Here is a 71,048-nt window from a genome sequence, read left to right on the forward strand (position 1 = left end):
GCCCCCCGCCTGTAACTGCAGGTGCCGTGGGTTGGGGTGCAGTGAGAGGGGCAGCGCTTGAAGACAGCACCTGTCTGTACCGGTGGACCTGAGGGTGCGTGGGGCGCGCAGAGAAGAGCACTCACCGCAGACACACCTCGCCTCAGCAGTAAATGTCACTGGGGCACCTGTATCCCTCTCCGCCCACTCTTTTTTTTTTATTTCATAATGATCCATATCATACCACGGTTTTATGACTCTTTTCTTTGCACACCTGCTCCTTTTACCCCTCCCCCCACCCCACTTACCAGCTGCAGGTTTGAAGCTTTTCACCTTACCTGTTGCAGGAATAGTTGAGTTAAAGGGCTAGCAGTGTCATGTTTCAGAACCACTCTCCACCCGATACTCCTCATGCCCGACACTCCACCCACCAACAATTATCTAGTCCCTTCATGTCAGGTTCTCTTTCCAGGCTCTAGAAAACTGGAAAGAACCGGTTTGAATAGTAGAAAGTAGAGAGCTTGTGGAATGTGCATGGTCGCCCTTTTGGAGACCTGTCTTCGGCTTCATGTATACCCACCCGTGCCTTTGATCAATCAATCAATCAATTAAACAGCATTCGTAAAGCGCCAGACTGTCACCCCTATAGGTATTTTGGCGTTGTATCTCCGTCGAACTGCCAGGTCTTGATGGAACCCTGCTGGCACAGCTGCACATTTAAAGAGGCCTACGCTGGCACTTTTTAGTGGGCGTGGCATCATTTTAATGGGTACCACTGGTGCTACTCATCAAGTCAGCTCAACTTTTCACGAGACTTTACAGGCATTTTCTTAGCCACACTTCAATGTATTTTAGGAAACAGTACAGGTACATCCGTGTTTTTAACAGGACTGTTTGGCTTCAGTGAAAGATTGCTTGAGACTCTACAGCAGCACTGGAAGCTCTTGGAAGCCTCTGAAACCATCGAGCTGCAGATTCAGAGTGGAGCTGCAGAGTGCAGATTCAGAGTGCAGAGTGGAGCTTCAGAGTGCAGATTCAGAGTGCAGAGTGGAGCATCAGAGTGCAGATTCAGAGTGGAGCATCAGAGTGCAGATTCAGAGTGGAGCTTCAGAGTGCAGATTCAGAGTGGAGCTTCAGAGTGCAGATTCAGAGTGGAGCTTCAGAGTGCAGATTCAGAGTGGAGCTTCAGAGTGCAGAGTGGAGCTTCAGAGTGGAGCTTCAGAGTGGAGCTTCAGAGTGGAGCTTCAGAGTGCAGAGTGGAGCTTCAGAGTGTCAAGAGCAATGCCAATAGCTCTAACTTTAACAAAGGCAAAACCATTGCATTGTAAATGCTTGTTATTATGGCGGCTTGTCTGGCTTGGTGCGGATTTAGTAACCCGAATTCGAGGCGTACCTGCGCCTGTGATGCAAACTGCGGGATTTGGTAAAGGTGTTTAAACAACACTGACTGTTGGAGGTTCAGGAAATTTGCGTCTCTGCCTCTATATAGGTCGGAGCCGTACGTAAGGGAAGGTAAAAATTTGGCAGCAATCACTTTCAGCAGGTATTCATTAGATGGACATTTTATTTTTGTTTTTAGTATGTTTAAGGCGAACCGCAATTTATTTGCCTGGGCTTTTCTGTACAGGGTGTGCTCTCTTAATGACCATCTTGAATCAGCCAGTACTCCCAGATACTTACAGGTGGCACTTTGCTCTATGTTGTTTCCAGCGATGTGCCATCTGAATGTTTGCTGCCCTGGCTGAGACTCAAAGCAGACCACTTTAGTTTTTTTGTAGTTGAAATGCAGCCCATGCGTACAGGTGTATTTATGCAGCCTTGTTATAGCGCGTTGGAGACCCAGCGGGGTTTGGCTGCAAAGGACTATATCGTCAGCATACTGCATGCTCCTTATTTTGTATTGGGCTAAATTTGGCGGGTCACTTTGGATCTCTGAGATGCTCTTGTCGAGGTCCGCAGTGAAGATGTTGAAAAGGGTGGGGGCCAATACACATCCCTGCTTGAGGCCGATGTGGGTGGTGATTTTTGATGTTGTTCTTTCCCCATTGCCAAGTTTTATCTTAACCCAGGTGGATGAGTACAGATTTATAATGGCCCGTAGCAACTTCGGAGGTATGCCCCGGCTGGCCATTTTTTCCCATAGGATTTCCCTTGGTACTGTGTCGAACACCACTTTTAGATCGACAAAACAGGTGTACCGTTTTGTAGATTTGGCCATTACTTTGTCGACAAGAAGATTCAGCGCTGTCAAGTTACATGACGTGTTGGTTCCAGGCCTAAACCCTGTCTGGGTGATTGGGAGAATGTTGTTGCGGCTAACCCAATCTTCCAATGCTTTCAGGAGATTTGATGCATATGCCTTGGCCTCTACGTCAATAAGCGCAATCAGTCTGTAATTCGCTGGATCTGTGCGAACGCCTGCTTTGAAGATTGGGTGCAGAATGCTCCCTCTCCATGAAGAGGGAATACTTCCTGATTGAAATGCGTGATTGTACAGTGGGGTGAGGTGTTCTGCCCAAAACGATTGATCATGTTTGAAAATTCCATTAGGCGAGCCGTTCGGACCTGGCGCACCTTTTGACCTCAATTTTTTCAAGACCATTTGGACTTGGCATTGCGTAACCCAGTTTGCACCAAAGATTTGATCTTCTTCATGCTTTTCATATTCGGAAGGCAGTTCATCATCTTCCAGGAGGAGAATGGATCTGTATGCTGTTTTGAGTTGAATAGGTGTGTAAATCATATAAGAGAAGGCCACTTGGCAATCACTGCCTCACTTACAAACACAAACCCTGAAAAATATAGTGTTTGCCATTCAATGGCATTTCCCACCTGTAGGCAGAGGAATTTCAGATTTGCATATGTTTTTTATTTAATTAAATTGGACAAGCAAAGGTCTATATTGGATTTATTTTGGCACCCACGAACTGCAGCACTGTTGTCAGCATATGTTAAGCCGCCCCATCCACCTGGTCCCAGTACTCTTACCAGCAGCTGCAACGTAATTCTGATACTCTCAGGCCTTGTCGGGGTAGAGTGTCTCGTCAGGTGATATCAGTTTGCTATGTGTCAGCAGCGCTCTTACAGCTCGTTTAATGTACAGAGTTGGGTTCCACTAGGTATCTTTATCTAATAGTTGATTAAAAAGAGTAAAGCCATTCACAACAAGGTAGGGAAAAAGGAGATACCCACATAGCTTTCTCTTCATCTTGTTTCGACAAGTAAGTAATCATGTGCTATGAACTTAAACTGCGTTACTGTAACGTGAGATGCGTGGCACTTGGCAGGCCTCTTTTCTGAAAAGGTTGTTTTTTTTGTTTTTTTTTTATAAACCTTTATTAGTTGCGTTCAACACAAGAGACATGACAGTGACAGCATCTGCAATTCAGCACAGCAAAATCCGTAGAGAGGTAGCAGCCTCACTCGGTCCAACATAACACAGGCACAGTTTCATAATGACATCAAAGTGTTACCTGTACACCAGGATTCTCCCCCCCATCACAGTCAAGGATGCAAGGAGGATGATCCTCACCATCCCCCCGCATTCAGACATGAGAACAAAGATGAAAAAGGTTGTTGGTATCTCCTGCATAATAGCAGGAGGGAAAGATGGATTGAAACTCTCAAACGTTTTTTTTCTTTCCTGATGCTTTATATAGCGCAAGCTTGACCTGAAGGTATTGGACCGCTTTACATGCGCAGCAGTTACGTCACTCAGGGACACATTCATTTGTTTGGGGGGAGTCGGCCCGGCGATATGAAGTGATTTGACCAGGATCACCGGATGTGGAGTCGACGTTGAGGCTCGAACCCTGGTTTCCCAGCTCCAAAGTCGGCAGCTCTGGCCGTCAGGCCACATCCTCTCCCCGTCATGTCCTGATCATGCTTGTAGTTTTATCAAATGAACCGGTCATTGGAGGATTAAACCACAGCAAAGAAGAAAGACATGATTGAGACACGAGCAGGATTTTGATACTGGAGCGGAGCACGCCCTTGATCTCCAGCAGTCCCCGCCGTCAGAGGGGCCCCGGGGCCCTCGAGGGCTCTTGACCAGTCCCCCCTGTCAGAGGGGCCCCGGGGCCCTTGACCAGCCCCCCCCTGTCAGAGGGGCCCCGGGGCCCTTGACCAGTCCCCCCCCCCCGTCAGAGGGGCCCTGTGGCCCTCGAGGGCCCTTGACCAGTTTCCCCCCCCCCCCGTCAGAGGGGCCCCGGGGCCCTCGACCAGTGCCCCCCATCAGAGGGGCCCCGGGGCCCTCGAGGGCTCTTGACCAGTCCCCCCTGTCAGAGGGGCCCCGGGGCCCTTGACCAGCCCCCCCCTGTCCGAGGGGCCCCGGGGCCCTCGACCAGTCCCCCCCCCCGTCAGAGGGGCCCTGTGGCCCTCGAGGGCCCTTGACCAGTCCCCCCCCCCCGTCAGAGGGGCCCCGGGGCCCTCGACCAGTGCCCCCCATCAGAGGGGCCCCAGGGCCCTCGAGGGCCCTTGACCAGTCCCCCCCCCCCGTCAGAGGGGCCCCGGGGCCCTCGACCAGTGCCCCCCATCAGAGGGGCCCCGGGGCCCTCGAGGGCTCTTGACCAGTCCCCCCTGTCAGAGGGGCCCCGGGGCCCTTGACCAGACCCCCCCCCCCCCCCCCCGCCCCCGTCAGAGGGGCCCCGGGGCCCTCGACCAGTGCCCCCCATCAGAGGGGCCCCAGGGCCATCGAGGGCCCTCGACCAGTCCCCCCTCCGTCAGAAGGGCCCCGGAGCCCTCGAGGGGTCCCGGGTCACAGGGACAGACGGAGGCGGCGCCGGCAGCGGCCCGAGGCCTCTGGTGCTGGCTCCGGGGGCGGGGCTCCGTCTACGCACAGCAACTGTCAATCATCCTCACACTTCCGGAGCACGCGCCGCGTCGCCGCAGCAGACGCGGCTTCCACTTCCGGGTCAGCGGGGGCAGCGGCAGCACCGGCGGACCGCGGAGAGGCCTCGTGCGGGGACCCGATGGGCTGCAGCCCGGCTCCGAGCAGGTACGACCCCCGGGGGGGTGGGCAGTCGGATGGGTCGCCCTCAGGTCCCGCTTCGCAACAGCGCCCTCCATGAGTGCAACTAAACCCCCCTCCCCTCGAGACTACATCTCATGGCCCATTGCACCCACCACCTCATAATGACTTCCTTTCTCCCCCTCAAACACCCCCCCCCCAAGATCGGTTCACCTGCAAGGCTGCCCATTGCACCCTCCACCAACCCCCCCATGATGACATCCCATTCAGCTCCCACCTTTACCAGATACACCCCCCAGAGCTTGAATTGAACCCCACCCTTAGCACGCGCCACTGTACTCCACCCTCAATACAACTCACTGTACCCCTCCCCCCAAGAGAGCCCATTGCACCCCCACTTTTAGGAAGTCTCGTCGCTCCTCCACACCACCCACCCAAAGGCAGGCCTCACGAACACCGTAACCCACACATGACCCCGTGGGTCCATGCCCTGGCATGTACTTCTGAGGATAAATCCATGCTTAGAAACCACAGCATTCAAACGAAAGTTGGCTGCAGGATAGCTGCACGGGGTTCTTTATGCAAGCATGCTATATTTCTGTCTCAGGGTGACATTTGCAATGCTTATTTGTGCGATTGTGAGTGACAGCGCAGACAGTGTGCAATGCAACACTTTCCATTCCTGTGTTTTATTGGCATTCATAAATGCACAATTGTATTAAAAATGAGAAATATCAGAGCCACAACCATCAGAATGGAATAGATAAAGATAGGTCAGATTCGATATGTGTCTTTAATATACATCCAGTGAGATCATTACTGGCTTCTAACCTACTTCCTCCTACACTAAAAAAAAAACTCACGTGCCATGCACCTGAGAGTACGGGGGAACCACACATTTCAAAAGTGTTTGGGATAGATATATGTGTAATCAAATCAAATATACCTTTATTCGATTTTTGTGATGAAAAACCATAAAACCACAATAAAAAACTTAGTTATACATTTCTATAGCAAACACAGCTACATCTATTTCATCCTTATCCACATAGTGACATTAAAATCAAACAATAATATTAATAAATATTCATAAAAAACATCATAGGTCTCAACATTAGATTGTCACTTAATCAGAGCCTATGAAATATATCCCATTTGATTTATATAATCTCAGTAATTTTATCAGTGTCCACAGTTTTTATTTCACCTTAATTGATTCAAGTAACAATTTCCCTACATTGTATTTCTATGAAGTATTACGTTTTTAGGTCTCACCTATCCCATTTCAGAAGGAATGGATAGGGGAGAATTTTAGTAGGCAAAAAAGTTCCCAAACCATCGGGCGGATTTCAAACAGTTCACGTGAAAACAAGCACGCGCATTTCCCCACATCAAAGCCATCAGCCTCCCTCCCACAGGCTTCCCCAGCGTGCGCAGTGCGCGCTGGCCTCAAATCCCCTCCCCCCTAATTGCTTTGACTTTCACGGCCACTTCAAAGAGATCCTTTCCCGGCCGTTTTTTTTTTTTTAATCCGCGCTTCGCTGCTCCCCGCCCCCCGCCACGCAATACCGAGAGCTTGTCCTTCTAAGTTTCTTGTTAATTAGCGTGACTGCACTTTTCTCCCAGGCAGCGCTGCGCTTGTTAATTACTGCCGAAGTTCTCATCCTAATCCGCGCTTCGCCGCTCCCCTGCACTCCACCCCCAGCCACAATCTTGTCCTTCTAAGTTTCTTGTTAATTAGCGTGGCTGCACTTTTCTCCCAGGCAGCGCCGCGCTTGTTAATTACTGCCGAAGTTCTCATCCTGTTAGTGTACCTGACTCATTACAACATTGCTTCTCGACACATCGTATAAACAGAACAAGTGTTTCGCAGAGGGAAAATGATTTATTTATTCTTCTTTTGTATGGATGACCATTACACTACAGTAGTAAACAATCACGTTGGCCAGAAGAATATTATTCATACTGTGAGTGCTTCTGGCAGAGAGACTGCCGGTACTCGACTACAAGCATCCATGCAGGCAGGAGTGCCCACTGCCCTGGAGCGGAACTCCACCTCGGTGGCCCCGTGGACTCTCACAACCCGGCGACTCGAAAGCAAGAAGCGACTCCGCTCTCTTTCTCTATCCTGACTGTGCCTCATTAAACTGAACCACCATTTGGTTGTTTGGGCACGGGGAAATGGGCACTGTCCTCATTTCCAGAGTTGTAGCTTGTGATATTTTTTCCCAGTCCCTCCCGCACAGTGTGACCCTGGGGCAGCCATACTCTGAGTTAGGCACTGCCGCTTGTGCGCGTATTTGTAGGCACCGTTTCACAATTACTGAAAATCTGTGAGGCCGTGGTTAGACAAACAGTCCAGTTCGTTAGAACTGAGAGAGAGTTGCGTTTATCTGTTTGTCATTCCCATCCTCCACCGAGCGCCAGGACTGGCTGAGCCTATCAGTTGGCTCAGAGTGTCGTGAGCCCTTGTTTACTATAAAGTTTCTGCAGCTCCCCACCTTTCATCTGTCTAACTGCTGTTACATTTTAAAGGCTTTTCTTAAATTTAGCGTTTTGAATTTTCTCTGTTGGCTTTAGTGACAGAACTGCTTCTCTCCGGGATGCATTGAAACAGCGCATATTTCACTCGAAGGGACTGCTTGCACTGGGGTCCCGGTGACTGGGGGTAAATTGATGCTCATTTATGACTTCAGTTGCCCTGTTAACTTCACGAATTCCCACAGCATGCACACCCAGAGCACCCCGCAGCCCTACCCAACCCACATCAAAATATTTATTGATTATGCAATTCCGACACCACTTTAAGCCGATACCACGGACGGAACAACAAGGGGCTACCAGATTATAAATAAAGGCTCAAACATGCCCTGTTCCAAGGGAATAAGGAACTCTACAACGGAAAAAAATTGATTTTGCTCGGTACTTTGAAAAACCATGTATGGGACCTGCGTGGGCGCGCAGGGGTATTTATAATGCAGGAAAAGCAAGGTTGTTACTGGCTGGTCCCACCCCATATTTCTCCTTCTAAGCAAACGTGGAGAACTGAACTCTTTTAGACTGCGATGTTCTACTAGATAGAGTGTGAACCAATGCAAACGAAGCTTTTCAAAGTCCAAGGGAAAATAGTGTTGTCTCATGGAACTCTGCACACCTGCTACATATTGCATTAATTGAATGTAATGCTTCACTGTAAGAAGCATTTCTCGTCGCAACAATAACACCCCAAAAGGCAGTTGTCAAACCGTTTGTCGTAATTTTACACCAGTTGAGGCCTTAAGGCTACTGCTTCACCTTGATTTAGGCTTCCCCAGCGTGCGCAGTGCGCGCTGGCCTCAATTCTTCTCCCCCTAATTGCTTTGACTTTCATGGCCACTTCAAAGGGATCCTTTCCCGGCCGCTCTTTGGGTCTCGCCTATCCCATTCCGCAAGGAATGGATAGGGGAGAATTTTAGTGTGCAAAATAAGTCCTCAAACCATCGGGCGGATTTTAAACAGTTCACGTGAACACAAGCACGCGCTTTTCCCTCGCTCCCAAGCCGCCTGCATCCAAGAGCTTCACTTCAAAGGGCTCCGCTCCCCCGCCCACTGCTTCACACTTCAAGGCCGCCAGGCCGTGTCTCGCATTTCTCCCCCCCCCCTACCCACAACAGTGCCAAGAGCTTGTTAACTATCGCTGTACGTGGTGCTGCTGTGCACTTTGTCCCGTGCAGTAATTTCTGTCACTTGCTTCTCATGGCTCTGGCAGTAACCTTCAACTATCATTGTGCCTTTCTTTTTTGCACCAAAATCGCCCCTAGTTGTGATGACCTTGCCTCACTGTGCCAAAATAGCCTTCCTTTTAGGGAGCCTTAATTTGCTTGTCTTTAGCAAAGTGAGCACGGCACAGAATATGTGGCTTTACAGCCGAGAACGAGCGGTGTCGCGGGCCCATTCAACCCTGAATATCGCAGGCTTTTACAATTCAAACAGTAACTAGGGACGCTCAGCTCCTTCCTCGTACTAGGGCCTATGATACATTGCTAAACTTTAAACATGCTCAAATAATCCTTAAAGCCGCTGCAGCTACTATCAGGCCATACATGGCGGTGCACATGGTCACAATCGGGAGTATAGAACTGTGCACCCCTCTCCCACACCCCCCATTTCATGCCTCTATTACATTCTAAATTAGATAGGGACTGAATTAGAATCATTCCCCATCTCAACCAACCCCCAACTTCTCCTGTTCTTACTTGGACCATTCAATCCCCCCACCCCCTCCATCTCAACTCATTGCACCGGACTTCTCTCTGCTGGCAACATAGTGGGTGCAGTGCTCCCTAAGAAGAACCTTAAGACCTCTAGGTTTCCTTGAAGAGCAGCTTCGGTGTCGTATATCCTGAAGGGCTCGTGTTCCACTGACAGTAGCTCTACTTCAAGAGCACCGTCAAAACCACATCGCCTCTCATCCTTCCAAGGCGGATAGTAGGAACACTGCTGTTTAAAAGCAACATCTTTAATGAATACCAAATAAATATGTATAGTTACTGCTGATTTGTCACACTTATTTTATTTTTGCAGTTCTATGTAATGCGAACTCGGCCTAAGAGCATTGACGCGCTTTATATGAGCACACGTTACACTACACAAAGTGAGATCTGTTTTTTAGCTTTTAGCCCATCGGAAGATAAGGTGTTTTGTCAGAATCACAGGCTATCGAGTTGAACCCAGGACTCAGATTCTTCAAAGTTCTAAAGTTGGCAGCTCAGGCAGTAGCGTCACAACCTCCCCAGGATACCTGGTGCTAGTTATTCCTTTATGTACACGTGGAATGCCAGTGCATTCTGTCTGCATTTTTTTTTTAAATGACTTTTATTGTCTGGCAACATAAACAATGACTACTGTAATGATAAAATGTAGGTGTTTAATGGTGATGAGCAAGTTGTTTACTATTAACCAGCATGCGTCATGAAGTAGGTCATGTGTGAAGTCTACACAGCTGGGCTCCCCTTCATAGAATGTTGATTTCAACTTTGTTCAATTTTATTTGGGAGGCCGCGCCCTTTTCTTTGATCACAGGGTGCCTCCAAAACGACCTTGATGCTTTATGTTTCAGTATGGCAGACATGACTAACTTTCCGTTTACAAATACTGTGCACGCTTCCAAATGTTTATTTAAACGCTAATTGCTTTCCCCGACAACTAGTGTTTCATACCCCAACTGGCCCGCAATCAAGGTCTCACAAGATCACAGCAAATGTCAAAGTCTACAATGCTTTCTGACCTTTTTATTTTATTTTATTATAGTTTTCCTGAAACATTTCCGGTTCTACATCTGCCTAGTTTGTTACTATGGTGTGGTGCAACGCAGGCTGCAAAGGCCTACAGTTCACACTCGCTCTCATTGGGTATTTATAGCATATGGCCCTGGTTTTTTCTGAGGCCACTCTACTTCAATCAATCAGTCATTTGTAAAGCGCACTACATACCTGGGAGGGTCTCCAGGCCCTGGGGGGAAGGGGAGGGAGGGGGGGCGCTACTGATCGAACAGCCAGGTCTTGAGCATCCGCCTGAAGGTCAGCAGGTCTTTGGTCTGTCGTAGGCTCAGTGGGAGGGTGTTCCATGTCTTGGCGGCGAGGTGTGAGAAGGAACTCCCGCCGGTGGTTGTTCTTCGGATGCGCGGACGGTGGCTAGTGAGAGGTCGGCGGAGCGTAGCTGGCAGTTGGAGATGTAGAAGGAGAGCCGTCTGTTGAGGTAGGCTGGGCTGGTCTTGTGGAGTGCCTTGTGTGCGTGGATGAGGAGCTTGAAGGATATCCTCTTGCTGACGGGGAGCCAGTGCAGGTCCCTTAGGTGGGGGCTGATGTGGCCGTGGCGTGGTATGTCGAGGATCAGTCGTGCCGAGGTGTTTTGGATGCATTGTAGTCGTTTGATGAGCTTGGTCGGGGCTCCCGCTTAGAGAGCGTTTCCGTAGTTGAGTCTGCTGCTGACGAGGGCCTGGTTGACTGTCTTCCTTTCTGTTGGGATCCATCTGTAGATCTTGCGGAGCATGCGGAGGGTGTTGAAGCAGGAGGAGGAGACGGCGTTGACCTGCTTGGTCATTGAGGGCGTTGAGTCGAGGATGATTCCCAGGTTGTGTGCATGGTCGGTGGGTGTTGGGGCTGCTTCCAGTGCCGTCGGCCACCAGGAGTCGTCCCAGGCTGAAGGGTTGGTGCCAAGGATGAGGACCTCCATCTTGTCCGAGTTCAGCTTCAGACAGCTGGTCTTCATCCAGTCAGCGACGGCCTTCATTTCTTCGTGGAGGTTGGCTTTGGCGGTGATTGGGTCCTTGGTGAGGGAGAGGATCAGTTGAGTGTCATCGGCGTAGGAGATTATGTTGTGGTCGTGCTGTCAGGCGACGTGCGCGAGCGGGGCCATGTAAATGTTGAACAGTGTCGGGCTGAGGGAGGATACTTCGGGTACCCCGCAGATGATCTCGAAGGCTTCGGACCGTAATGGAGGGAGGACGGTCGCTCTGGGTTCTGCCGGAGAGGAAGGAGGTGGTCCATTCCAGAGCCTTGTCTTGGATCCTTGTGGCGTGGAGGCATGCACGTAGTGTGCGGTGGCAGACTGTTTCGAAGGCGGCGGAGAGGTCTAGAAGGATGAGTGCTGCTGTCTCGCCTTTGTCAAGCAAGGTCCTGTTGTCTTCGGTGGCCGCGATGAGGGTAGTCTCGGTGCTGTAGTTGCTGCGGAACCCTGACTGGGAAGGGTCCAGGATTCTGTTTTCTTCGTGGTATCGGGTTAGCTGTCTGTTGACGATTTTCTCGATGACCTTGCCCGGGTAGGGGTGTAGAGAGATGGGCCGGAAGTTCTTGAGGTCTCTTGGGTCTGCCTTGGGTTTTTTCAGTAGGGCGTTAATCTCGTGTTGTTTCCAGCTCTCTGGGAAGGTCGCGGTCTCGAGTGAGAGATTGATGACGTTGCGCAGGTGGGGTGCGATGGAGCTGCCTGCTTTGATGAAGACGTGGTGCGGGAAGGGATCTGACAGAGAGCCGGAGTGGATTGTGCTCATGGGCAACTAATCTATGAGCCACCTGACCTCTTAGATCAGTCAATTTATAAAAAACAGAAAATGGAGCGCACGCATGTGTGTTGACACATGCACGCGCCTACAGACTGGCTGGCAACAGCATCCATGTCATTGCTCTTTTTTGGTTTCTTTTTAATTTTAGCGCTTTGTCCAATGATGCACAGTATCACAGATATCATTGACTTAGCCAAGGCGTGACCTATTGGTTTGGTCAGTATTTGATTCACTTTTAGTTGAGTACTTGAAAAGAGTAACATTCCAACGGATTTGGCAGAGGAGCAGCTCCTGAATTTGGTGTGATACATTTTCTACCCAATTCCATATGTTAACTTCTGTACCTTTTAAAAGTTTGTTTTATTACCCACCACAAGAGTGGTCTACTGTACGCACATTAGAGAAAAAAATATATTATTGCGCAGTGAACAATGGCCCTTATGTATCAATGTACTCCTCCTTCAACAAGGTCTGGGTAAAACCTTTTTATATATCAGGCACAACGTAGTGACGTATTACTCAGCCTAGCAGGTAAAGGCACCCCAAATTCTCTTTCACTGGAGGCATTGATGATTTATTGGCATGATCATAGGCTGGGTGGTGTTCTGCACCACAGGGTTTCCCTAGATCCAAATAGCCCATTAACTCTGTGATGGCTCAGTGGTTGTCAGGTGACCGTGCTGCAACTGTGGCCAGCAATCACAGGCTGATGACCTAGAACGTAAGAAGCAACCATGACCTCAGCAGCTGCTTCAGGGAATGCAGCGAGGTTGAATACAGGGGTGGGACACCTTCAAAGCACTGTCTGAAGAAGACTGGCTCTAAGCTCCTTTTTTAATATGTATTATTATTTTGTGTTCTTTTATGTGTTGTGGGTACGAGACAGCTGAAGGTCCGACTGGGCATGCCTAGCCCACGCCTCTGGGGCAGGATCTTTACTCTGCATCATTTACAAAGTCACCCTGACTAGCACCACTGTACTTCTACTATCCGAATGCACTAACCTAAGCTCTAGATCTAGCTGCAGCAAGAAACATTTGTCGCTCTTCCAACCCAGAGCCAACCAACCATACACAATAGGAACATGTTAGTTAGCAGGAGCCCGGGTTAGGCAGAACGGAACAAAAAAAGTTCCTAGTGATACCGTAGGAATCTTTCCCGCCTCTCTGTATTCAAGGGGAACTTTGTCATTTCTGAAACTGGAAGACGTCATATCAGGACAGTTTGGCACATCTCACTCCCTTCCCGGATCAAGGGAAGCTACTTTCTGTGTGTGAGAGCACATTTCCTAGTTCAAATGTAAAAGCAACTTGTTCTCCAAAACTTGTAATGTAAGAAACATGCCTCAGAGTTGAGCTTAAAGAAGTTGGTTCTCCTCCATTTTGAGACTTCATTTATGCAGTTTGTCTGGATGTTGGAGTTGCCTTCGGAGAGGGAGTGCATGAGGTGGGTGTCGTATGCATAAGAGATGATGCTGAGTCCGTGGGTTTGGGTGATGAGGACTAGCGCGCCATGTAGAATTTGAAAAGCGCAGGGCTGAGTAAGAGCCCTGGGGCATACTGCAGATCAGGTTGATGGCAGAGGAAGGGTACAGGGCAAGGCTAACTGATTGGGTGCGTCCTATGGGAAGGGAGTTGATCCTGTGTGGCTCCGTGAATTCCAACTTCAAGGAGGTGTTGCATGAGAATGGGGTGGAAGACTGTTGAAGGCGGCTGAGTGGTCCTGTAGGAGGAGTGCTGCTGTGTTCCCTTTCTGTATGATTAGATGAATGTTGTTGGTGGTGGCGATGACGGCAATCTCTGTGCTGAGTTGAGGTCTGAAACCAAACTGGGAAGGGGTCCAAGAGGGGCTTTGTGTTGAGGTGGTCCACCAGTTTCTTATAGATATGTTTTTTTAATGTTTGCCTGATAGGGGAGGATGGAGATTGAGCTGTAGCTTGCCAGAGACTTCGGGTGTGCTGTTGATGGTGTTTTCAGGAGTGGTATGGTGGCATGTTTCCAAGCGTCTGGAAAGGTGGCTGTAGTGCGTGAGTCATTGAGGATCGGAGTGAGGGCCTTTCTAATTGGTCAAGTTCTTTGGTAAAGATTAAGTGGGGGCAAGGGTCAGAGGGGCGTAGAGTGGATGGCTCACATGGTGGTTTAGGTTTCCATGGGGACATGGTGAGCCAGCAGGCCAGGGTGGTATCCGGTGTGTTCTTCTCATCCGATTGGACGATAATGAGGGTGTGGCAGTCTAGTCGGGGTGCAATGAGGATGAGGATGTGGAGGCCTAGTTGGGGTGCAAAGTTGTTGGTTTTATTGCAGAACTAGTGGAGGACTTGGTGCAGAGTACTTGTGAGATGGTGACGGTTGTGGAGCTGGTGGTTGGGAACGTGAATTCCTAAATAATTGGCAAATACTTTGTTGTTGTTTTTGGCGCTGTTTTGAATCCGCTTGGTGAGAGCAGAACTCTAGTAATACATCCAGAGGACTAATTTGAAGGTGTTCCTCGTGCTGCTGTCTGGGGATGTCACCATTGAGGCTCTAGCGCTTTGCAGTGGTGCATGGAGAGCTGTAGGTCGTCCTTGTTCCATTTTGCCCGCGGTGTAGTCTACGCTCTGGAGAGAGTTTTAAGCGGGTCCTGGGTGTCCGCATACAAAGTGATCCGAATGTTGAAATTGGGACAGAGCATGTGAGGTTGTTTCAGTGCTGCAGGCCTCAAGTTTGAAGTTGAGTCATCCAGGTTTCGTCAGGGATCGTGTTCCTGCTGTGTCAGACATTTTCTTTTAATTCGGGAGGTGCAGGCCAAATCAGACAGGAGTGGTTGGTCTAGGTGATGGGGTGGGCTTGTCCACTGTGATGCCACAGAAGTTGTTCAAGATACGGTTGAGAAGGTGTCCAGCTGCTTGGATAGGGGCGTACACTTGTTGGGTGACTAAGATTATGTTGAGATTTTCCAGGAGATTTTTGGTGTTGGAATCAGTGTGAAGTTGAGGTCATCAAGGAGGCTGAAGGAGCTGGAGGCGAACACAAGTGGGGAGGTAAAGTCTGTGATGGAGGTTCAGTATTTGGATCTAGGTTGGGGGAGGGTTGGTAGAGTAGGACCCCAGCTAGGGTGAGGTTCCTTGACACACTAAGCTTGAAAGCTAATTGACCGAGGTGATCCCTGGAGTTTGCAGATGTAATGGAGCTGTTGGTATATTCTTTGTAAATGATGAGGAGTACTCTTCCAGGTTTGCCGGTTCGGTCTTCTCTTGCATTCGGGGGCAAGATGGCCTCTGTGATGTCTGGAGTGGATGCCAGAAAACTCATGCAGGAGGTCTTAGACTTCGATGGTGAGTTTTTCAAGAGAGTGTGCATTGAGTAGAAGGCATGTGTGGGTGTAGTGCCTGTTGGGATAATGTGCACGGTAGGGGAATTCTTGGGGTTGCAGGCTTGGCAAAATGCAGGAAAACCAAGAGACCACGCAGGAGAACGCACCTTCAGTGCTGGTCTGGGAGCCCTGGTGCAGTCTCTTGATGTGCGCCCCCGGTGTTCTAGGTGTGGAGGTTCTTGGCCGAGTAGCATCTTTGGCTGCTGTGGGAAAATGGATGACCAGGGGTCCTGGCATTGGGGGTGGGAAGGGGCACAGTTGAGCATGCAGTCTAGCATGAAGGAGGAGAGCAGGGCTGGGTGGGGCACAAGAGAGTGGCAGGAAATAGAGGTGCAGCAGGTAAGCGTGTGGCACAAGAAAAGGGAGGAAAGGCAGTTGAGGCAAAAGGGGTACAAATGAGGCAAAAAGAGAAGACTACAGAGAAGAGTGAAACGCCAGAGAAACGAAGGAGCGAGAGAGTTAAATTGGTGCCAAAAGTTTAAAAGAATGTCAAAGCAGGAGCGAAAGGGCAAAAAGAGGCGAAAGGTAAAAAGAATGGAAAGATATTGAAGCAAAAGCGATAGTGATAGAACTGTCCAGTGAAAGGTGTCACGCCGCTGATGTTGGCGTTAGTCCGCTTCTTTAACATTGCATAGTGTTATCCTGGCTCCTACCAGAGATAGCCGGGTGAGTTTATGTTGATACAGCAATGCAGTTTTAATGCTACACATGAAATCAACTGTTGTGCTTTCTTGACATGCTGCCTGGGTTATCTTGTCCTGTATAATCTGCGCCCATTAGTAGTTTATATTTAAATCTGTAGTAACTGTTTAACAATCACTGTAACAGAGTGGGAGCACAGTATTTGCAGGGCCCACAAACCTATCTGGTGTCCCTTGGTGGCTACGGAACTTCACAGCTCATTGCTGTAACCCCAGAACTTAACAAGGCTACACTTAACTTAAAACCATCCGCCCTTTCAATATTTGGTCTTCGATTTGTACATTGTAAAGGTGTTCTTCGCGATTTGTTCGCAGACACTGTGAAATGTTTCCTATGTAATAAACCCCGAGCTTTGCCTGAGCCTCCTGTTGTTTAGGTCGAGCTAGAGTACGCATGCAAAGCATGCATCTAGCTCGACAACTATTGTCGCCCGTCTCCTGGGAATCTGAGACAGGGGATGGGCACGAGCGCCGATTTCTCCTCGTGGGCGCGCACGGCGCCGTGCACATCTCCTGTCTCACATTCACAGCCTCTCTCAATCACACACAGCCACACTCACACATGCGCACAAACACACACAAACACACATGCAGGCACAATGCATCATGACGCACTTACAGACACAGCCCCACATATACACACGCACAGCTAACAGACATACAGTCACAAATATACATACACATGCACAGCTACACACGCGCACACACCCAGCTACACCCACACACGCGCACACACACAGCTACACCCACACACGCGCACACACTCCCATCCCCCCTCCCCTGCCGCCACCCCCTGCTGTTACCCCCACTACAACCAAGCCCCACTTACCGCATGGGCGCAACTCCGGACTTCAGCCGCCACCGCGGGGCTCTCCCTCTGGCATGGGAGCCCCGCCCGCGTCACTACTGCTCCTCTCGTAGCCAGCCACTCCGTGGGCGCGAGCTTCCAGCAGGAAACGGAAGTCCCGCCCCACGGCAGTGTTCGTCACGCGCACGTCTTGTTCTAACAGGCGCCCATCTCCAAGCTGCAGCATGAAGTAGTAAAGCAACTACAGCTGGGTCACGCCGTCGTGGGTGTAAATACTGGGTCCAACTTTATCTCATTAGATGATATCCATAGTTTTCTTTATTAAATCCCAGTTCCTGATGTAAAAAAAAAAGACTTTATTAATTCCATTGGCAAGAAGCCGAGCGTTTGTTTGCATGTATTTTTGATAGAACAGTGTCTCCGCTCAATTGGGAAACCGCTGTCTGCGTCAAGCAGTTAAGTTTCTGGGAGTAGGGCGGCAGCGCCTGCTGCTCTGCGGTGAATGTAAAGCAAACAGTTCCCTCCCTGGCCCTCAGCGCGTCGGTGCCCTGGACTGGCAGCGAGAGCGCCGTGCAGGGCACCGTGTTTGCAGCGGTGGAGAACTTAGCCGTGGATTTCTGCAGGGCACAGGATGGGATTATTATTACTGGACTGCTGTGCACCGGAGACATGACGTGTATTGGGCAGAAGCGGGCAAGGCTGCCTTTCTAGCGGTGGGCAGCCACACAAAGTGGTACAGTGACTGAGAGGAGAGTATTTGAAGATTTGTGGATCCGGAAATCTACGGGTCTCACTCGTCAAGTTCCTCCTCCATTGGACCGTTTCCGATGCATGCTTGTATTTGTAGTCCTGCAATTCAGAGACATGCCATGCATGTAGCAGGAGTGGGCGAGTTGCTGGCAGAGCTCGCAGGCCGGTGTTTGGCTGTTGTGCCCTCCTAATGGTAGTTTTGTTTTTCGAATTTTAAATTCAGGACTGTATAAAAACCACTGCCAGAATGCGCAGAAAGCAAAAAAAAGACTGGCTGAGCAACGCATGACATACAGGGGCCCATGTGAGCTCCCGGGCAATGCGTAGCCCAGGGGGGGGGCACTCTGTGGGACACCTCATTCATCCTATGACCTGTGTATATCTTTGAATTGCACCACGTGGGCTTGTGTTACGCCCCTGGTCTCAAGGGCCCTTTACCACACTCTGGAAGCAAGGGGAGCATCGTTTTGTATTCCGCTGCTGCGATGGGGCGGGTTGGGGCCTCTCGGGATGTGATGCTTTTCTCATTGGCTCACGTTTTCCCCCTTATGCTGTTTTTGCTTTACCCTGGCAGACATTGCTTAGTGTTTGGTGATGAATTATCTTCCCGCTCCCAAAACCATTCGCCCTGTAACTGCGTAAGTATCTCCTCTGTCAGGGCTTACTTCTGAGGGCATGGTCTGTGGTAACAAAGGTGAGCCCAGCAGAGGGTGTCTTATCAGGCATAACATTTCAGCATGTGACTCTTGTCAAGCAGGGCCCTGTGAGGCAATCCCATACACTTCCCTGCAGCCCTATTGACTTTCACATGCATGAGATATTAAGTTTGTGGCATCAAGATGGCATCTAACTCTAGAGGTGCTTTTCTCGCTGAACTTCCAGGGCTGTCAACGCCTACCACCTGTGGCATCCATAGTCTTGGGGCTTAAACACTAGCTAGGGGGGTGTTAACAGCCTGCAGACAGGCAGGAGGGAGCTCTCCTTCTGTGCTCGTACCCTAGATGTCTGAGCAGAGGTGATCCAGGCTTGCAGCTTGTACCCTGTGGGGAACGGGGCGGGAGAATGAGAGTCGCCACGACTGTGAGTCTATCTTTAACCACTTTATTTGGTTTGAAAACACAGAGGCAGGTTCAACAAGCATTGGAAATGCAATAGGTCTCGCACCATTAGAGTTAGTGCTTTTAGAATTGTTTATGGGTTTTTTTTGTAAATGTTTAGCATTTTTGTTTCCTGTAGCCAATGCTAAAGTATTACAAATAAAAAAAGCCATAAACATTTCTAAAAGCTCTAACTGAAATGGTCTGAGAACTATTGCACTGTGTGAGGGTGAGTGAGGGTGAGTGTGAGTGAGTGTGAGTGAGGGTGAGTGAGGGTGAGGGTGAGTGAGGGTGAGTGAGGGTGAGGGGTTGAGGGTGAGGTGTTGAGGGTGAGTGAGGGTGAGTGAGGTGTTGAGGGTGAGTGAGGGGTTTTGGGTGAGTGAGGGTGAGGGGGAGTAGTTGAGGCTGAGTGAGAGTGAGGGTGAGTGAGGGGTTGAGGGTGAGGGGTTGAGGGTGAGTGAGTGAGGGTGAGGGGTTGAGGGTGAGTGAGGGTGAGGGTGAGTGAGGGTGAGGGGTTGAGGGTGAGTGAGGATGAGTGAGAGTGAGGGTGAGTGAGGGGTTGAGGGTGAGGGGTTGAGGGTGAGTGAGGGGTTGAGGGTGAGTGAGGGGTTGAGGGTGAGTGAGGGTGAGTGAGGGTGAGGGTGAGGGGTTGAGGGGGAGGGGTCGAGGGGGAGGGGTTGAGGGTGAGTGAGGGTGAGTGAGTGAGAGTGAGGGGTTGAGGGTGAGTGAGTGAGGGTGAGGGGTTGAGGGTGGGTGAGTGAGGGTGAGGGTTTGAGGGTTGAGGGTGAGTGAGTGAGGGTGAGGGGTTGAGGGTGAGGGGTTGGCGATTCTAAGGTGGCCCCTTACTGCAAAACTGGTTGCGGAAATCCTGGTGCATGAGCTGGACTGCTGCTGGGGCGCATTGGTGCTGTTACAAGGGTGTAAGTGCAGCAAAATCACCCGATTGAGCGCTGGGCGCTGCGCATCTAAAATGACGGCAGCGCACTGAGGGGGAGACTTCCACCGGCTGCGGCAACGGGAGATGTGCACTCTGTTTGTGAGCGGCTGGGAGGCGATTCGGCGTGCAGACTCACAGCGGAAAACTGCGGAGGCGGCAGTCCTGGGGGAGAAGTCTGGAGGGCGAGATCGCCTTAACCTTCCTGTGGTGCACTACGCTCCCAAGATGGCAGTTATGGGATGCGGGCGGAGGCCTGATGCCGGCGAAGGTGAGAGGCAGACCGAGGCGGTGAGGCGAGGAGGTGCTGAATGCTGGAGTGGCCGCTGGGACACGCACCTTGCGCCCTGACCTACAGCATTGAGAGGTGAGGTGGCAGCGCTGTACCGATCCTGCTACGCAGCAACAATGGTGTGGAGGCACCGAGGACGGAGGCTGACTGGTGGCTGTGAGCACTGTGTGAGGGTGAGGGTGAGTGTGAGTGAGTGTGAGTGAGTGTGAGTGAGTGTGAGTGAGGGTGAGGGTGAGGGGTTGAGGGTGAGTGAGGGTGAGGGGTTGAGGGTGAGGTGTTGAGGGTGAGTGAGGGTGAGTGAGGGGTTTTGGGTGAGTGAGGGTGAGGGGGAGTAGTTGAGGCTGAGTGAGAGTGAGGGTGAGTGAGGGGTTGAGGGTGAGGGGTTGAGGGTGAGTGAGGGTGAGGGTGAGTGAGGGTGAGTGAGGGTGAGGGGTTGAGGGTGAGTGAGGGTGAGTGAGGGGTTGAGGGTGAGTGAGGGGTTGAGGGTGAGGCGTTGAGGGTGAGTGAGGGGTTGAGGGTGAGTGAGGGTGAGTGAGGGTGAGGGTGAGGGGTTGAGGGGGAGGGGTCGAGGGGGAGGGGTTGAGGGTGAGTGAGTGAGAGTGAGGGGTTGAGGGTGAGTGAGTGAGGGTGAGGGGTTGAGGGTGGGTGAGTGAGGGTGAGGGTTTGAGGGTGAGGGGTTGAGGGTGAGTGAGTGAGGGTGAGGGGTTGAGGGTGAGGGGTTGGCGATTCTAAGGTGGCCCCTTACTGCAAAACTGGTTGCGGAAATCCTGGTGCATGAGCTGGACTGCTGCTGGGGCGCATTGGTGCTGTTACAAGGGTGTAAGTGCAGCAAAATCACCCGATTGAGCGCTGGGCGCTGCGCATCTAAAATGACGGCAGCGCACTGAGGGGGAGACTTCCACCGGCTGCGGCAACGGGAGATGTGCACTCTGTTTGTGAGCGGCTGGGAGGCGATTCGGCGTGCAGACTCACAGCGGAAAACTGCGGAGGCGGCAGTCCTGGGGGAGAAGTCTGGAGGGCGAGATCGCCTTAACCTTCCTGTGGTGCACTACGCTCCCAAGATGGCAGTTATGGGATGCGGGCGGAGGCCTGATGCCGGCGAAGGTGAGAGGCAGACCGAGGCGGTGAGGCGAGGAGGTGCTGAATGCTGGAGTGGCCGCTGGGACACGCACCTTGCGCCCTGACCTACAGCATTGAGAGGTGAGGTGGCAGCGCTGTACCGATCCTGCTACGCAGCAACAATGGTGTGGAGGCACCGAGGACGGAGGCTGACTGGTGGCTGTGAGGCATGAGACTGCTGACCGGCGCTGGGTGCTGGTTGAGGAAATCGCAGGCGGCGCAAGATTAACTGCGACACGCCGTCTGACTCTCTGAGGCTCCTTACTGCAGAGCAATACTTGTGGGAAAATAGAAGTGTTTCCCTTTCATAACGGACTTGCTGGGGCTGTATGGCAGAGGGGGAGAGACCACAAAGGCTATGGCGGAGGGAAGAGAGGGGAGGGGGGAGGGGAAATGCGACACGGCGGGAAGGGGAGGGGGCGGAGCGGGTAAAATAAACAACCAAACAAGACGGAGGGAAGAGAGGGGAGGGGGAGGAGAAATGCAACACGGCGGGAAGGGGAGGGACAACCAAACAAGACGGAGGGAAGAGAGGGGAGGGGGGAGGAGAAATGCGACACGGCGGGAAGGGAAGGGGGCGGAGCGGGTAAACCAAGACGGACGTGCACGCGCTTTAAAGCTCAATGCGCATGCGCATTGAGCTTAAAAGTCACGGGCACTGCAAGGAATCGCCACGATTCCTTGCAAGTTGGGGAAAGAGTGGATAAGTCCCAATACTCTCGCTTGCTCGATGCGCATGCGCATCGACAGGCGAGACCTAAAAAATATGTACAGGAACAGGGAGCGTGTACCTATCTACTGCCCGTCCACGCTGGATGCGGTGTGCAGACAGACAGAATTCGCAACCAAATTAAACGCCATGGTATTTGGAGAATCTCTCAGCTTGTTTATGTGAAGGCGGGGAAGGACATATTAGACACTTCTGCATTGCACCCAATTGCCTTTCCCTTGTTAAGATCTCATTGGGCCTATCTCCCGTTTCAGCAGGCGTATTCCAGTCAGGGATTGGATAGCAGAAGATGACAACAAAGGTGGAGTTGGAGAAAAATCTAATAAAAAAAATAAAGTGTACGTGGAAAGAGGGAGGCAAACGTCACATCCCCTCCTTCACTGCTAGTGACAGTTTAAACTGGGCAGACATGGACATTTTTAAATAGCAGCAGAGCTAGAAATAAATTGTGTCGATCTAGGGGCAGGTTAGTAAGAAGAGGGTGAGACCAGGTGGCGCTGACCTGTTCTCATATACCTCGCCTCCCCAAAATACGCGCTGGGCGAGCTTAAGTTAGCTAGTGTTACAACATACGGGTACTGGATGGCAGGATCCGACACGGGGCGGTGCGAGTTTTTTTGTTTGTCAGATGGACACCTGGGAGGGGAGGGGCAACCGTGAACAAGGGAGAGGGTACTGAGCGGGGCCTTTACCTGCTCGCGCTGATAAAGTGTGAGAAGCGGTGCCAGTCCATAGAGGCGGATCGTGTAATGCCGGGACAAGGTGGCATTCAGAAAAGCTGTGGGGAAAGCAGAGAATGCCAGCTCGGCGGGACAGAGTTTAGTCTGCCTGCGGGATGGCAGGGGAAGTCAAGATTATTTAGGGAGAGGTATTTGTAGCTCGGGACCTGGTTCAAGCAGCTGTAGGGACCACCAGCAACCAGGTTTGATGTCCTTGCGTGGCAGGCCGCGTTGTTTGGGGGAGCACGTTTGGGTGAGGTGGCGAGCCTGCGAGTATATTGAAGTTACAGTAGGAGAACGGGTGCGTTTGCCTGTGCTGGATTTTATTCATGCAGTCAGGATTAGCACGGTCGGGCAACTCATGTGTGGATCCTGTTAAATAGCGGGGGTAGAAATAGTAATGTCTGTGAGAGGCCAGAAGCAAGCATTGGAAACAGGGCGTTAATTACGGGTGTTCTGTGGCACGGGATGTCCTGGCACCAGTGGTCATGACTCCTGCTGGTAGGAGCTCGCTGCCAACGACAGACAACAGTGACAAGTAACAAACAGCCCATACTTGATGTTATGCAAGACATCTGAGGGATTCGCTTGTCATTGGTGTGGGCAGGCACAGAGTTCTGCAATAATGTGTGAAGCCCTCCTTCTCCGTCTAAGGCAGGCAGCACTGGTAGCTCCCCCTTGTGCCTGGCGCTCTATTCCAGGACAACCACCAGAAAGTTTAGGTGTGCCTGTTGGCTCGGACTACAGAAAATAGGAGTAGGCAGCCTTTAGAATGCTTTTCGATGACGGCAGCCAATGTCGTCCCAAGCTGGAGACTGGACTGCAGTAAGCCACCAGGCGTGTGGTAGGTAGCGATGATGAACCCCAAAAGATTTCGCCGTCTTTGGCTGCCCGATCCGAACAGTAAACCCTTCGTGCTTGTCTCCTCTCCAGATCGCGAGGAGCAGGCACAGACAGCAGTGACCCCTGCTCTGTGGCAGGCAACAGCACAGCCCTCCCTCTCCGTCCGCCTGGCTCCGCTGCTCTGCTGTGGGGTCGGCGCAGGCTGGAGCCCGCTGGCTGATTGGAAGAGAGGGGGAGGCAGAGCAGAGAGAGCGGGATGGAGGGGCGGGGGAAGAGCCGCTCTCTGCGGGGACTGGAGCCAGTCCACGCCCGGGGCAGCAGCGAGCCCGCAGAGCTGGAGAGCAGACAAAGCAGCCACAGGAAGGGGGAAGGGAGGGCGAGCGAAACCGAAGCGAGGAGATCCAGCACAGAGAGAAAAGGGGCGATCCAGCGCCCGACGGAGAAACATGGGCGAACTAGCATCGTGCTAACTAGGCGAACGAAAACCCGGCACTGAGCTGACGAAGAGTGGTGAATCCAACAGCGAAGTAAATAAGAGAAGGGCGATCCAGCACCGGGCTAAGGGGGAGCGTGGCAATTACAGCACCGGGCTAACGAGGACAGATCCAGCACCGGGCTATGGCAGAGGAGATCCTCCGGACCGGGCGGGGTAAAGAAAAGGGGAGCCAGCAAGAGGATAAATAAACGGAGACCTCGCAAAACCGAGTTAAAAAGGGGAGAACGATATATCAAGCACTGGAGGTAAAAAGGGGGAAACATCGCGAAGGTTAAAAGGGTAAGATTTAGTAAAAGCGGTGCAAGTTTGAGTAAGAATAGATCATCCAGGGCAGCTAAAGGAAACAAGACGGAGGGAAGAGAGGGGAGGGGGGAGGAGAAATGCGACACGGCGGGAAGGGGAGGGACAACCAAACAAGACGGAGGGAAGAGAGGGGAGGGGGGAGGAGAAATGCGACACGGCGGGAAGGGGAGGGGGCGGAGCGGGTAAACCAAGACGGACGTGCACGGGCTTTTAAGCTCAATGCGCATGCGCATTGAGCTTAAAAGTCACGGGCACTGCAAGGAATCACCACGATTCCTTGCAAGTTGGGGAAAGAGTGGATAAGTCCCAATACTCTTGCTTGCTCGATGCGCATGCGCATCGACAGGCGAGACCTAAAAAGGATTTTAGAGCACAGTGTCCTGGAGGGTACAAACAATAAACGCGGAGTCTCTCAGTTGGGGACCTTTCGAAGTCTTCGGTTCCAGTCTTGAGACAGCTGGAGGTGGCCACAGGTCCGGAGATGCACTCGAGAAAAGGAAAAGAAAAGCAGCCACGTTAGGGGCTGGGGTCGGTATATACAACAGGTGAGAGGAGGGTAGGGTAGTGAGGGATCACCAGGGTGCTACCACCAACTCTAGCAGTCTTATAGTGTAGACGGCGGCCAAGGTACGACGATAGTGACCACCCTCAGGTTACCCCGTCCCACCCCGTGATTTAAACAACCCTTGAAAACGTCCTCGTACCTTGTGGAGCCACACTTCTCCCCTGGAAGTGTGGCGGGGCGGCTCGTGGTATCGTTGGCCTCCTGGCTTGTCGTCACTCAGCTCCAGGAGTCCCAGCAGCGGTTCCACGATAGTTCCTCCGTCTTCTTCCGTGGCGTCCTCCTCGTGCTTCAGCTGGCGTTCCGAAGGTTCTGCGCCGACAATCCAAGACGGGGCTTCCTTAAACGCCCCCAGCTCTTCTGATTGGGCAGCGTCAGATGACGTCCGCTTACCTGATTGGCCGACCATTGGAGAACACGCCCCCAGCGTCACAGAGGCTGGATACAGAGATGAATGTACCGGAGGCAGAGCCGGGGAAACCCAGGAAATGTCCAAAGGATCCTGCGGACGGGGTGGAAAGGAAGAAACGTTAGCAAGTACACCCCGTCCGTCCGAGTCAGGAAGCTCATCTAGGTCAGGGAGCTCGGCTTCGAGACACATCCCACCCCCAGGATTGACCCGATCGGGGGGAATCGGATAGCGGGACAGAAAGTCAACATTTCCTTGCAAGGTACCCTTTCGATGACGGACCTCGATCTGGAAAGACTGCAGGGCCAAAAACCAACGCAGAATGCGATCGTTGTTCCCCCTGTTACGCTGAAGCCAAGTTAAGGGAGCATGGTCCGTGTACAACACAAACGGTCTCCCCTCGAGATAGTATCTCAGTTTTTCTACTCCCCAACGGACAGCTAGGCACTCCTTCTCAATCGTAGAATACGCCTGCTCCCTAGGAAACAACTTGCGACTGATAAAGAGCACCGGTCTTTCAGCCCCATTCTCGTCTTCCTGGGAAAGAACCGCTCCAATGCCAACCCCAGAAGCGTCCGTCTGGAGAATGAACGGCTTGAGGAAATCAGGGGAAATGAGGACAGATGCAGAAGTCAAAGCGTCCTTCAAGGCTTGGAAAGCCGAAGACTGTACCAGAGAAGGAGCGGGGAGTGCAGCAGACTTGATGTTCTTCCCGAGGAGGTCTGTGAGAGGAGCTGCCAGACTAGCAAACTGAGCAATGAACCTGCGGTAATAACCCACCAACCCCAAGAAGGCCCTGAGCTCTTTTTTTGAAGAGGGGTAGGGTAAAGTTTGATCGCTTCCAGTTTCTCAGTCTGAGGCTTAATTTGTCCATCCCCCAAAAGGTACCCAAGATATTTGACCTGCTGGAAAGCAAATCGGGACTTCTTCGCATTAATGTGGAGATTGGCATCCCTTAGACTGGTCAGTATGTTCCCAAGGTGTTGTAAATGGTCATCCCAGGTTTTGCTAAATACTACAATGTCGTCCAGGTAGGCTGACGCGTATTGTAAGTGAGGTGCCAGCAGTGTATCCATGACCCTCTGAAACGTTGCTGGCGCCCCATGCAAGCCAAAGGGAAGTACCGTGAAATGGTAATGACCAGATGGGGTTGAGAATGCCGTCTTTTCCATGTCTTTGGGAGCAAGGGGTATCTGCCAATATCCCTTGGTGAGATCTATGGTGGTGATATACCGAGCCTCCCCAAGACGTTCCAGTAATTCATCGACCCTAGGCAAGGGGTATGCATCTTGTTTAGACACCCGATTAACGGCCCTGAAGTCGATGCAAAAGCGGATACTACCATCAGGCTTCGGTACCAAGACCACCGGCGAGCACCAGTTGCTGTGGGAAGGGACTATGATTCCGGACTTCAGCATACTGTCTACCTCGGCCTGGAATGCTGAGCGTCTTGCCTCGGGATTCGGTAGGGCTTCTGTTTTACCACTGTATTGGGGAGAGTAGGTATACTGTGCTCCGCCAAGTGGGTACGGCCCGGTTGATCCGAGAAGACTACTGAATGAGATAAGAGCAGATTCTTAACTTCTTGTTGCTGGATAACAGATAGTTCAGGATTGACAGGGGCATCACTAACTGTATGGTCTGTATTGAGTACAGGAGACACCACGTTGACTGTCTGAGGGGGTGGACCTAACCATTTTTTAAGGATGTTAATATGGTACATTTGGGTTTTGCCTCTTCCTAACTGTACCAGGTACGTGGTGCGTCCTATTTTCCTCAAAATTTTGAAGGATCCCTGCCACTCCTTCCTCATTTTATGTGTAGAGGAGGGTAATAGAATCAAAACCCAGTCACCTACATCCAACACCCTCCACTTTGTACCACGATCATACAGGGTTTTCTGTTTGGTTTGAGCTACCGCTAAATGCTCGTGAGCAAGCGTCCTAAGTTTGTGTAGCCTGCTCTGGAGTTGTCTGGTGTAATCCAACAGGGCCTCAGCTTCCTGTGCCCCCTCAGTCTCCCAACTATCCTTCGTGATCTCAAGGAGTGTTCTAGGGGGTCTCCCGAACAATAATTCAAATGGAGAGGTCCCTAGACTGGACTGCTTCTGGCTACGGAGTACAAAGAGGGCCAGGGGCAATAACTGATCCCAGTTCTTTCCATCACCCGACAACAACTTTTTTAAGGTTAGTTTAAGGGAGCCGTTGTATCGCTCAACCAAACCGTCTGTTTGTGGGTGATACACAGACGTCTTGATGTGTTTGATGTTTAACTGTTTGCATACCTGTTGCATCAAACGGGAAACAAAAGGGGTGCCCTGATCGGTACCGATCTCTTTTGGAAAACCCATGCGAGAGAACACTTCAACTAACCTCTGGGCTATCGCTACTGAAGTGGCTGCTTTAAGAGGAAAAGCCTCGGGATACCGCGTGGGGTAATCAACCAAAACCAAGGCGTATTGATGTCCTCGGGAGGATTTCGGTAAGGGCCCGATTAAGTCCATTCCTATACGATCAAATGGGACCCCTATAATAGGCATGGGTACCAAAGGGGCAGGTGGTGGTGTGTAGGGGTTCTGTTTCTGGCATATTCTGCACTCCTGACAATATTTCTGTACTTGGGCGTAAATACCTGGCCAGAAAAAGTGTCGCAATATAGATAGACTCGTCTTTTCTACCCCAGAGTGGCCAGCTAACAAATGGGCATGACCAAAGAATAGTATCTGATCACGAAAATCATTCGGGACCAGCAGTTGAGGTTCAGCATCAGCCTTGGCGAGTCTGTACAGGAGACCATTCTTTTCAACAAAAGTGGGATAGGTCCTAGTGGTCGGATCCTGTCCATTTCGTGCAACCTGCCATGCATTGGTGAGACTTGCATCGTTCAATTGGGCAGTCCTAAAATGGGTGTCCCTGGCCCAGGGTTCTGCAGCTAACAAGGTATCATGGGGAAGGGATAAGTGGTGAAGGGTATCCAATAACAAAGTACTAAATGAAGGATTATCAGTCCCTATGATTATGGGTTCAGGTAAACCAGCCATAACTCCCACAACAACTTCCATGTTTTTCCCTGAAGGCGTGTGAAGCGTGACTTTAGCTATAGGATAGTCCTTAACGTCCCCATGGACACAACGGATACTGACCCGTTTCCCTGGAATGAGGGAGTTGCGGTCTACCAGCTCTTCCCTTATAACTGAATGTTTGCAACCGGAATCTAATAATGCTCTTATACTAGTACCGTTCAAAGAGACACGTACATAGAAAGTGGTTCCGGTTTCCTGTGCATAGAGGATCGACCTTGGGGCATAGCTCACGTCCATAGGTTCGTCTTCTCTTTCTTTTTTTTTTCCGACAAAACCGAGCAATATGCCCCCATTCACCACAGTCATAGCATTGAGGTCCTGAATTGGGAAGTTCGGGTCGTTGGAACCGTACCTTTGGAGGATCGGGGATGGGTTTTTGGAACCTTTTATCAGTTTTAACAGGTGGTAAGACTTTAGCGTTTTTTTCGGGTTCCTTCATATAAGGCTTACCCTGAGCCCGGGCATAACAAGTTGCCATTTCTATAGCATGCTCCAATGTTAACCCTGCATGTTGCTTAAGCCACCTCTGGGTACTAAAGGGAAGTGCCTCGATGAACTGTTCAAGATATACTTTGTTCATAATGGCGTCGATGTTTCCTTCATGGGGCTTTAGCCATAAGTCCGCAGACTCCTTTAATTTGAAAAACAAGGTTTTAGGTAAATCCCCGGGTGACCCTTTCTCTTGACGAAACCGCAGTCGATGGGTTTCCTCGTCTACCCCCAATCTATCGAGGATATACTGCTTCACAACCGCATAGGCAGTTGTTCCATCCCGGTTTACTGTTTGATAAGCTGCCTGGGCCTCACCAGTTAGCAATGGCGCCAAATAGAAGGGCCACCTATCGCCCGGCCAGGAACTAGCTCTTGCCGCTCTTTCAAAGTTCAAAAAGAAAGCAAGGGGGTCTTCCCCTGGACTAAACTTCTGAAACGGTACAACAGTGCCCGGAGGTGGAGCTGTAGCCCTTCCCTGTCCTATTACAGTCATTAGTTGTGTTTGTCCCTCCGCCAATTTTAGAATGTTATCGGACTGCGTTTGGATGGCTTGGGAAAACGCAGTTCGGTCTGCTTCCATTTGGGTCAAGAGTTCCTCCATTCTGTATGGGATGGCGTGGTTCACTGCTTGATCCGAGTCACGACACCACTTGTGGGGAACGGGGGCGGGAGAATGAGAGTCGCCACGACTGTGAGTCTATCTTTAACCACTTTATTTGGTTTGAAGACACCGAGGCAGGTTCAAAAAGGATTTTAGAGCACAGTGTCCTGGAGGGTACAAACAATAAACGCGGAGTCTCTCAGTTGGGGACCTTCCGAAGTCTTCGGTTCCAGTCTTGAGACAGATGGAGGTGGCCACAGGTCCGGAGATGCACTCGAGAAAAGGAAAAGAAAAGCAGCCACGTTAGGGGCTGGGGTCGGTATATACAACAGGTGAGAGGAGGGTAGGGTAGTGAGGGATCACCAGGGTGCTACCACCAACTCTAGCAGTCTTGTAGTGTAGACGGCGGCCAAGGTACGACGATAGTGACCACCCTCAGGCTACCCCGTCCCACCTCGTGATTTAAACAACACTTGAAAACGCCCTCGTACCTTGTGGAGCCACACTTCTCCTCTGGAAGTGTGGCGGGGCGGCTCGTGGTATCGTTGGCCTCCTGGCTTGTCGTCACTCAGCTCCAGGGGTCCCAGCAGCGGTTCCACGATAGTTCCTCCGTCTTCTTCCATGGCGTCCTCCTCGTGCTTCGGCTGGCGTTCCGAAGGTTCCGCGCCGACAATCCAAGACGGGGCTTCCTTAAACACCCCCAGCTCTTCTGATTGGGCAGCGTCAGATGACGTCCGCTCACCTGATTGGCCGACCGTTGGAGAACAGGCCCCCAGCGTCACAGAGGCTGGATACAGAGATGAATGTACCGGAGGCAGAGCCGGGGAAACCCAGGAAATGTACAAAGGATCCTGCGGACGGGGTGGAAAGGAAGAAACGTTAGCAAGTACACCCCGTCCGTCCGAGTCAGGAAGCTCATCTAGGTCAGGGAGCTCGGCTTCGTGACATACCCGAAAAGAGATGCCACTACCCAGGACAAAGTGGGCCGACCCAGTGCCAGTCCTGCTCACAGTGGGTTTGGATGGTCCATTTGCTCATTCAGAGTTCTCTTTGCCCGGCTCCTTGGTGCGGTGTCCATGGTGAGGCCTGGTGTCATTCTGTCCTGCTGTATGGGCTGGGGGAGCAGTCCGTCCCGAGGAATGACGTGCAAGGAGAGGGGATACGTTTATGGCCCACTAGTCGTAATCTTGGGTCCGTCCTCTGGGCCTGTCTTGGTGGCCCTTCCCAGGCCGGGGCATTCAACAGGAGCGCACCTGCCTCCCTGAAGGTGACTGCACACCCTTGCAGCTACCTCACATCTGACTCCCAGGAAGTTGGGGCCCACCCAAGGTGACCATCAGGAGAGGGCACTCAGCTGACATTCACCCTCCTGATAGTGCCAGGCGTAGCTGTCACTGGCCCTTCCCTTCCAGGGCGAGGCCCCGGAGCTGGCGTGCCTTTCATGTGGCATTTCTAAACACTATGCACAGGGTTGGCTTCCAAACTTTGGGGAATAAGCGAGGATTTAAGGGGTACATGATACTTAAAGAGGTATGAAAGCAGTGGAGCGTGGGGGAAGCCGTCACTGCTTTGAGGGGAATGGGCTTAGATTTAGAATCTACTTTCAGTGCACACTTGAGTCAAAGAAGGGGGCGCCCTTTATGATCAGCAAACTCCTCCGTGAAGCTTTTGTTTTTTGTGCGTGTTTTCAGTCGTATGTTTGACATGGTGTATGTGATGCACCCTGCGTACATACATGGGACCTCCACACTGCCTGTAACGGGACGTGTGTTTTTGGGGGTGGGGACATGTCACGCAATTTGTATTAATAAAAGTGAAGTTTAGTACAGAAAGCCCGCCTGCGTATTTAATTACTTTATACTATGGGCCTGAGGTGAAAATCCTCGCAGTTGTAACATTTTAATACAATTCACATTGAAAGAAAACCAATTACAAATCGAATGAAGCATTCGACATCATCTCTGTCCGTGTGCATGCCTGCGGTGATCTGCTCGCTTGCGCGCCCCGAGTCAGCTTTGTATAAGATCCTTTCACTTCCCCATGTAAGAACACGCGTGGCAGAAGTTTGAGAATCTGGAACACATTAGTAAAGCAGAGTTGCGCCTAGCGATGAGTTCTGCATGACGTAGACACACGTGTTTGTGAAAGAATGAAAAGAATGCTTTAGTCGCGAACCGTTGTGTTTGTTCCAGGCCTTTTGAATTCCATTCCACAGCCCACGCGTGTTTGCCAATCTCGCTCCCTTGTATGAACTTCCTTTGTCCCACTGTTGTACTTCATGCTCGAAACACGTCTTCTCTGTTGTGCTCTTGTTGTGTTTTATGAAAGATTCACGTATTATTATCCTTTCAGTTGCACAGGCCTGTCAGTGGCTTCATTTAGAGACTGACGGGCTGTCCCTGGGTTTATCCACTACTGTTTCTTGTTATCACGAGTGAGTAAGGCTGCAAAACGTCGCAGCTGTCGAGGTCAAACATTATATACTACTTTGCAAGTTGAAAACATTCTGTATTTAAATGTTTTTTGTGTTCAAGCAACGTCCTTGAGAAAGTCGGCCGTGCAGTGAGAACAAACAAGGGGAGAGGCTGAGCGCCACCATTGTTTTGTCGTGTGTACTTTAGCTGTGATCTTTGCATCCGTGTGCTTCCTCCAAGTTCAAAGTTAGCAGCCCCTCTTCACTGGCTGAATTGTAATTTATGATCCGGCGAGTGTGGCACTACCTTCCCTGAACTTATTTCGCACAGGTTCAAATAGGGGACATTTTTAAAGGTGCAATGATTTTTAGCTGCGTTTTTTCCTGCCAGCACACATGATGCCACCGTGTGTAACATCATCTTCTCACACGGTCTCCTGGCGAAGAGCCGACATCAAACAAGGAGAGGATGAGCCGAAACCCGTGCATGGAGAGGGTTTCCAGCTCTCGCGGAGGCGCTGCGTAGCTGATGCACACAGGTGTTTGCACCTTCCCTGGGACATGGGTGCTACTTTAGAATCTTTTCTTAGTGTTTTTGGGTGACGTCAGAAGGGACTGCCCCGGTGAGTGCAGGGCTCTAAGTTGTGCCCCTCCTCTTGGCACCGCGAGCTAGAAGGCCCCTCCAAGGCTTTAAATGGGATGAAAAAACTGGGGGGGAAGGGGGCTCATAAAGGGGCGTGGCTATTGTAATTAAGGGCGCGGCTTAAAACACATAAGCTAAACATTCGTGTTTAGCATAGTGTGCCACCCGACTTGTATTTCGCTGCTTCTGTCATTGCATCCAGATATTATACAACAAGTCATATCAAACTTAGTAACTATGGCTTGTATATAATATTGAGAAAGCTTCCACTTAAAGCCCTGGTGACACCACGACGATGTTGCTGCTCCTGAGTTTTAATAGAGCGCGCAGGTCAACTGACTATAATTTTACCAAATACGCATTGGGCCCATAAATTCAATAAAATGTAAACAGTTTGCAGCAAATAACCTATCTACCTATCTTAACTAGTCCTACCTAACTTTAACTAGTCCCTAACCATTTCCTCTGCTACCAGAAAATTACTGATAGAGCGCGCAGGTCACCCGACTATAATTTTACCATATACGCATTGGGCCCATAAATTCAATTCACCATATTTATTAATCGGGTAACCTTACACTCTACTACCAGTAACCCAGTTCCTTCCTATTTATTTCCAAGTACCGACTTACCAATCCACTGTTACGGGTACCTATGATCACAATGGATCAGGGAGCTAGCTGTAAAAGAAAGGCAGACACAAAATACAAATACCATTTGCTATGTTTGCACTCATATAATAACCAAGGACACAGGAAGCTTTCAAAGTCTTTATCTAATCTTCATCAAGGTCAGAAAGTAAAATGTTTACAGCAATTAAATATCAATAACCAGGAGCATAAAAATAGTATAGCTATGCAAGAAGAGAATAAATCCAACCATTTAGAACTCTGAAGGGAAGGGAAGAACAGGGAACATACTAATAAGAATTTTCAGAAATTAGACAGGATATGTAGTGACTAAAGGACGGGGAAAAATAAGGAACAGACGAGAATATCACAGTTTGAATATACCCCTTGAAGGTGGGTAAGGGAAAAAGAATTGTAATCTGTGTATAGGAAATTCTAAGATAACATGCGGCTATAGGGAGGGTAAGACTGGAACATGCTAAAGTTTCGGAGAAATTATTTAATACAGTAAAGGGTGGGTAAAGTGAGGGACCATCTATTTATTCAGGGACAGTGTTTATTCACCTATAAGGTAGGGGAAAAACGGAACAAGCTAATGAAAGCACTTTCACGATTTCAGTATTTTATAAAAGGTAGGGTAAGAACAGGGCACATATGCAATTACGATTTAGCAAAAGTTCAGGCAAAGATAAGGATAAAGGATGCAAGCGTGTTTACCTAACAGCTTTATATTTACCTATCACGGTGTGGAGACCAACCCTGGCTACGGGTCAGTTAAGGACAGTAGGAACCCAAGGAAAGACAGTCGCCAGTAGGCCAGCAAGTGCAGAATAGAACCCCAAGACAGGACAGGAAAACCAGATTAGGATCAGGACAGGACCACCAAGGTAAGAGCAGCACCCGCAGTTCGGTAGCAACGCCTGCGCTCCACCCTCTCTGCAGCTATCAGTCGGAACCCTGATTGGGTTATCGAATTGCCCAGCAAAGTGCTCCGCCAGCACTTAAGGTCACCAAAACCCCGCTTGGGTCTCTGGAAATTACGGACAGAGTGCTCCGCAGCTCTCTGTATCAGTCACCTATTGAGTGCGTTGGGTCAGTGACAGGTCAGCTATTGGGACAATTTCTCTAGCTAAACCTAGGCTAGTTATACTGTTTTCGGGTCAGTGCACCACCCCCAAATGTTGCAAGTGTAAGAATCCCCAATTTCGATTGGTCCAAGGAAAGGACAGGTCATCACACCAGCTAGGATTTGACTTTCTTAAGCTCAATATTAGCATTTCAGGGACCTCCCATTGGATTTGGGGTTCCCATGACATGGGTCTCCACCTAACAATGGCATACATAGATTTTATTACAATTGTTTCAAATGCACTACATTTCGGCTCCGTTTGCTGGGCAACAGGTCGATTCCCAGGAGCATCTTGACTGTGGCTGCCAGCTGGCTGTGTTCCACTGGTACAAGGTTTTCTTCCCTCTGCTAGGATGGCATGCGCAGTAGGGACTTCCAAGATGGAGTATTATGCACCTCCCAGGCCCAAAAGATTCGTCACATGAAAAGTAAAGGAAAACAATTTAGAACATAGAACTAAATGAATACACTGTATACCAGGAATCCCTATATGACTCCCCTTACTTTATACTAACTATAGAATTAAGATTAGTGCACAGACACACAGCACAACAAAAGCTGCAGGGCAAGCATCGGACATGTGAGAACACAAAGCGGCCATTTTAGAGCTAGTGCGCAAGTGCAAAGATTTCCCACCAGAACTGCGAGTACGTCACGTCACGTCACGTGAGTGTGACCAACGCATGCGCAGAAGAAATTCCCACAAAGCAGCGGCCATTTTTAGAGGCAAGCGTTTTAGGATGAGTAAACACATAGGCAAGCGTTACTGGGAGACCCCGTGTAATATAAAATGTGCAATATTAGTAACACAAACATGTTGATTACAGTTATTAACATTATTTGAGGTTCTTGATACAAGCAAGTCACTTTACGTGCAAATCCTAGTCTAGTCTAGTCTAGTCTGGATATTTGTATTGCGCAGACATATCACATCCCGTAAGGGAGTCTCATGCTCCATCAGTTTCAAAAAGAGAAGGGAAGTCCAGAGAGAAAATGACTCTCTACCCCTACAACGCTCCCCTGCCAGACGTCATGCCGTTACTTCTCCACTAGTGAGAATTGAGCAGTGCGAGCACACACACATCCATGTGCCTGCTGTCACTGCAGTCCAAACAAAAACTGGCCGCCTGTGCCAGGGCACAAAAATCAGAGCCCGATAGAGACCCATTTTGAGGCCCCTTTTAAAAAACTGCCGTTGCTCAGCACAGGTGAGACCCAGCTCACTTAAAGCCCTGGGCCCCTCCACGACAAATAAGGCAGTGACTGACTCAATGCCCTGCCTGTTCCAAAGTCCCTCCTCCTCCCCAACCTTGGAAATATTAAAAAAGTTGGCAGGTCTGGTTGACCTTAAACAAGATTCTGCATTCTTAGTGCTGGTAGAAGAACCAATCTGTGGTGAGACGTGAAGAACGGGTAGTAGCCATTGCTGCTTGTGCTTGACCGTTTGATGTCCAGTGGGCCCCCTTCACCGCCCAACCTTGTGTTCTTGGCAGCCTGTGGCCTGTCTCCTGAGCTCTGTCTGCAGGGCTCTGTTGCATTGGTTCCACTGCAGACAGCAGCCATATAGAGTCACCACAGATGGTCACAATAGGGCAACACAGCATCAAAAACACTTTCTTGGAGCTGGATGCTCCAGGGCTAAGATGTTTTGTGCTGAGAAATCACAAACTGACTGGCAGCAATGCCTCGCATCACCGCTACAAGAGGATAATGTGGGGGTCCAGTGGGACGGGATTCAAACACAGCAGGGGACAGCTCAGCTTCCCACTCTAGTAGGACAGGAAGGCACTTTTTGGGGGGGCATTTGGGATTTTGCATAGGGCTGATGGTTTTGGAAGAGGGAACGGAGAACTGCTGCTGTGTGTATTCATTCCCTTTGCCTTAATTGGCCATGAATATGTCCTTCTTTATTGTCATTCATTTTGTTTACATGTCGTACTTGCTGAGGGCACCCAGCTTTTTGATACAGTAACAGTGGCCACAAGGCACCAGTTAGTTTGCTTTATAACACCTTAAATGTACACCATAATTATATTTCTGGTTTAGTCCCTGTGCCAGATTGTATAGGGCCTTCTGTGTGTGTGTGTGTTTTTCTTTTTGTATTGTTTCTAACTTTAAATGCCCCACTTGTCTGCTTATGAACTAAAGACTTGTTGGTGGTCAAAGGGTCAGCTCTCACTGAACATTGACACTGTAGATTGTACTTACTGGAATCGCATAGTATCTGAGTTTCTAAATCTCGTACCACCACATTGAGTATTTTTCGACGGTTGGACTTCTTAACCTTGGAGAAGGGTTAACTTTGATATCCAATTTGAGAGAAATACCCTGTGAGCCCTTGGGACACCAATGGTAGATATCAGTACCTACTACGTATACTCCTGAGTAATGACTGACTACTACAAGTTTCCAAGAAAATTCTATGAGTACTCCCTTTACCCAATCTCTACAGAAGGATTTGGGTGAGGAATCTCCACCTTGGGATATTTTAGAAAAGAATCGAAATTTGCCTAGCTTACGTAACGGTAAGTTTCAATTCTATTAAGGACACGGAGGCGAGGATTATGCTATATCTTCCTTCGCTTTATTAACATAAAGAAACCACAGCAGCTCAGGAAAAGATATAATAAGAACAAAAAATGCTTTAAACATAAAGCATTGACGTAATGTTCAACAAAAAATCAACAACTCCCAAGAGTCTCTTTGCTTATAATAATAGTCCATAGTCCTTTGTCTCTGTCCATCATCACTATATAACCGGACTTCCCATCATCTTCCTCCTCTTTCTTCGCGCAGATCACGCTTAAGCCTCATTGGTCCTGTTTAGCCCCGTCGTTGCCTGCCAAAAAAGGAACAGCATCAGCGAGGTGGCCCAGGAAATGCGAGGAGCATTCAGTGAACGACACAGTACTGACAACGTAAAGGAAAACGCTTTACTTACTGCTATACGGGTGGGTAGAGACACCACTGTAGTCCGGGTGGGATAATCCTCGCCTCCGTGTCCTTAATAGAATTGAAACTTACCGTTACGTAAGCTAGGCAAATTTCGATTCTATGTCCGGACCGGAGGCTTCAGATTATGCTAGTTTAAAGCTTACTTACCACCAACTGAGCCAAATCTACCACCGGCTTAAAATAAAACCTCTTGAAGGTGGAATCCGAGGACCAATCCGCAGCTCGCATTAGGTCCTCCAGACGAGCACCCACTGAGAATGCCTTAGAGGCCATGGCCCCCCTGGCGGAGTGTGCTCCAAAGAGAGAAGTATTGATGCCCGCTTCCTGCATGACCCAACGCACCCACCGAGCAATAGTGGGGGAGGAGACAGCTTTGTGTGGCTTCCGCAGGGCAATCAACAACTGACGCTCGCCCGGAGGGCGCAGATCCAAAGTCAGGTCCTCATATGCTTTGAGGCATTGCACGACACACAACTTAGGAGTGTCAGTAAAGGCTGGATAAGAAATGGAACGCGACGACGTATTAGTGCGTCGGCCCACCGTAAAAGTAACCCCATCCGGGGAAAAAACGCGTGCAGAAACATCCAGCGCGCGCACGTCCGAGACGCGCCTACAAGAGACCAGACATAACAACATGGCTAATTTCGCCGAGAGCTCCTTAAGAGACAGATAAGAATTCGCTGGCCACGACAGGAACAGATTCAGAACCAAATTGACGTCCCAAAGGACGGAGTACCTGGGTTCCGGCGGCAGTGCGAGGCGAACCGCTCGCAGAAGCCGGCACACAAAAGGGTGTTCCGGATGGCCATCGATGTTATCATGGCCCGCAGATATCGCCGACCGGATAGCATTGATCGTCCTATACGCTAAACCCTTGTCGGCCAAATGAGCCAGGAAATTCAGCACAGGAACAAGGCCGGCGACCATGGGATCCAAATCCCTTCGTAAACACCAACGCATCCACTTAAGCCAAGCGGATCTGTAACGCTTCGTCGTACTATCGGCCCATGCTTTGGAGAGCAAGTGCGCAGCTGACCCCGAAAGGCCCGGGAGCGTCCAGCGTCTCCTGAGAGCCTCCACGCCACGAGGCGGAGAGTGTTCTGCATGACGAGAGGGTGAGGTTCCTGATCCGGGCTCGTCAGGAGCAGAGGAAACAGGGGGAGTAGGATTGGAAAATCCCAAGAAAGTTCCAGAAGAACCGGAAACCATACTTGAGACCTCCACAGCGGTGTAACCAACACCAGTTCCGCACCCTGGCGGCGTATTTGAGCCGCCGTTCGCATGATCATGGAGAACGGGGGAAACGCAAACGGCTGTTCCCGACTCCAATCCTGCAAGAACGCGTCCGTGGCCTCCGCCAGAGGGTCCGGCCTCCAGCTGTAGAACCGCGGCAGCTGGTGGTCGAGACGGGACGCGAAGAGGTCCACCGAGAAGGGGCCCCAAAGGGAGTGTAGCCACCGGAAGACTCCCGGATCCAGTTTCCACTGGCTGGCATCCCTGAGATGTTGAGAGTGCCAATCCGCCACCTGATTGCGCTGGCCTGGCAGATACTCCGCCGTCACCGCAATGTGACGAGACAGGCAATAATCCCAGAAGTCCTTCGCTAAGTCCGCCAAGACGCGGGACCGAGGACCTCCCAGGTGGTTCACATACCGGACCGCCGAAATATTGTCCATCCGCAGCAGGACACAGGCCTTGACCGAATCCTTGGTCCAACAGCGAACAGCGAAGGAGCCCGCCAGGAGCTCCAAACAATTGATATGCAATTGCTGTTCTTCTGACGACCAGGCGCCGCCGGTGGAAAAATCCCCGCACCGGGCGCCCCAGCCCGACCTGCTGGCGTCGGACTCTATGATCAAGTCCGGAGCCGACCCGAAGATCGCTCGCCCATTCCATGCCTCCATGTGAGACAGCACCATGACATCTCCTCCTTCACTTCGTCCGTGAGGGGGACCCACTGATCGTAACACATCCCACGGCGCAAATGCTGCGCCTTCAGGCGCTGAAGAGCCCTGTAGTGCAGCGGGCCCGGGAAAATCGCCTGGATGGAGGACGATAGAAGACCCACCACCTTGGCGACATGGCGCAGAGACGTACGGTCCCTCGCGATCGTCTGCCGAAGCAGGTGACGTATCTTTGCGACCTTCCGACCCGGAAGGCTCAAGACCGCCTGTACCGAGTCCACCACGAAACCTAAAAAGGTGATCTGCTGAGTGGGAACCAAAACCGACTTGGAGCCGTTGATGACGAACCCCAGCCTCTGAAGCAGGCCGACAGCTTGGCGCAGCTGTCCTGCCAGCACCTCGAGGATGTCGTCTAAGTATACCAGCATACGGACCCCCTGACTTCTGAGAAACTCCACTACCGGGTGGAGGACCTTCGTGAAGCACCACGGGGCCGAAGAAAGACCGAACGGCAGGGCGGTGAATTCGAACACCTTGCCGTCCCACAGGAATTGTAGGAAACGACGATGAGGGGGGTGGATGGGAACGACCAAGTAGGCATCCCTGAGATCCAGTCGCACCGTCCAATCCCGAGGGAGGAGCACGTCCCGAAGGAGGTGGATCCCCTCCATCTTGAAGTGACGGTAGACCAACCACCCATTGAACTCCTTGAGATTGATCACAGGCCTCTTGCCCCCATCCGTCTTGTCTACCAAGAAGACGTTGCTGAGGAACCCATGTGGGTGGCGCGTTGATAGACGGATGGCTCCCTTGCGCAGCAAGTCTGAGACCTCCTCGTCTATCAATCGCGCGTCGGAGTCTGAAAAAAACATCGGGCGCGGGGGCCTCGCCTGAGTTGGCTGGTCGCAAAACTCTATATGGAAACCTCTCACAGTTTGCAAAACCCAAGCATCGGCAGTGAGCAATTCCCACTCCCCGTAAAAGCTTGCCAGCCGCCCCCCAATCGGAACATGATCCAAGCAAAGTACACTTACCGGGGGCATTTCCTTGTCCGGAGTTCTTCTTGAACCCTCTGCCACCATAGCGCTGTCCCCTCGTGGGGTAGAAGTTGGTGTAGTTGGCCGAGGTCTGGTACTGACCTCTTCCGGAGCCTTGTCCACGGTTGTTGGTCTGCTGACCACGGCCGATCGCGCGGCCCCTGCCGCGACCGGCCCCTCCAGAAAAACGTTGGTGGAACACCCTCTTGATGCTGGACTGGGCCTTGTCCAGCGACGTGAACGTATTCACGAACTTTCCCAGCTCGCGGATGAAAGGTTCACCGAAAAGGCCACCCTGGGCCACGGCACCTGCCTCCGACGAGGCCAGGTCCCCCAGCTTCGGATCCAGCTTGATAAGGAGCGAACGCCGCCTCTCCGTGGATAGGGCACAGTTGGCGTTGCCCAAAAATACGATCACCCTCTGGGCCCAGTTGGAGAGCACCTCCGGTGAAATGGCGGTGCCATTCGCTCGGGCCTCCTCCGCCATATCAAGGATCTTCGTGGCGGGCCCGACCGCATCCAACAGCTTGTCCTGGCAGGCCCGCCAGGACCGGTCGATCCCCTTCCTGGGGTCCTTCATGAATTTCGCCTGGAAGGTGGCCATCTTGGGGTCCAATTCCGGTGTCATGGCCACTTTCCCTTCCAGAGTAGGCCGAGGGCATTCTCCGCGCAGGCAACCCCTCGCCTCCTTCTCCAGGGGCTTGCGCAGCCTGCCCGCGACAAACTTCGCCACCGTCTCCCCCGGGGCCCAGGCCGCGGATCGGGGGTGGACGATCTCGTCCGGGTCCAGCATGCCCGACTCGTCTCGGGGCATCTCCTTCGCTGAAGGTGTCGGGAGCCAAGAGCGGGTCGACTCCCCGTCGTCATCCGTGTCCGGGGAGTCGTAGATCGGGGAGGCGGGCGCCGTAGACACGTCGCCCGAAGTGCCAGGGTCCACCAAGGGCGCCGGGGGCACCGCCGTCGCCTTGGCCAGGAAGGCGTCACGAAGTCGCTCGAAAGCGCCCTTGTCCACGCCTTGGGCCTCCGATGAAGGTCCCTCACCACGGGGTCTCTTCGGAGCGGGTGGCAACCCGCCGGACGTCCCCGGGAGTTCGGGGGACGGAGGCACCTGCGCCGCTGCCAGCTTCGCACACTCCTCCACGATGCGGGCAGAGAGGCGGTCCTCCATGGGCCCTACCACCTCCGTCACGCAACGATAGATGGAGTTGTCCACCGCCTGATAAAACTCATCATCCTGCAGATAGGGGCAGGCCTCCTCATCGTACTCCCCTTCCATCTCGGAACCAAGGGGCAAATGCGGGGCACCCAAGAGGGCGGCAACCGAGAAAGTTCTCGAATGTGGGCAGGCCCAGCGGCTGCGATCACGTTTTTGGGCCAGCTGACGTGGCAGGTGGGCTGCACCAACCCCCAAGCGCGCAGACCCTCCTCGCCGGGACCGGGTCTACGTACCCCTCAAGCGCGCTAGGCCACACACGGAAAAGAGGTGCACAGATCTCGCCCGAGGGCGATTCACGCGGTCAGAACCGCTATACAGACCCCAGAGGGCGTCAAAATTGGTAAAGTACAGACCCGGATCACCAGGTGTCAGAGGGGTACGCGAGGGTCGGCCCCTGCGCAAGCAGACCCCACGGCGTGGCTCCTCGCACTGCGGAGGCGCGCCGGAGGGTCGGCGAGACGACAGGCCGCCCCCTTGAGGTCTATGTACACACCGCACACAAGTGGGAATAAAGTCGCGTAGGAACGATAGAACGTTCCCGCAACCGGGGACTCTGAAAGGGAATAAACCATGCAAGGAGTCCCCAAAGACCGCACACAAGACAATCAATCACAATAAAAAGAAGTCGAAACAGAAAAGCACTTATCTGGCTGCGGGAGCAGCGAAGAAAGAGGAGGAAGATGATGGGAAGTCCGGTTATATAGTGATGATGGACAGAGACAAAGGACTATGGACTATTATTATAAGCAAAGAGACTCTTGGGAGTTGTTGATTTTTTGTTGAACATTACGTCAATGCTTTATGTTTAAAGCATTTTTTGTTCTTATTATATCTTTTCCTGAGCTGCTGTGGTTTCTTTATGTTAATAAAGCGAAGGAAGATATAGCATAATCTGAAGCCTCCGGTCCTGACATAGAATTGGGTGAAATGGTGATATTTGCAATTTAAAAAAAAAATAAAGGGGTTAAAAAGTAATAGGTGTTACAGGTTTTTTTTTAGGTCGAGCCTAGCGGCAGCGCATGTGCTGCTCTGTGAGGCATGCTGTGATGAAGTATGGACTTGAAGCCCCGCCGACTCTCCGCCCATATTTTTCATTGGCTTGTCTCATTGTTATTCGTAAATACTGGCTTCTGATTTGTTAATAGGCTTGTTAGTCCCTCCTTAATACGGCCTTGTCTTTGTTTGTAACCTCCCATAAGGACTTGTCCTTTTACTTCAGTTGTTACACAGTATGTCTTATTTAGTCTGTAAGCACTATTTTCTTTAATGAGTTTCTCCTACTGCAGCCACAACATGCTTTCCCGCAACATTCAGCGCACCATACGCGCTTTCACTTTCCAAGCAGTGCGGGACAATGGTGGCCGCTTATTTGAAATGAAATAGGTCTCGCATTTACAAGATTTGAGCTATTGGCATTGAAAATAACAATGCCTTTTATTAATGTGTTAATTATTAAAACAGATAAAAGCCATTGTCATTTACAATGCCAATAGCTTAAACTCTCGCAAATGCGAGACCTATTGCATTGCAAATGCTTGTTTTCCTTAGTCCCCCGTTTTTGTACCTTCTTTTGTATCTGTTTGGTTAAGTAAGGACACAGGCTTGTGTCCCACTTTATGTATTAATGTTCAACAACTGTTTGTTTATTGATAAGTAAATACTAGACCTCTGTCCGACTGGACATGTCCACTTAATATAGAAACAATTGAGTCTATATTTATTGTTTGGTTTCCTATTTTGAATTTCTCTAGGGACCGTTGTTGTTTAAAATAAAGAAATATTTTCAGCAGTTTAATCAAAACAGAACCAGCTTTACGTGTGGCAACTTTCAGTTTGATTCCCACCCTCCTGTACAAGAGAATTATGAATATACCATTATCTGCAAACGCCGTTGCGTGTTGAGGAAAGGAGGAAAGGAGGTTTACAGTAGAGTGAGGTGCTGGGCTAGATATTCCTTGTCCTATCAACGGCAATACCAGCTCTCTTAGCTTTCACACTCTGCTGGCAAGTAATGTTATGTACTTATTACAGGCAAGTATTGTAGAGTTCTTTGAATTAGAGCTTTATCCTGGACTTCACATCAGCGGCCAGAAGGAGTTTGATGAGCTGCGTTTTCACTAAAAGTAGCTGGGTTTTAGTGGTGCCTATTTACTAGACCCAGGACTACCAGCTTCAGTCCTCTTTGCGCTAGCATCCCTTCTTCTACTGATGACCACCTGATTTGCCTTGCTCAGACCCCCCAATACTGAATTCCTACTTTTAAATCTTCTTGTTTCCTTTGGTTTATGCTATGTGCTAGTGTACAGACATCGCATAGTGAAAACAATGAAAGTAGCACTAAGGAGTGTGCTAAAGAACTGTGCGGTGCATACTTGAGATCTTAATGTTTAGCCCAAGATTCATTCAGGCATTATAATTCTACCAGATACTAAATTTCCCAGCTATAGAGTTTAACCGTTTAGATTTCCTTTGGTGTATTTTATTTCCTTATTGTGGTGGATTATAACATCAACTTTCTTCTTTCCAACAGAGGCCACAGCCATGGACATGAATGAAAATGTACATTGCAACAAGATGCTAGAACTTGTTGATGAACTATCACGGAGAGTCGAAGAAGATGCACACTGGTGTTCAGAGCAAGAAGAACTAGTTCGACAACAGCAAGAAGAACGACAGACACAGAAAAACATTACAGGAAATGGGCTGGATCCACCCACTGCACGTGTAGCAGACCCCTTCCCAGATGGTTGCATCGATGGAGATGAACCAATCCACTGTACTCCATGTGACCAAAGCCCCAGTGAAATAGAGCAACTCCAGACCGTTCCCACCACAGATGTTCTCTATATTTGTAATGAATGCGGGAGAAGTTTTGGCAGCAATACCGCTCTTGAGGCGCACAAAGAAAGCGCTGCATGCCAATTGAACCAGTGTGTGAAATGTAGCAAATATTTCAGCGATTGCTTGTCATTCATCATCCATCAGAGAACGCACACAGAGGAGAAACCGTACGAGTGCCCTGACTGCCGAGAATGTTTCAGTGACAATGTATCATTCCAGGTGCACCAGAGAACCCATGTTAGAGAGGAAACATGCTTATGCTCAGAGTGTGGCCAAAGCTTCAGTGGACAAGCAGCACTTGCCGTGCACCAGAGAATTCACGCAGGACCGAGCCTTTTTACCTGCAATGAATGTGGAAACACCTTCAGGTATAGGTCCTCCCTTGTCAGACACCAGAAAATTCACGGTGAAGAACAGCCCCTCAAAGAAATTACCAGTGGGTCTCAAATCTTAAAACAGAAGAAAGAACGGGAGAAGCCCTTCGCTTGCACAGAATGTGGACGAACTTTTTGTCTTGAATCCGCTCTTGTGACGCATCAGAAGACTCACTCCAAAGAAAGAATCTTTCAGTGCAGCCAGTGCACTAAATCGTTCACGCAAAGGTTTTTATTACGTAATCACCTGACAACCCACAGTGAACAGAAGCCCTACGTGTGTGACGAATGTGGGAAGACCTTTGGGCAAGGGTCACAGTTAAAGATTCATCGGAGAGCCCATAGAGGGGAGAAACCCTTCACCTGCACTGAATGTGGGAAGAGCTTCAGCGTCAGCTCGTCCCTCGTCCGGCATCAGAGGGTCCACACGGGGGAGCGGCCCTTTGCGTGTAGTATTTGTGGACGATGCTTCAGTATCAAAAGCAATATGGTGTCGCATGAAAGATGGCACAATGGAGTAAGACCCTACAACTGCCTCGAATGTGGGAAGGGATTCCGATTCAGCACCCCCTTCCTGCGACACCAGGAAAGGCACATGTTAATGAGAGAGAAGACTGTTCAGCGGAGAGAGGTCACGTGCCCTTCAGTGACGGAAGAAACTGAAACGGCTGTTCTGGACAATTGATGGTTAACAGGGAATGTTATGCTAGGTACAAATCCAAATAATGTTATAAAAAAGAAATTTGACATGGAGATATGCAATCCTCAGAGTAACGCTGATCATGCATTGATTATAGATCGACACCTATTGCGAAGCTGGTTATAAATCATGGACAAGTACCCATTGTGAATCTACTTCTTAGGAAAAAAGGAGCTCAGGAAAACGTGATTATTAGACGTGTCTTCTGATGATCAAATATTGTAGCTTGTGACTCCTGAAGCTGCTGCACTGTAAGAGGTATTAAAACCCCCCTCATCCCCTGGTGGCACGTAAAACTAAGAATTTGTGCAGAGCTTCCATGGTTTCTTGCAGTGCCTCTGGTTTGAAGCTCTGTGACGGCACAGAGCCTTGCAGTGATGTTTACACTACTACCACCAAAAGGAAACCTGTTCTTTATGCCATGTTTTAAACGGAACATTGTGTGAGCTCGGTGAGTTTTCCATGCACTAATCGACCAATGTGCCTTCAACTGAATGCTACTGAGTGAAGCTGTACAAAACCCAGGTTTTTCCAGTGCACACAGACTGAAAGTACCCTGTTAGCACCTGAGTCTTAAGCTCTACATAACGACCTAAGCATTCAGAAGAGAATTGCTTTTCACCCTTGTTCTGTTGTATTCCACATATCTCTTGCTCCTACCTCAATATTTGTTGTGGGTGTGTTGGTGCCTCAGTTTTAGCCATGGCTCCTTTTGGCACTTTAGTGCTCTCTCGTGTTGTTAGTCACTAGGAAATTGACTGACTCATTTTGTTTTCTAGGGTCAAAGCAGTCTAGACTTCCATTCAGTACTCATTGGGCACCTCGCCATTTAACTAACCCCCAAAAGTGTGATCAAGAGCACAGTAAAAAATGGACATCCATGACTAGCCATGTATAGATCATTAGCGCCCATGGTTTATGCATGAACGTTAGAAACAGCATCTATCACAATTAGTATTTATTGGAAAGGTCGTGAGAGGGACCCTGGATGGAATTTATTGGCCAGTGTAAGACCTTGCTAACCTTTTCCAAGCTAGGCTGGACAGTGTTGGGCATGTTGGGCATTGGGTCTGTTGCTGTATATCTAACTGATATCAAACACTTCTGAACGCGGTATAAGTCGAACAAAGATGTTTTGCTTCGTGTCTGACTACTAGCAAGCTATACAGCCCAGCGTAAATTGTAGATGTACACCTGGCCCATGAACAAATCAATCGGTTTTGGACTGTTTAGGAGTGCTGTGGATCTGCATTGAACAGTAAACCGTGTATCACAAACTCCTTTGGGATTTATGTTTCAGCGGACGGTATATCTGTCACCGTTATGACGGTTCAACCCATCCGCCGAGATGCAAATTAGGCCCTGAATGTATTGCATGGCATATAGAATGTACTGATCGGTTGCAGAGAGGAGAACGAGTGGACAATAAAGGGAGTCAGGAAACCCTCGCTCTTGGATTTTTGCATTAACCGGTTCCTGCCTGACTCAGAACAAAAGCAGGGATGTATTTTATTCCCTCACCAAGGAAACTGTCTGAATCATGTAGTTCGGAAAATGTCGACAGTTCCTTAGTGTAGGCAAAAGCCTCAGCTCTGTGGAAATATGTCGAGGCAGCAGTTTTATGTATCTTAATTAAAGAACGCTTGAAATGTTTGCGGAGGGCTGTCGGGTTTAATGCAATCTCATAGCTGTATGGTTTTGAATGTATCTTTGCCTAAACCGTTGTATGCCTTTCTTGAAACATGTATATAATCACTCTTAGAGTTACTGTCATTTATTTTGCTGACTCTGTTGTGGCCTACTGTAGAATTAGTCAAAGTAGATTGAACTGGTGCCTCTGTGTCAGAGTCCGCACCACGTTGGGTCAGTCCGTGATTCTGAAAGACTGGTGGATCTTACAGACATGTGACTAGAGAATGCAACTGTGGCATCAATATGTCGCGACAACTCCACTTTCTCTGAGCCAAGCTGTCCTTTTTAAAAACTGGGCTTCCATTAATGGCTTGTGTCACTGCTGGTGCATCTAGATGCGTCTTCATCGTAACAAAACGTAAAAAAACAAGGGATCCCGATCCAGTAGAAGCAGCATGAGTATTCCATAATTCACAAAAATGGCTTGGGGTATCGGGCTGGAAGTTGGGCAGAAGGATTTCAGGGTTGTAGGAGCCCTACTGCAGTGTCCGGGCTGCGTCTCACTCTGTCCTGGATTCCTCTGTATTCAGGACGTTAGCTGAAGACATGCACGGCAACTGTACACAGTGTGTGTACATCAGGAACAGGATGAACACGAACACCTGAGTCTGTCTGAGCGACTGGTTTTTACTCTGAGAAAATCCAGTTCCATTAAATTAATTTTAACTGTGTCATTCCAGGCAGGCAGCACTCACGTGTAAAGCAGCCTCAGTCCCACATTGTAGAATCCAGTCCAGACTGCCAGCGCACACAAGCAAACCCAAATGTGTTCTAGCTTATTGGGCCGCTGCAGTGATGTTCAGCTTGCATTCTGTGGCAAACACCCTGCTTGTCGGGAGGTGTGCTTGCCCTGCCTGTTAGGGGGCGTGCTTGCCCTGCCCGCCAGAAAGCATGCTTGCCGTGCCCGTCAGGGGGCGTGCTTGCCCTGCCCGCCAGAAAGCATGCTTGCCCTGCCCGTCAGGGGGCGTGCTTGCCCTGCCTGTCGGGAGGTGCTCTTGCCCTGCCTTTCAGGAGGGGTTCTTGCCCTGCCTGTCAGGAGGTGCGCTTGCCCTGCCCATCAGGAGGCATGCTTGCCCTGCTCAGGAGTCGTGCTTGAGCAAAGGATGTTTCAGAAACTTGTTTATTTATTGCCTTTTTCCAGGCATTGAGTGGAATTATCAAAAGCTGTAGGCTTGCTGCCTCTAAACTTCATTGTGTTATTATTGCGGCCAAGGCTGGCATACCAGACTGAACCCGCCTCCTCAAGGGTGGATTTCAGTTGATATCTTAAAGAGTCTGCTGGAGCCCTCAAGATCCCTGGGTATAGCTTTATAAGGACCCCTAGCACGTCCGATCAGTCCTCCAGAGGCCAAGCTTCAATCTCAGCCTGGATTTCCTGGCTGTCCTCGGGAAAAGGAGCACTGATTTGGATGCTTTGGGCTAAATTAAAAAGACATACAACGAACAATAGAAGGCCAAGTGGACGTAACTGACAGCTGGAAGCAGTTTTGCTTTTAGAAGAGTCAGTATTCGTCCAGCCGAAGGACTTAGCAGATGTTGGTTCAGTTGTTTTAGCAGGTGCGTGACATTGTTGGCCGTGGAGGTCAGATGTTTCAAATGAATGTTCGCCTTGGCCCGTTCCTAGAGCCAGACCCCAAGATCGTTGTAGGAAGCGACTGTGCTAACTTTCAAATCGCCCAGGAGCCATTGCGCTTTCCTTTTAAGGTGGTCTGTCCCGGAGATGATTAACTTGGTCTTCCCCTGGTTGACTGTCAGGAAGTTATGCTTATTAAAGCGATCCAATGCACGTAGGGCTCTCTGTAGGCCCCCTCTTTGGGGGGATACATTATTGCGGTATCGTCCTAGCCTGGGCACTACTAGGTTTGCACCTTGCAGAGCAGCCCCCAGGTCTGCAGTGTACAAATTGAAGAGGATAGGCGCCAACACACAGCCCTGTTTGTTGCTATTTTGGGGGTCACTGTATGGGCGCTTTTTTTTAACCCGCACCCAGGTATCCTCATATAAGGATCTAATTGCGTCAGGATTATAGGTCAAATTCTCAAGTTGTCTAATTTCCACCATAGCCTTCCGCAATCAAATTTGTCAAACTGTGCTGTAATCGATGAAACAGAAAAACAATGGAGGACTTTTCTTCTTCACCGCCTGGGTTGATAGATGAGCTAAGGCAAGGATGTTATCCAAGGTCGACGACTGTTACCTAAAACCTGACTGATAGAAGGGGATAATGCTTTTTTCTTTCGCCCAAGACTCCAGGTTCTTCAAGAGGAGACGAGTGTAGGCCTTCGCTTCAAGATCGAGAAGGGCGATAAGTTTGCAGTCTTCAGACGGTCACCATTTTTAAAGATGGGGACAAGTATAAAGCCCCCTAAGAGTCTGGTGTCCTAGTTGTTGGAAGTCTGGTGCCATTTTAAATGCAAGTGCAGGTAACCCATTTGTCCCTGGAGCTCCATGGTCCCTCATGTTCCTGATGGTTGTGATAACCATGTCGGAATTGATCAAACCCGACGACCTACAATGCTCCTCTTCCCAGGTGCTCTGATCTGTATGGCCATTATCAGAAGGGACATTCGAATCTTGGAACTTTATTTCATTTGGGCGGCTCTGTCCCTCTTCCCAGATCATTGCTTCAGAGCTACCTTTATTTGAAGGAGTGTACGAGTATAGTTGCGTTACGTGATTTAGCCAGTCATGCTCCACCTCTCCGTTTTTCTCTTAATGCCCCTCGACTGCTCCCCTATTGATGTGCCTGCGCAGCCCAGAAGGGTTCTTTTTCTTCAACAGGGAGAAAACTTTAAGCCATTCCCTTTCTGTATGGTCCTTCTTGTGTTCCCACAGTTTCTTTCTTAAGGCTGACCTTAGTGCTACAACCGACAGGCCCTCTGTTGGTATACCCCCTCTTTTCTTTGCTTTTAAGTCCTTTATGAGGTGCCAGTTAGCCTTCAAGTATATCATTTGTGGGGGGTTTGCATCCTACAATTGATGGCGCTTTGATACTCGGACATTGATGCTGATGGTTTTCCAGCTTCAAATGGAAGTCCGCTACGACATTCTCCAAATCCTTATTAGGTGATAGATGCCTGTCAGGAGGTGTGCTTGCTTTGCCTGTCAGGAGGTGTGATTGTGCTTGTGCTGCCTTTCAGGAGATGTGATTGCCTTGCCTGCCTTGCTTGCCTTGCCTGCCCATCAGGAGGTTTGCATGCCTGTCCTTCAGGAGGTGTGCTTGCCTTACCTGCCCATCAGAAGGTGGGCTTGCCCTGCCTGTCAGGAAGTATGCTTGTGCCTGCCCTGCTCTTCAGGAGGAGTGCTTGTACCTGCCCTGATCGTCAAGAGGTGTGCTTGCCCTTCCCAGTCAGGGGGTGTGCTTGCCCTTCCCAGTCAGGAAGTGTGCTTGCCCTTCCCATTTGGAGGTGTGTTTGCCCTGTCCGTTAGGAGGTGTGTTTGCTCTGCCTGTCAGGAGATGTGCTTGCCATGCCTGTCAGAAGGTGTGCTTGCCTTGCCTGCCCATCAGGAGGTGTACTTGCCCTTCTCGTCAGGTGGTGTGCTTGTCTTGCCCGTCAGGGGGTGTGCCTCCCAGCCTGTCAGGAGATGTGCTTGCCATGCCCATCAGGAGGTGTGCTTGCCTTGCCTGCCCATCAGGAGGTGTACTTGCCCTTCTCGTCAGGAGGTGTGCTTGTCTTGCCCGTCAGGGGGTGTGCCTCCCAGCCTGTCAGGAGGTGTGCCTCCTTTGCCAGTCAGGAGGTGTGCTTGCCCTGCCCGTCAGGAGGTGTGCTTGCCCTGCCCGTCAGGAGGTGTGCTTGCCCTGCCCGTCAGGAGGTGTGCTTGCCCTGCCCGTCAGGAGGTGTGCTTGCCCTGCTCGTCAGGAGATGTGCTTGCCCTGCCCATCACGAGGGGTGCTTGCCCTTCCCTTCAGGAGGTGTGCTTGTCTTGCCCGTCAGGGGGTGTGCCTCCCAGCCTGTCAGGAGGTGTGCCTCCTTTGCCAGTCAGGAGGTGTGCTTGCCCTGCCCGTCAGGAGGTGTGCTTGCCCTGCCCGTCAGGAGGTGTGCTTGCCCTGCCCGTCAGGAGGTGTGCTTGCCCTGCTCGTCAGGAGATGTGCTTGCCCTGCCCATCACGAGGGGTGCTTGCCCTTCCCTTCAGGAGGTGTGCTTGTCTTGCCCGTCAGGGGGTGTGCCTCCCAGCCTGTCAGGAGGTGGGCCTCCTTTGCCAGTCAGGAGGTGTGCTTGCCCTGCCCGCCAGGAGGTGTGCTTGCCCTGCCCGTCAGGTGTGCTTGCCCTGCCCGTCAGGAGGTGTGCTTGCCCTGCTCGTCAGGAGATGTGCTTGCCCTGCCCGTCAGGAGGTGTGCTTGCCCTGCCCGTCAGGTGTGCTTGCCCTGCCCGTCAGGAGGTGTGCTTGCCCTGCCCGTCAGGTGTGCTTGCCCTGCCCGTCAGGAGGTGTGCTTGCCCTGCCCGTCAGGAGGTGTGCTTGCCCTGCCCGTCAGGAGGTGTGCTTGCCCTGCCCGTCAGGAGGTGTGCTTGCCCTGCCCATCACGAGGGGTGCTTGCCCTTCCCTTCAGGAGGTGTGGTTGCCCTTCCTGTCAGGAGGTGTGGTTGCCCTGCCTGTCAGGAGGTATGGTTGACCTGCCCGTCAGGAAGTGTGCTTGCCCTGCCCGTCATGTAGGGTGCTTGCTCTGCATGCCAGGAGGTGTGGTTGCCATGCCTGTCAGCAGGTGTGCTTGCCCTGCCCATCAGGAGGTGTGCTTGCCCTGCCTATATTATTGTGTTTGTCCTGCTTGTCAAGGAGCATGTATGCCCTGCCCGTCAAGGGATGTGTTTCTCCTTTCCATTGGTGTGTATTTGCCCTGCCTATTAGGGCATTTGTTGGCCTTGCCTGCCAAAGGGTATGTATGTCGTACTCTGCGTGGTCACTGCGTTTCTTTGGCTAGGGCGTCTTCTGCAAAATTATGGATTTCTTGCATTTTAAAAATAATACATTATCTGCTGCATATCTGCAGGTTTTAGCAAAGAATGTGTTTCTAGCCCAAACAGATCAAAGGGTATAAAAAATGCGGTGTCCAGTGTTTCTGTGCAGTGGGAGGCCCTTTGCAAAAGTTGGTCAGCTTTAGTTGCTTACGCTGTATTTTGTTGTTAAATTGTTGCGAGTGATGGTAACTCTTTGCTCAGACACTGGTATCACTTGAAAACAATTTCAAAATAATTAAGTAATACTATCATGAAATGTGCTACATTACTCCTCATACTTTGCTTTTTCTTGCCACAAAATGTTATCAACATTGCGGCATAATTTGGGCTTCCCCCGCTGCGTAATTCCAGTGGCCCTGCCTGTTAAAGTGTGTGCTTGCCGTGCCCATCAGGGGGGGTTTGCCCTGCACATTGGGGGAAGGGCTGTATTTGCAAGACCCTTCCAGGGGGTGTGCTTGCGATGCCCATGTGCCCCACATACCCAGTGCTGCCTCTTGATTGAGACCAATGAAGTCCAACCCTAGCTGGAGAGCAGCAGATCACTGAAAATGTTCCAGTGTGGTAGATGAATGAAACGCCATACTCTACTCCATTTGGAAATTATACATTTCCCAACTTTTGTTGAACCCATATGTATGTATTCTTTATAAAGATGTGTCTCTCACCTTGTCTACATTTTTTTTAACTTATTGTGCGTTTTTCTTCTATGTCCTAATTGTTCAGTGTTCACACCGACAACTTCTTCAATTTTACTATTAGCATTGTTTTTTTATGATGGCGCATTTATGTTCACTGCTGTCAGTGATGCCTTATAATTTTCCAGTTGCCAATCAGCCTTGTTTCTAAGGCAGCCCTGCAGCAAATAATAAAGTAATGTTTGTAGCGCTACATTGTGAATGTTGGCTCTTTATTGCTTGGTTTGTAAACGTCTGACTGTTTTCTTACCAATTCCTGTCCAGGGTCCTCCTCGACTGGTCGTAGGCACTAGAAACTCAATGCAGGCGGACTTTACCTGGCCTTCTGGAGCCAGCACCACCGATGTCCCTGTGTGTGGAGGCGAGCCTGGCCGAGACATGGACATCCCCAAGAGAAGGGCAGCTGATAACTTAATCGTGAAAGCCACTAAGAAAAAGCAGTATGAAGTTGGACACAAAAGATCCTTTGGGTTCTGTAAGCTGGAACATCCATTTTGAAGAGAAGGAGGGACATCTGCGGCTGCCTGAGAGCGCATACAAGACTGGGTGTGCCAAAGGACCCCGCGGAGGTGGAGGGGGCATAGATCACATTTATGTTCAGCTGCTAGTTCTGTCAGGTAGCATTTGTAAACAAAACTATCTCTCAGTGCTTTAGCTCAGTTGGGCTGACCAAGTTTTAGATTTTTACTTTTCACCCTGTTCAATTATATGATTTCAAAATGACTTTCGATAAAAACATTGAACAAATAGTCGGCCGTCTGTGTCTCATCGCTCCCTTCTACAGATGCCCGATTTCAAGCATATTATGATATCAGGGGGGGGTCTAGTGATGACGTCTTGAATTACCACGAGGTACTAGACCCGCAAGTGTATCAGAGTGCTTTACAGGATAAACAAGTGATATACAAAAGAACTTAGGAGGGGTGGATGCATTAGGGATAAAATAGAAAGATACTTTTTACAGAAACAAGCGGTCTCAGATCCCAGGGTGGGAGGTCCAGGGGTGGCCGGTGGATATCATCACCCGGAGACGCCATGGTGATGCCGTAGTAGGAGGTGGAGCAAAGTCGCTGAGATGACTGTAGGGCAAGAGTTAGGAGAAGAATATGCCCATAAGGAAGGTTTTGGCCTTCTTTTTGAAGCGCGCCAGAGACGGAATTCTTCAAATGGCAGGCGGGAGTGAGTTCCAAATTCTTGGTGCGTCCCCAGAAAAGGCCCAATTGTACGTTTCTTTTTTTCTGCCAGCATGCTGGTTGTAGCAAGAGGTCTCTGGAGGACCGGGGGTTTCTGGCTCCTCCGGCAGGAAATGCAGGGGAATTGAAGTGTAAAGCCTTGTGAGTAATGCAAGCCAGGTTAAGTTGGATTCTGGCCTCGAGAGGAACTCAGTTCAGAGCTTCAAGGTGTGGAGAGATGTGGTCGAATTTCTTTGAACCTGTTAGGAGTCTGGCGGAGGTGTTGAGGCAGGCTGTCAATGGGGCCACAGAGATTTTGGGTAGACCTGCGAGGGTAGAGCATCCATATTCCAGTCTGGAGATGATTAGTGCCTTGTTTGCATTTTTAGGTCGGGAGTGCCAAGGTTAGGTTTCTTAGATAGCTCAGGTGATATCTGGCTGTTTTGGCCATCGAGTTGATGTGGCCACGCATATTCAAGCTGCAGTCTAGGGTTATTCCAAGTGATTTGGCAGAGTCCACAATGGTTGGTGGCCAGTTTAATGCTGTGACCGAATTGATCCATTCCAGGATGTCAGGGTTGGTTTTGGGTGGGGAGATTAGAAGAAATTCAGTTTGTTTGCGTTAAGTTTGAACTAGTTAGAGGTGAGCCAATGTACAATCAGCTTCAAGGCCTCATTTAGGGAAATAATGTCCTCAGGAGAAGAGATTTTGATGTAGATATGGGTGTCGTCGGCATACATGTGGTAGGAGATACTGGCGGTGCGGAGCACTTCTGCGAGCGGTTCATGGTAAAGGTTGAAGAGGGTAGGGGACAGGGTTCAACCTTTGGGTACTCCAACCGTGATCGGAGAGGGAGCGGACACGGTACCATTGATGAGGACTCTCTGTGAATGGTTCTGGGGGAAGGACCTAAACCATTCAAGAACGGGGCCATCCAGTCCCAACCTGATTTTGAGGCGTTCAAAGAGTTTTTCATGGTTGACCGTGTCGAAAGCCGAGGATAGATCTAGGAGGATTAGAAGACCGGTTTTGCCTTGGTCAAGGGCTTGGAGGGCATCATCCACAATGTGGAGGGGGGTGGTTTCGGTGCTGTGCCCAGGTCTGCACCCAGATTGGAACTAGTCAAGTAGATGGAAGTTGGTGATGTGTTGCTCACATTTTTCCAGAACTTAGGCTAGGAGTGGGATATTAGAAATAGGTTTGTAGTTGTCAGGGGAAGCAGGTTCGAGCGTAGGTAAGATAGGGATGACTTGGCCGATTTAAGAGAGTCCGGTATCGATCCCTGAAGTAGGGAGGCGTTGATTATTGCAGTCCAACTAGGGATGATCGCCTCAGCTAAGCAGTTTGAGGGGAGAGGGTCATTGAAGTGGTTGTTTGGGTTTAAGGAGGATAGAATTTTCAAGACGAAATGTTTGTTATAGACTTTGAAGTTGGACCAGTGCTCTTGGTTTTTTGGGTGATGTCTGGGGGGGCAGCGCAGAGAGAAATGACAGAGCCGGAGGGGTTTGGGAGAGAGTGACGGATCTAAGCTCGTTTCCTAGGGCAGTGATTTTGTCGGAGAAGGAGGAAAATTGCTCGCATGAGATGTGGGGGTTTCTTTGGAGGTTTTTGCCAGTTTGTTGGATTGGTGTTTGACCATTTGAATAGCTTGCGCGGTCTGTTCTTGGCATTCTCCAGTTCTGTTCTGAAGAATACTTTTTTGAGTTTTCCTATTATAGGCATTTCTGGACTGGCGGAGAAGTTTTAGATGGCCTGCTGACAGGTGCTGTTTCCAGTTTTGTTCTGTCTGCCGGAGGGATCTCCTCTCATTGAGGGATCTGTTGAACCAGGGGTTCCTGTCTTTAATTTGGGTTCTTTTTCATTTTAGCAGGGCACGTTCATCAAGAATGTTGGATATGGTTGTAGAGTAATGTTCAGTGAGGTTGTTGACCGAAGTGATATGGGGGGGCAGGTCAGTCTCGCAGCCAGTTTCCAGTGATCAAGGTTTTTGGTGTCTCTAACCCAACGTTTGGGAATCACGGCTTGTGGTGCTCTTGTCCTGTGGGTTATGGAAACAGAGGCTACTAGCTTATTTAGAATCATCACAACTCTACTCTCGTCCTCCTTTAGTACGGCACAGGCTTGTGCCACACTACTTGTGTAGAAACAAACTGTAACTATATTTTTTTTTTTTTTAAAAACTTTATTGATAGGAAGGAATAATGGTTAATCAGTTGCATACATCATGTCAGTAATCGTTACAGTTCATAGAAAGTATCATATCAGTAAGTAATGAGCGACAGTTTCGTAACAATGACTGAGTTGTTGGTGGCTCCCCGGGCCTTGCATACATCTCAATTACAGGTTTACAGTGCGTAGTTTGCGGTCCCTAATTAACCCTTCCCTCAAACATCAGTGATGGCTACATCTCTTTTTAATGAAAACTATAGCAACAAACATCCCAACGTATCCCCCCAACCATGTGTCCTCGCAACCCTTCTGCGCCACCCTTAGCATTTAGCAGCCTGCGCCACCTCTTACATTGCGTTGTACGGCCAGGTCCGTGTCGCCAGTGCAACATTGTTCCGTGCATGAGGCCACTGACCCAGAATGGTTCATTCACTCCTCCTCCCCTTCCGAGTCTAGGTCCTCTCCTTCAGGTAAGGGCTCACAGATTTCCCCTCTGTATACGTTCCACGCCGCCCAGACCTTGTTCCACTTCCGGGGCGCTGCCCTGAGTACATAAACCGCCCTCTCTGTCACCATTAGGATGTCCATATTTTTAGCCCATCTACTGGAGGTAGGTACGTCCGGCGCCCCCCATTTCTGTGCTATATCCCGCTTTGCCACCGTCAGTGCCAGTGATGCCCAGATCAGCTCATACCTGCCCAGATCGTTGGGGTCCCAGATATTTAGGAGGCATTTGCGTGGTTCAGGCAAGATGGAAAGTTTAAGGGCCTGGGAGATGGATCGGAGCACCTGCCTCCAGAATTCGCGTATTTGTGGGCATTCCCATAGTGTGTGCATCAGTGTCCCTTCCTCCCCGCAGCCCCTCAGACAGAAGGGGTGTTGCGCTCTCTGTATTGTGTGTAACAGTGTCCTGGTGTAGTAGATGCGGTGGAGGATTTTGAGTTGCACTAGTCGTAGCTTACTAGAGATTCCCACCTCCCTCGGGGAGGCCAACGCCTCATTCCATTCAAATTCGTCTGTCTCGCCTAGTTCCCTTTCCCATTTTTCTTTAAGCTTTAGCGTGGGGTCTTTGAGATTGTTTATCAGTTTTTTATAGGTAAGGGAGGTGGCGCTTTGGAGCATGAAGTCTGTTAGCAGTCTGTCCTCCAATGGGGAGGAGTCCGGTAATGTGGTGCCAGCAGGGACTGCCTGTAGCAGCGCATGCCTAATCTGGACATACCGAAACGTTTCCGTAGGTCCGAGGTTGTATTGTTGTTGCAGGTGTGGGAATGGAATCACTGAGTCGTTGTCCCAGAGGTCCCCTACTGTAGAGATACCTATGGAGTCCCATCGTTCAAACCCCTTACAGCCTCTCAGATTCCCAAGCGCCTTCGTGTCCCACAAGGGCGTCATTTTAGTAATTCGGCCTGCCCACCCCAGACGGGCCTGCGCCAAGTGCCACAGCGCCGCCGTGTGTTTGGTTGGACCAATGAGGGTTTTTAGCTGTGACTTGTTGTAGAGCACGGACAGCATACAGTCCGTCCCGAGTTGTGACCAATCCGCCCGATAAGCCGGGTCGTCTTTGGGGGCGTGGATCCAGTAGTTTATAATTTTGAGTTGGGCCGCCCAGTAATATAGCTGAATGTTGGGGAGCGCTATACCCCCTTCGTACCAGCTTTTCACCAGCTTGTCGTATGCTATGCGCGCCGGGCCTGTATTCCAGAGGAGGACAGTCACCAGCGCAACAATCTGTTGGAAATAGCGCGGCGGTACTAGGTGCGGAGTGTTTTCCAGGACGTAAAGGAGTCTCGGGAGGGCCATTATCTTGTACAATGCCGCCCTGCCCAGTAACGTCAGAGGGAGGGCCGCCCAGTGTTTAACATCTGCTCGCAGGCGATCTATGGGCGGTTTTAGGTTATTAACAAAGAATTCAGCCTCCCCGCTCGCGATGATAATACCTAAGTATTTGAAAGAAGTCGACGTCGCCAGCAGTGGACAGTTCCCCTGCAGTCTTGGCTCCGGGCCTCTCAACGTGTATATGGTGGATTTCGACCAGTTGAGGGTGTAGCCCGACGCGCGCCCATGTGTGTCACATAGGTCTAGCAGGGCTGGGATGCCGGTTTCCGGCGCGCTCATGTAGATAAGCATGTCGTCTGCATATAGTGAGACTTTGTCCTCCCAACCCCTCTCCCATTTGATGCCCGCGAACAGGGTTGTCGATCTGATCTGGATGGCCAGGGGTTCGAGTACCAAAGCGAAAAGCAGGGGGGACAGGGGGCAGCCCTGTCTAGTCCCCCGACCTAGAGGGAACCTCGGTGACGTGTGGCCATTGGCTACCACCTGTGCGACGGGTTTCGCATAAAGCAACCTTATCCATGTTATGTATTTCGGCCCAAATCCCATGCGCTCCAGCACCACGAAGAGGTATTCCCACTCTACCAGATCGAACGCCATTTTGGCGTCTAAAGAGAGGATCACAGCCGGTTCCGTGAGGAGGTGCGTTCGAGCTAGCACTCCGTGGACTCTTCTAAGATTCATCGCAGTGCTCCGGTGGGGCATAAAGCCCGACTGATCAGGGTGGATTAACGTACTGAGGTGGGGCAGCAAGCGGGCGGCTAAAAGTTTAGCCAGTATCTTGGCCTCTATGTTCAACAATGATATCGGACGGTATGAGGTGCACTCCGTCGGGGGTTTCCCGGGCTTGGGTATTGTTACAATCGTGGCCGTGCGTTGATCCAGCGGCAGCTCTAGCCTGTCTCTGCTCTCTAAATACATGGCTAACAATGGGGCACTGAGGTCCGAGGCCACGGACTTGTACCATTCTACCGGTATCCCATTAGGGCCCAGTGCTTTACCGGACTGTAGCGCTTGGATCGCTAGCTGGATCTCTTCCTCTGTCGGGTCTAGTTCTAGGGTGTCTCTATCCGCTTGCGCTATGCTGGGGATATCAATGTCTGTGAGTGTTGCCGTCGCCAAGTGTCGTGTGACCCTCCGTTCTGGTGTGTATATTTCCTGAAAGTGTCGCGCTAGTTCGCAGACTATTTCTGCTGGGCGTATCAGTGTTCGTCCATCTTCAGTGTCAAGCCTATGAATACCTCTTGCTCCATTCCCTCTCTTATCTAGCCATGCCAGCATACGACCCGCTTTGTCGCCCACATCGTAAATCCTATGTCTAGTGTTTGCGATATACCCCTTCTCTGTCGTTTTGAGATGAGCTAGGTACTGTTGCTGCCGGACCATGAGGGTGTGTGTCGTGGATGGGGAGGGGTTCGTCATATGAGCGTTATTGGCTGTGTCGAGTGCAAGTTCCAGGTCAATGAGTTCCTTACGTGAGTCCCGTTTGTGTCCCGTAATCGCTGCGATGGCCGCCCCCCTGAGGACTGTTTTGTACGCCTCCCATAGGGTGGAAGGCGACTCCACCGTGCCGGTGTTTTCAGCAAAATACTGTGTCGTCACTAGTTTGAGCTTTTTCCGAATCTTGGGGATTTTTAGGAAATTGGGGTAGATTGGGTAGAGCTGAGCATTCCGTGTCCCCCCGGTGGTGAGTGACAGGACAATTGGAGAGTGGTCTGAGATCCCCCTGGGTAGCGTGTCCACTTTGTCTATCGTGTCTAGTCCCACTCCCAGTGCCATGAAGTAGTCTATGCGAGATAGGCTATTGTGTACTGCAGAGTAGTAAGTGTAGTGGGTGGTCTCAGCATGCAACATTCGCCATAGGTCAACCAGGCCCAGGGCTTCCGCGAAGTCCGACAGTGGCGTCGTGCCTCGTGGTCTGGTTCTGGAGGGAAAGGTGTCGTGAAGTGGATCCATAACAGCATTGAAGTCCCCCCCTATAATCGTGTTGCTATCGGGGAGATCAAGAAGGAATTTGCCCAGTGCTGGTAGGGCCACAGAGTGTAGGGCTGGGGGAATATATACTGATACCACATTTAGCGCTCTGCCTTCCCACTGCCCATGAACCGCGGCAAAGCGACCCTGGTCATCCGCCACACGGCGGGTCACCATGAAGGGGGAAGACTTTCTCACTAGTATGCCTGTTCCCCTGGATCCAGTAGTGAAGTCTGCGTGTACCGCCATTGTGTAGCCACGTCTATCTAGGGCTTTACAGGTGGACCCTGTGTGGTGGGTTTCCTGTAAGAGGACCATATCAGGATTCTGGCGTTTTAAGGCCTGGAGGACCAAGCCTCTCTTGATTTTGTCACCCAGGCCCCGGACATTCCATGTCAGTATGCGTAGTGGGGGAACCCCCCTGGTCGTGGAGGTGTCCTCGGCGGGCGTGTGATTAAGTGGCCTGGCCATAAGGCTGACTAGGGAGTTTTGCACACAACGTGTGCTGTGGCGTGATCCATGTGCTGACCTGTGTTATGCTGCATAGGGGATACGCAATTGCTCGGGTGATAGAACCTTGAAGGTGTGGCACGATGACTACAAACAAAAGAAAACATTTCAACATGAAAACTTCAATCCCATCCCCCCTCCCTGCTACCCTGCTCCACGGACAAACTCCCGCCCGCTTCCCCAACTGTGCAGAGTGCTTTAACCCTCCCCTAAACATCTTACTTGCTCGTGGGGTAGGTGAGTCCCCTCTGGGCACTGCCTGTGCCCACCCTACTCAGCCGCGTCCGAGCCACGGCGCCGCGGCCCTCATAGTCTCAAAAACAATATAGTGCAGTGTCACATCGGAGCCCCTTGTCCGGAGTCCAGCGGGTCTCTCTCAAGGTCCGAGTCCAGGCCGTTTCCGCCCCCCTGGCGTGGTGGTTGGGAGGATTGGCTGGGTGATGTCCTGTCTGTGCTGTGTCGTGGTCGGTCTCGCTGTGAGCGATGTCGCTGCCCTGCCGGTCTCCAGCCCTCCAGCCATTCTTGAGCCACCTCCGGCGTGTCAAAAAACCAAGTCTTCCCCTCGGCCACTATCCGCAGTTTTGCCGGGAACATCATGGAGTATGGTAATTCTCTGTCGCGTAGTGCCTTCTTAACCTCCGTGAAGGATTTGCGTCGCCTGGCCACCTCTGCCGTGTAGTCTGGGAAAAACGCCAAGGATGCATTCTGAATCCGCACTGGCGGTGAATTCCTTGCCGCCTGCAATATCGCGTCCCTATCTCTGAAATTAAAGAGCCGCGCCAGTACTGGTCTTGGAGCTGCTCCCGTCTTGGGGGGGCCCCCCGGGACTCTGTGCGCCCTCTCCACCGAAAAGAAGTGGGACAGGCCTTTGGGCTGGAGTTTGTTCTTGATGAGATCTTCTATATAGAGGTCCATGGCCCCTTTCCCTTCCGTCTCCGGAAGCCCCAGGATACATACGTTATTGCGTCGCGAACGCCCTTCCTGGTCGTCCAGCTTGTCATGTAGGAGCTTGGTAACTTTCTGCATCCTCTCCATGGCCACTTGTAGCTCCGAGGTGTCTTCCACGAGTGACTTTGTGACCACTTCCACTTGCGACACCCTCTCCGCCATCTTGTGAAAGTCCGCTCGCAGAAGGGAGACTTCCGAGGAGATGGCGCCCACTGTAGTTTTCACCTCCGAGAGCGTTCTCATGATGTCTTCCAACGTTATTTTCGGTGTTTTATCTGCGTCTGGAGCCTGCCCTGTGGAGGGTCGTCCCGTGGACTGCTGCTGTCCTTGGTGTCCATAGGCGAACTTGTCCAGCTTAGCTTGCGTGGATCCGCTCCTGAGGCCTTTACCCGCCATGGTGTTGGGGTTAGCGAGGACCAGGGCTAAGTTATAGGTCGTCGCGACCTGCGTGGCTTCGGAAGTTTCGCAGACAGGGATTAGCCAAAGAGTAGTCTGCAGCGGGAGGCGGACAGAGCGACCCCCCTGCCGTTTGAGCAAGTCTTACTGGCTGCTTGCGTGGGATGTGTTGAGCCACTGGTATGATTTGCGTCGGCGTCCCCGATATTCTTCTTCTGGGATGGAGTGGCCCTTGCGACCCCACTCCTATTCTGTCGTGCCGGTCTGCCTCTCGTTACCACCTCGGCTAGTGTAGACGTCGGGCCTGGGTTTCCGCCCCCCCGCACACTGGACAGGCCGCCGCGTGGTGGGCCTCTGTTTCTGCTCTGGTGCCACTGGTGCGCCTGGTTGGATGTGGCTTCTGAGGTCCCCCCCTGCACTCCCGCGCTGCTGTCCTGCAACACGGCGTCCCCCTGCTCCCCCGCTGACACGTGGGGTGTGATAGTGTCCTCCGTAGTGCTGTGCAGCCCGCTAGGCTTCCGTGGGGGGGGGGGGGAGGGGGGGTCCGCAGGACGCCGACTCCGCTCCGTGCGGACAAGGCTGGGGTGCACTAACCACTGTGTTGCCCAGGTCCCGCTAGGTGGGCACCGCAGTCCGCTTGCCACCGAGGGATGTCGCCAAGGTCGCCAGGCTCGATCGAAGTTCACGGCAGGTACCGGGGTGTTGTCACTTCCTTCGGCCGGCCCCACTGCACTTCTGCCGGGGCCCTGATGGTACGCGAGACCGGTGCTTCTCCGCTGGTCGTAGGCCCTCACTCGCCACACGACGTAACTCGGGCTCCGGTGTGCCGATTGTTCTGCAACTTGGACCGGGTACACCGCTTCGGCCCCGGACTCGAACGCCGCCGCTTCAGGCGTGCGTAGTAGCGGATAAGTGAGTCGGATTTACTGGAAGGCTGCAGTGCCCTCGGGAGCTCTCACACTAAGCGGCCGCCATGCTCGGCTGCTAGCCACGCCCCCCCCCAACTGTAACTATATTTGACATTGCTTTATAAATAAATTCCTTGTCCGGCTGGGCAAGGAGACTTTCACGTATAGCAGCCTATTGTGTTCTATACTGTATTGTGATGATTCTAAATAAGCTAAGAACCTCTGTTTCCATAACTTAGTTATACCCATGGTTCTTAGCTACCCTCTGGGTCCCCCTTGTTTCTTGAAAATACTTGTCCTGTGGGTGCCACGTAGAAGGAAGGTGATAGCGTAGTGGTCAGACCAATCGCATGGGTCTATAGAGATGAGCTTGACCGCTGAATCCTTAGCGATGATCTAGTCATTAGTGGCACCTTTCGAGTTATGTTATGTTATCATGAGCTTGTAGAGTGCTATATCACCCGGGGGTATCTAAGCGCTTCGAGTGAGTTGGGAGTGTGCAGGCTTGGGTAAGGGCTAGGTCGTCCAGTAAGTCTCTAATGGTGTAGACCTGTGGGTCCTTGGGATCGTTCCAGTGCAGGTTGAAGTCGCCAAGGAAAAGCCTTTGGAAACCTTGCCTGTGATGATTTCTATGAGGTGGTCAGTGAAGGTATCATTCATGCCTAGGGGATGGTAAAAGATGTGCAGTCTGCACAGTAGGGTGTTGCTGCAAACGGAGAGTGCAAGGTATTCGCATTCGTATTTCTAGAATCAAGCCATGCGTGGTACAGGTAAGTGAACTAAATGCTCTGCAAAATTCGTATGCAAGGTTTGGAGGTCACAGACTGCAGGACAAGGTGACTTCTGGCACAGGATCTCTGGAAACTGCAGACGGGCCAGTAGGCCTGAGGCAAAGTCAGTTGTTCTCTGCAGTATCCTCTGCTGGGCATTTTCTTTTGTCCTTCTTCGTTGTAGGTTGCAGGAATCTGTCTTCTTGGTTCAGGACTGCCCCCTAAATACTGTATTTAGAAGGCGTTTTAGCGGTCTCGAGGTCAGTAGCCAATGGGCTATTGACCTTAGGATGACTCACCTTTGTTGTACTCACCACACATGGGTGAGTGAGCTCAATCCCTGATTGGGGAGTGTCTGTCATCTACAAGATGGCGGGCACTGAAGAGTGGGCTTCACCTCGCCTCCCCCACCAGAGGGGTTGGCAGAGGGTAGCACACCTTCTGGCTACTTTTTCCCACCTGTCTTTGAGCCAAAAAGGAGGGGAGACAGGAAGCAGGCCTGCTCCTGAAACTGAACTCCAACAAGACGGAGGTACTCATCCTTGGCTTCACCCTCTCCGCATGGGGCGACTCCTGGTGGCCGATCACACTGGGAGCTGCCCCGACAACCACTAACCACGCACGCAATCTGGGGTTCATCCTTGACTCAACTCTATCTATGACCCAGCAAGTCAACACGGTCTCCTCCTACTGCTTCAACACCATCCGCATGCTCCGCAAGATCTACAGATGGATCTCCACCGAAACCAGGAGAACTGTCACCCAAGCACTCATCAGCAGCAGTCTGGACTACGGCAACGCCCTCTAAGCAGGAACCATGGCTACACTCCAGACGAGACTACAACCGATACAAAACGCTTCCGCACACCTCATCCCTCGCAACAGCACCACCCACCTAAGAGATCTATACTGGCTCCCGATCAACAAGAGGATCACCTTCAAGCTCCTCACAAAGCACTCCAACGCCAAACCAGCATACCTCAATGAACGACAGTCCTTCTACACCCTTAACCGCCAGCTTCGCTCCGCCAACCTCGCCCCCGTCCCACGCATCCGCAGAGCGACCCGGCGGCAGATCATTCTCCCACTTTGCTGCAAAGATATGAAACACCGTCACCGCCCACCTGCGCCGGACCCAGGACCTGCTGACCTTCAGGAGACTCCTCAAGACTTGGCTGTTCGACCGGTAGTTGCCCCCCCCCCTCTTTAGCACCTTGAGACCCGCACGGGTAAGTAGTGCGCTCTCCAAATGCCTGATTGATAGCAGGAGAGGCTGGGGGTCGCATTACAAAGGCGGTAAGGCCTTTGAAGCTCTCCGGCCACAGATAACTCTTCCTGGCCTAGGGGAGGTGTGTCCACCTTCTCCCAGGAAAGGCTTTATTTCTGGGCTCAGGGAGCGAAGGCTCCCACCCCAGGGGTCCAGAAACATGTCTCATGGTGGCTGTGAGAAGTTGGCCTGGCATATGCTGTCTACTATTCTAGTGGGCACCTTGCACCAGTCCAAACGACCCTTATTGATGATGGGTTTAAGACAACCTTTATAGAAAGCAACCCTAGTGGTAGCTGTGGAGAGCAGCCTTCAGGCCAAGTCTTGGAGGAATGTAAAGCAGCTTGTTTTACCAGTCTATAATCTTGTGAATGACCAAATGAAAGGAGAACCACACCAGGTATATATATAAAATATATGTATTTATTCTAAACACACCCTACTAGGCTCTTTATGAGGCTAGAGGTAAAAGTACATTCAGTAAACATAATTAGAACACAGTAAATTAGCACAATATACGTTGAGCCCTCTGGGCTTACCAAACCATATATTAAGAAAGTGGTATAAGAACCACAACTGTCATAGAGATAAGGCCTAGAGCCTGTAGAACCGATGGGGCCACCAGGAACCACCCAAGGTAGTGACACAGGGGACCCACAGGAGACGCGTACAGTGTCTAAACACAGCCGCGAATCACCATTAGCTTCTATGGGGAAAGTCGCGGTTGAAATTTTAAAGATAAAGGACACCCAGGGAAGCCGGGTGCATAGGTGTCTTTTCGTGTCAGGTTTCCTCGTCGTTTTCAATGGCGATCTGCTGCAAAGTCAGTCAGTCAGTGCCAGTCAGTCAGTCAAAAATCTTTATTTCGATAAATGAATATCAAAAAAAGGCACGGTACAAAAAGAAATATGCAATGACAGTAAAAACACACATTATACAATATTAAAAAATATTAAAAAGCCCAAGGCATGTTTACAAAAAGACAAAGACAACAAGAAGTAAAAAAAATATTAAAATCATCACTAAGTTCATAAGAATTTTATCATAAAATATTTAAAAATATCATTCCTCCAACAGCCTAATTCCTGATATAAAGTGCCGTTTTAACCAGTAAAGTGCAAGGTTTAAAGCATCAGAACCATGTGACCAATTACCCATTCCCCATGAGTCTTTTCTTTGTGCGCACCACACACACTAAATAATTGGCTACATGAGAGACAATGCTGGGGTTATTTAATAACTGCAGATAGAAAAGTGCTGGTCTAACTTGCAGAAACCCTGCCTTTTTAAGAATTGGCACAAGGTACTTCCTCCTTTCAACTATAAAGTGCCCACAAAACATGGTGAAGTGCATAGTATCTTGAATAGAAAAACTATCACAAGAACAAGGTGAACATTCATCTGGTTTACACCACGTTGTATACTGACCTAATATCAGGTGTATCAAGTTTAGGCGAAAACGAGTTAATAAAAACCTATGGAAAGGGCGGTTAACCAGAGTAAGGTAAAATTCTGGGCCAGGCGGATTTGCAACCAAAAGGAGCGCTCTAACAGATGGTTTTGTGAGCTCCTTTTCCTCTCTTATTAGGGACAACCTCATATGCATGTCATTTTTAATTTTAACAATATCGTTCCGGGATATTGACTCCGGTGAGGAAAAGAGGTTAAGTCTACCCAGGGCGCTGAAGCCATTTTTTATATAATTTAACCACTTGATTTTGTAGGCATTATCAAGTGAGAGACAGTCTTTCAGGATGGCCTGATTTAAAGATAGTTCATTATTTAGCCAAATTTTAAGCCACATGATTAAAGGGGCCACTCGAATTTTGTCCGTTATAAAATCGGCCCCAAGCTCAGAATGAACGGAGTAAGAAGGGGTAGACTGGGGCACAGACAGGACTGATCTGAAAAATTTGTTTTCAGAAACTTGAAGACAGTCTATCGGTCCGTAGCCCCATAGGGAGCAGCCAAGGGTGGCAACAGACAGGCACTTAGCATTGTAAATTGCCATAAGGGCTGAGATTGGCCTAGCCCTCAGCCTTCTGCTGAAAATTAAACTGGCAGAGGATGATCTTACTAGGGCACTATTTCGGTTTCTTATTTGAGGGCCCCAACTTCCCTTGTCTTCAAAAGTGACCCCCAAATATGGGAATGTCGATACTCTTTGCACTTCTGCTTTACTGCAGTAGAAAGTTTTAGTTTTCTTACAGCGTGCGCCTTTACCCACTATCATCACTTGTGACTTTTTGGCATTTATTTTAAGATCTAGTGAGGTCATAAAGAGGCCAAACGCGTCTAATAACCGCTGAAGCCCTAGCCCTGAACGAGACAGAAGCACAGCGTCATCCGCGTATAGGAGGACAAGAACACAAGTCTCCCCGATACGCGGTATGTCCGGTGTTGCTGTCTTTAGTTCAGATTCGAGGGCTTTGATGTAAACTGTGAAGAGCAGGGGTGCCAAAATGCACCCCTGTCTTACCCCTCTCTTGGACTTAAAACGACTAGTTCGTCCCCCCCCCCCCGAATCAACCCTAACAGAGGCCTGGAGGTCTGAGTGGAGATCAGCAAGGAGATTTACCAGTGCCCGGTCAAGACCCAAATCGGCTAGGATATGCCACAATTTAGTACGATTTACAAGGTCAAAGGCCGAAGATAGGTCCATGAACCCTAAATATAACGACCCGTCTTTTGCCCTGGTATATTTATCTATTAACAACTGCAGATTAAGGCACTGGTCCATAGTACCTCGTTTAGTTCTGAAGCCGTACTGTAGATTAGATAGGACCCCCCTATCGTCAAGCCATTCCTGGAGTCTATGTAGGATGACCCTGCCCATGATTTTTACTGATGAATCAATAAGGGATATAGGGCGATAACATGCTGGGTCAACCCTGCTGCCCTTCTTAAAGACAGGGATAATTACAGACTCCTTCCAGGATACAGGAATACTGTACCTGGTTAATGCATTGAAAACCCCACACAACACCCTCGACCAGAGCTTTGGGTCAGTTTTGAAGAAGTCAGCAGGGACTCCATCCGGCCCAGGGGCCTTGTTTTTTGAGGTCTGATCGATGGCCTTTTCAACTTCCCAAGCCTCAAAAACAACTCCCTGCTCTTCCTGAGAAAAAGGGGAAACTATGTGACAGATCATCATCTAAACTGCTCGACTATATTGCCTCAAAGTGATTGATCCAATCTCCATCCGGGATATTTAATTCAAGGGAGGCTTGATCCTTATCTGAAAAGAAAGGCTGGTTAACTACCCCCCAGAAGTCAAGTCAAGTCAAGTCAGAAATTTATATAGCGCGCTACATACCCAGAGGGTCTCAAGGCGCTTGAGGAGGGGAGGGAGTTACTTGTCGAATATCCAGGTTTTAAGTTGCTTTCTGAACGCTAGGTGGTTCTGTGTGAGACGTAGGTGAGTGGGGAGTGAGTTCCAGGTTTTAGCTGCGAGGTAGGAGAAGGATCTACCTCCCATGGTGGTTTTATTGATGCGCGGAATGGCAGCAAGGGCTTGGTTGGAAGATCGTAGCTGGCGAGGGGGGGTGTAGAAGGAAAGTCGTGTGTTGAGGCATTCGGGTCCAAGTTCGTAGAGTGCTTTGTGAGCGTGGGTTAGGAGGCGGAAAGTGATCCTCTTATTGACGGGGAGCTAGTGGAGGTTTTTCAGGTGGCTAGAGATATGGTCTTTGCGTGGGATGTCTAGTATGAGTCTGGCTGATGCGTTCTGGATGCGTTGGAGTTTTTTCTGGAGTTTTGCGGTGATACCGGCGTATAGGGTGTTTCCGTAGTCCAGGTGACTTGTAACCAGTGCATGGGTGACTGTCTTTCTGGTTTCGGTGGGGACCCAGCGAAATGTTTTTTTGAGCATGCGGAGGATGTTGAAGCATGAAGATGAGACTGCGTTGACTTGTCTGTTCATCGAGAGAGAGGAGTCCAGGATGACGCCCAGGTTTCGTGCGTGGTCCGTCGGGATGGGTGCTTTTCCAAGGGCCTCTGGCCACCAAGAGTCGTCCCAAGCGGAGGGGGAGGTGCCTAAGATAAGGACTTCTGTTTTGTCGGAGTTCAGTTTCAGACGGCTGTGCTTCATCCACTCTGCTACTTCTTTCATACCTTCATGTAGGTTGGTTTTGGCGGTGTTGGGGTCTTTGGTGAGTGATAGGATCAGTTGGGTGTCATCTGCGTTGGAGATGATGTTGAGGTTGTGTTGGCGAGCGATGGTCGCGAGGGGGCTCATGTATACGTTGAAGAGGGTGGGGCTGAGTGAGGAACCTTGGGGTACGCCGCAGATGACTTCAGTGGCCTTGGACTTGAATGGTGGGAGGCGGACTCTCTGGGTTCTTCCGGTGAGGAATGAGGTGATCCATTCCAGTGCTTTTCCTTGGATCCCGATGTTTTTGAGGCGCTGTAGAAGAGTGCTATGGCAGACTGTGTCGAAGGCTGCGGAGAGGTCGAGGAGGATGAGGGCGACTGTGTCTCCGTTGTCTAGTAGAGTTCGAATGTCGTCTGTTGCTGCGATGAGAGCGGTCTCCGTGCTGTGTTTGGCTCGGAAGCCGGACTGTGAGGAGTCGAGGGATTTGCTGCTTTCGAGGAAGGCGGCGAGCTGGTTATTGACGGCTTTCTCGATGCCTTTGGCCGGGAATGGAAGGAGCGAGATGGGGCGGTAGTTTTTGAGTTCGGTGGGGTCCGCTGTGGGTTTTTTCAGAAGGGCGCTGAGTTTGGCGTGTTTCCAGCTTTCCGGGAAGGTGGCGGAGTTGAGGGAGCAGTTGATGACGTCTCGGAGGTGTGGTGCTATGATGGAGTCTGCTTTGTTGAAAATGTGGTGAGGACATGGGTCTGTGGGGGATCCTGAGTGGATGGAGTTCATCAGGCGGATGGTGTCCTCGGTGGAGATTGGGTTCCAGTCGTTAAGGGTGTTCGGGGGGGTGCAGATACGGCAGAAGATTGGGTGGGATGGTCTCCGGGTTGGATGTCGAAGCTGTTGTGGATGTCTGCAATTTTGTTGTGGAAGAACGAGGCTAGGGAGTCGCAGAGGGCTTGAGAGGGGGTGATGTCGTTGGAGTTGGCTGAGGGGTTGGTGAATTCTTTGACGATGTTGAACAGTTCCTTGCTCTTGTGGGCGTTGTTGTCTAGTCGGTCTTTGAATGCGGCTTTCTTGGCAGTCCGGATCAGTTGGTGGTGTATGCGGGTGGCGTTTTTGAAGGCGTCCCTGGTGCTGGTGTTTGGGTCTTTTTTCCAGGCCTTCTCGAGGGAGCGGCAGAGTTTCTTCGATTTCTTAAGATCATCATTGAACCAGGAGGCGTTTTTGCTGCCAAGTTTGATTTTATGTTTTTTCGGCGGTGCTAGGATGTCGGCGCTGTTGGATAGCCATTGGGTGAGGTTAAACGATGCTTGGTCGGGGTTTGAGGAGTGGGCAGGTGGGTTTTGAAGAAGCGATGAGGAGATCTGGTCGATGGTGATTTTGTTCCAGTTTCTTCGTAGAGTAGGTTGAGGTCCGTTGTGAGTGGTGGTTTTATTGTAGAAAAAGTGTACGCAGCTGTGGTCCGTCCACTGGAGGGTAGTGGTGTGACTGAAGGAGACATGTTTGCTGGAGGTGAAGATGGGGTCGAGTGTGTGACCTGCGATGTGGGTGGGCGTAGAGACAAGTTGTTTGAGTCCGAGGTTGGCGAGATTGTCCCGAAGGGAGGTGGTGTTGCTGTCGTTGCTCTTTTCCAGGTGAAAGTTGAGGTCTCCTAGTAAGATGTATTCCTCGGAGGGGAGGGCGTGTGGGGTGATGAAGTCAGTGATAACGTCGCTGAATTTTGCACGGGGTCCTGGAGGCCTGTAGAGGAGAGTCCCTCTGAGTGTGGTCCTTGGGTCGGTGTGGATCTGGAAGTGAAGGTGTTCGGCGCTAGCGAGGTTGACGTCTGAGCTGGTTGAGATGCGGATGGAGTTCTTATGGACGATAGCGATGCCTCCTCCTGTTTGGTCGGTGCGATCCTTACGGATGATCTTGTATCCTTCCGGGATGGCAATGGTGATGTCAGGGGCTGATGAGGCATTCATCCATGTTTCTGTCAGGAAGGCGACGTCGGGAGAGATGGTGTCTAGTAGATTCCAAAGTTCGATGGCGTGTCTGTGGACTGAGCGGGTGTTGAGCAGGATGCATTTTAGGTAGATGGAGTCAGATATGTGGCTTGTGTCCGTGGGTGAAGAGTTGATCTCGCTGCCGTCGAACTTGCAGGATTTGCAGGAGAAGGGACCATGGGTGTGTCCAGGAGTGGCTTGGATGCAGTGGGGGAGTCGGCCGGGGTTAAGGGCTAGGAGGGTGGTGGCATCGTAAGTAATGCGGGGGAGGTGGGAGGTACGAGGACCAGGGGGACTGGCGCTGGGCGCGGTCCAAGGCGCGGACGGGCGTAGACGGGCTTACCTTTGGCGCACCATCGGCGCGAATGGGGCGCGGTCGCTGCGCGTGAACGCTGCGCGCAAGAGCAACTGTCATATGTGGATAGGGAGAGGGGAGGGGCGAGGGAGGGTGAGCTGGGAAGGCGGGAGCGGGGCGGAGACTCGGGCAGGGCCGACAACAATAATATCAACAACAAAATGGCCGGCGGGACGGAGCAAACAGGCAAAATAATGCAAAGTGCAGAAGTCAGTCAAGCCAA

The 71,048-nt window shown here is 50.8% G+C and overlaps 1 protein-coding gene across 2 annotated transcripts; it reads left to right on the forward strand.

The window, feature by feature from the left end:
- The first annotated feature begins 4,858 nt into the window (after positions 1–4,858).
- On the forward strand, positions 4,859–53,208 carry LOC147663831 (uncharacterized). 2 transcript variants are annotated; one of them, XM_086950174.1, is made up of 3 exons: positions 4,859–4,975; positions 43,733–45,568; positions 52,724–53,208. In XM_086950174.1, the coding sequence occupies exon 2, from the start codon at positions 43,744–43,746 to the stop codon at positions 45,100–45,102; it is 1,359 nt and encodes a 452-aa protein (XP_086806300.1). In that variant the 5' UTR covers positions 4,859–4,975; positions 43,733–43,743; the 3' UTR covers positions 45,103–45,568; positions 52,724–53,208. The 2 variants fall into 2 exon arrangements, 1 of the variants encoding a protein (XP_086806300.1); XR_015305215.1 differs by lacking the exon at positions 43,733–45,568 and having other exon boundaries at positions 4,887–4,975.
- Positions 53,209–71,048: the final 17,840 nt, after the last annotated feature.

This window comes from Lissotriton vulgaris, unplaced genomic scaffold (genome assembly GCF_964263255.1).
Source record: "Lissotriton vulgaris unplaced genomic scaffold, aLisVul1.2 SCAFFOLD_1872, whole genome shotgun sequence".
NCBI classification, from domain to species: domain Eukaryota; kingdom Metazoa; phylum Chordata; class Amphibia; order Caudata; family Salamandridae; genus Lissotriton; species Lissotriton vulgaris.

Bases quoted from the DNA above. Each gene is read 5' to 3' on its own strand.
- LOC147663831 (XM_086950174.1), top strand. From the start codon at position 43,744: ATGGACATGAATGAAAATGTACATTGCAACAAGATGCTAGAACTTGTT.